Source organism: Alnus glutinosa, chromosome 2 (assembly GCF_958979055.1).
Source record: "Alnus glutinosa chromosome 2, dhAlnGlut1.1, whole genome shotgun sequence".
In the NCBI taxonomy this organism is placed as follows: domain Eukaryota; kingdom Viridiplantae; phylum Streptophyta; class Magnoliopsida; order Fagales; family Betulaceae; genus Alnus; species Alnus glutinosa.
Window position 1 is genome coordinate 13851944 of NC_084887.1, and position 72089 is coordinate 13924032.

A 72089-nucleotide genomic window follows, 5' to 3' on the forward strand; every position below is an offset into this window, starting at 1 on the left:
GCACCATGTCTTCTACCTCCACATAATGTTGCAACTCAACTACATTGGCTATGTCCCTATTCAAACCACTTAAAAATCTGGCCATTGTTGCCTCCCCATCCTCCTCTACATTAGCCCGAATAATAGCCACCTCCATCTCCTTATGGTAATCCTCTACACTCCTAGACCCTTGTGTAAGGTTTTGTAATTTTTGGTAGAGGCCTCTATAGTAGCGGCTAGGTACAAATCTTCGCTTTGTGAGGGCTTTCAACTCACCCCATGTTTCTATAGGTCTCTCATGATTCCTCCTCCTATTGGTCACTAACTGATCCCACCAAATAATTGCATAATCAGTGAACTCAATTACTACCAACTTCACCTTCTTCTCCTTTGAATAATTGTGACAATAAAAAATCAATTCTATTTTCTTCTCCCACTCTAAATAGGCTTCAGGGTCAGTCCTACCTTGGAAAGATGGTATTTTCATTTTGATGCTCCCAAGGTTCCTATCTACCCCATCTCGACCCATCATTAGATTTCTCCCATGCCACGCCTACCTCCTCTAGGTCTATCAACTCCACCCATTCCAACTTCAGATGCTATGTCTTCCTCATCATCATCATCTCCTTCGTTCGCAAACTCATTTTCAACGCTAGGCGCACATCTCCTCCTATCTCGCCCACCTTGCAGATTTCTAATCACTACCTCTTGCTGATCCATCCTATCCTTCACCTACTCCAACACCAAGTTCAACCGTTCAAACTGTTGTTGCATGGCCTACAATACAAAGAATGAATTATCCACCTCCTCCTTAGGTGTTGAGTCACTATTATGAGACATTTTCAATGCACTACAAAAAAAAAAAAAAATGTTAGTGGTAAAACCTCACACACTCCCTTACGTGTGTTTACACTCAAATATTGTCACTACACCGGTGTTTTCACTCTTTTGGTCTTTCACCTCACTTGTTTTCCCTTTCAAGTTCTTTAAGAACTAGTTGAACTAAATCAAGACACCACCTCGTATTTTTCCAATTAGCAATAGATTCTAAAAACAAGAAAGGAATAAAATGACACGGATCTAAAAGAATTTGTACGAGGAAAGAGCAATTAGGAAACAAGATACTAAAGATGATACATTCGATTCCTTTGAAGATAAAGATCAATCAACACCAAATCACTTCAATTTTCGAATTGCAAAGTATATCAAACAGCTATTTTCGAATATTTTTATTATTTTTTAAATAACTACGCAGCAACTTTTGAATATGCTAACTATACAACAAGAAACGGAAGTAGACAAAGGACAAACGCTAACAAAAATGGAATTAAAATTTGGAAAATTACAGATATGGAAGTTAAAGCAAGGATTCAAATCTGGAAAATCGAAGCAAATATTCAAATCTGGAAAATTAAAGCAAATATTCAAAATCTGGAAATTAAGGCAAAGATTCAAATCTGAAAAATTAAGGCAAGATTCAAATCAAAAAATTAAAGACAAGATTCAAATCTGGAAAATAAAGCAATGACTCAAATCTTGGAATTAAAGCAAAGAGTCAAATCTGAAAATTAAAGCAATGATTCAATTCTGAAAATTTAGGCAAAGATTTGTATACTCAATTAAAGAATTCGCAAATTTGAATTCTTGAATCAAGTACATGAATAATCAATTCTAAAAATCACAGATCTGAATTCAAACACACGAAATTAACAAGAATGAAGAAGGAATCGCAGCTGAGACTAGAGAACCTTAGAACATGCCTAAGAAAAGAAAAAGAGAAAGAAAAAAAAAAACAAAAACAAATGGAAGAATTAAAAAGGATAAATCATACTTGATTTGGAACTGAGCTCTGATACCAAATGATGTGAACCCGTGGGATCGAACTTCCTTGAACCCACAATCAAATTGAAACCTACCCAAGAAAGCCAAGAATCAAGTCAAGAAAAGGTCTAGACCTGTTGAATTCTTGTTTCAAGAACGTAGACTTGGTTAGAACGCCACAAAGGGTTTTGCCTTTCATAAGTTCTACGTTCAATCAAGCACAAGTAGGGAAAATTGAAAAGTTTTCTATGACGAAAAGACTTCATTCAAATTCAACTTCCCTAGCAAAAATGCAGCTATAAGTCTTTTTAAAACTTCTCCATGAAACCCTAAACCTACTAAGGCCTACATCAATTAAAAGACATGGGTTGGACATCTTCAAGCCCAAAACATCCTAAACTACACTTCTATAACTTATAAAATAAGTCCACTTAATGAAATAAATAGGCCCAAAAGCCTATAACCTTAGAAACATAAAAATAGGCCCACACGCCTATACTAAGTGAAATAAAGAGTTTGCACTAAAGCGCTTGGCTATGCCGCACCCATCTGTCGTTTGTATCACATGCATTAATCATTGCATTGTTTCCTTGATCTTCTTCGCTCTTGACCTTATGATTGACCCATCTGGAACTTGCAAGAGATCTTTAAGATTCGGCCTGCCATGGGACCCATCAAAACCTCCAACTGATGCAGATTTGAGGGAGATGCTACGGAAGGCTCTGCATGAGCTAGGGGAAGTGCTTCATCTAAAACCTGAGACCTTTGGAAATATCAATATATATGACCTCAACAATAGTCTATTTTCCAAAGATCTATCTATCAAACACTATACTGGGAGCCGCTGGATGACATATTCCTGAACCAATATTAAACAGAAATATCACCAAAAAATACCATTACCAAGAAAAATCAGATCCTGTTAGTTCCTAAAACAATGTGGTATTTATGACGACTGTCAAATGGATGCCAAAGAAAAAAAATATAAGCAATGCAGCAATTCATAAGGCATAAATATATCAAGATCCACCCAACACACAGACATAATAGGTTTTTCATGCACAATTTCTCAAGAAAATATCTCAATCAACAAATATTTCAATATTCTAAAAGGACACAAAAACTTAAAAGAACAAAGGAAGACACAAAGAAGATAATGGAATGAGAAGAGATGTGCAAAGAATGCCAAAATCTCAGGAGAAATCCGTGAGAAAAACACCCAACATGACATGATAAATCAACAAAAATGCAGAGATGTGTTATGGCAGAGAAAGAGACACAAGTCTTAAACCTATAGAGATCCTAAAAATTATAGGACTCCTAATTTATCATGTGTGTGCAATAGTGTGCAACAAAATATCACAATGTGGAAAATTAAGAGATAGATATTTTTTTGACGAAGTGGAAACTCAATTAAGAGAAAAACCACTCTGGGGCAGCCAAACCCAGGATATCCACTATTCAGAAGACAAAGCTAGTACCGACAGCAACACTCACATACCCGATGTAGCGATCGTATCTAGCACTCTGACGTGTAACCTGGTGTGCAAATTTATTTATTCGCAAGTGCACGAATCGTTTGCAATATAGTGTATGTGCAAGTGTGAGATCGTATCCACAGGGAATTGTGTTGCAAAAAATTAATTTCTATTTAAACGAATTCTATTTTAACCTAGTTTCGAATTTTGGGGTTTTGTGAATAAAAGAAAAATAAAATAAAATAAAATAAAACCAAAGAAAATGTACTATGATTTTAGAATCCACACCCACCAAATCAAAGCAACATATTCTCATGTTCGTCAGTACATATCCGAAGTTCTCACCGTACAAATCCTATGTATGTTTTACTATGCTTCAAAAATTAATTAAATCATTCACAGAATCCGTTCTTTGCACAAATCACAAAAGATATCCGGTTTAAATCGAATCATCAAATGTATCCGTAAAACAAAACACAATGAATATCCAATGTTTTGATAAATGAAAAATCCAAGCAATCAATTAAATGAGACTATTCTCAAATCATCACATGTATCTGAAAATCACAATAGATATCCAATAAATCATCTCAATAATTGAAAAGAAGTAAAACATTGGAAATATTGAACCCAATAAAATCGGATGGCATAAACTCTCATGAAAATACTGTTGTTCTTCAAAGGTGAGGTTTTATCCTCAACCTTAATTGAAAAATTAGCTACTCACCACTAAAAAGAAAATACTAAATTTTATTAAAAACATAAAAATAAAACCTTGCAAAGAATAGAAGACAAAGAACCAAGCTGCTGCTATGTACAATGTTGGGATGTTGGGATCTAAGTGGTGCACAACATGGGGTATTTATAGCAGAAAATTAGGTTAAACCCAATTTTTACAAAATGGCAACTCTACCCTTCAAAACCCTAATAGGAGAAAAGAACGCTAGGGTTTAGGGCCATATTTTCAAAATGGCACCTCTACCCCTCAAAAACCCTAATAAGAGAAAATAATGCTAGGGTTTGGAGTGTTTGCAGTCGTCAGGAACAAGGAAATTCGAGTTCTTATATTGAGGGGCACTTATGACATAGCAGACATTCGAATTAGGAAAATTCTATTTTACAATGGTTTGTAGCATTTTGAATTAGCTTTCTAATGCCGCTAATTTCACTTTTAATCTGATACTTGAGCTAAAAGTTATGATCCAAATACTATGACTTGTGCAGAACCTGAAATTTAATCCAATCCGATTTTGACTTCCAAACTTTGCATTTTTCACTTTAAAACTACCTTTTTCTCTCCATGATCTACAAAATTCCAAAAAATACAAAAACTAACAAAAAACATTAAAAAATAACAAAGTTAAAGGTTTAACAAATGTGAATTAAGGGGTCCAAATATACAATATTTGGCACTCATCATAACCCAACATGAATGCTTCCCAACCAAGCCACCTACTTGAAGGAGTCTTCAATGGAATCCTTTAACTTAGGGCCAACCCCTAAGATAGACTTCAGTTTAGTACAGCAACAGCACTTGACAACGGCTTCAGTACAATAACCCTTACAATAAACTCTTAAAGCTTCTACGAAATTCACAACCAAATTCTTACAATCAACATGTCTAGGGGCCTCTATTTATAGACTACAGAAGACCTAAATTGCGTATGTTTGGGTTTTCCTAGGTGGCATCCAGACTGTAGACGTATGGCATCCGAACAGACAACTGTACGATCGGCTTTCCAATTTCGTTGAAATTCTTTCCTGAATTGAGCCACGGTCGGACGATGTTTCCCTAGCGCCCGGATGGTTGTACTTTAGCTGCACGTATTTTACATATCAAGGCTTTGAGCATCCAGACCATGAAGACTGACGTCCGGACGGTTGACCTTTGTATGCACGGCTTGCCTTATCAAAGACAGTGTCCAGACGGGAACACACATCATCCAGACGTTTGCAGTTGTCTTCCCATATCTGTGTTTTGGAATGAAATATTTCAACTTGTCGAACATTGAAAGGCGTCCGGACATGTTGCTGAGAAGTCAAAATGGATGCAAGCTAGAACAATTCGAAGGTTCTGGACACAGAGGAAGGTCCGGACAAAAGTTCTCGACATCCGGACGGATGATGCTTGGACAGTTTAGCGTCCGGACAGAATATCACGTCATTCGAACAGATTCAAGGGATCCAATTTTTCTGACTTGGAATTTGAGTAGAATCTTCTAGAACCATAACTTTGAATAAGAAGACTTCTGAAAATGACTGAACCCTATATAAAAGCATCATTACATAGAAGTGATTTTGTCCTACAGAATGCAGTCAATTACAAACCAATAGATCCCGTCCTGACTTGTCACTTAACCGTCCGGACGGCAACTACTAGATCAGGATACGGCTAGATTGCTCTCGTCCGGACGTAAGAATAGGTTCGTCTGGACGCTTCACACTGAAAATCTGAAACTAGAGAAAAATTTGCAGAATAATCAACTGATAAAGCAGTCAAATAGCATTGCAAAAATATGCAAAGATATAAATGAGAGTTAAGTATTCAATAAGCATAAATCTCCTTGTAGAAAGAAATTTTAAAAAGATTACTCAACTCATGCAATGCGTGTGTGTGTGAAAGCTTTCTCAATAAGGTATGAAGTTCACTAATATGACTTAAAGCAACCGTATTTTCTAAACAAGATAGAAAATCATTGAAGACTAGTCAAAAGTCAAATCTTATTTTAGTAGGGCCTAGCCACCCTCATCTAATACACTCCCTAAGATGCATCACCTAATTGTATTACTTGTACCATGAGGGACAAGATAAAATTTTTACTTGCACCATGAAGGACAAGATATAAAGCTACTTTAGTACAGAAGCAGTGAATATATGCATATAACAAGGAATTCAGAAGAATAACTACTTGTTTCTTTTTGGTAATGTAACCTAGAGAGAATGCTAGAATTTTTAGGCTCTAGGTTCAACTAGCAAATTGGTCAATTCGACCATCTTATAAAAAAAAAAAATTCTCTCATTAGAATTTCCAGATGCAAGAAGTTAGAGAGGAAAAAAAATGTATCTTAGGGGAGCTTTGGATAGTGCACAATTTTTCATCGCATAAGAAAGGCAATTATCTAGCATTAAGATGGACATGGCAACTTAGCAGATATCAGGCATAAACTCACAATCATATATAAGCATATTCAATTAATGCACAATGAAAAAAGATATCAGGCAAAAACAAATACAATATCTGAAAAGCTATCAAAAGAAAAAATAAAAATAAAATTCTGCATCTTTTCCCTCAATTTTTATTTTTTATTTTTTATTTTTTTTAAGTTGAAAACAATAAACTAGAAAAACAACAAGGACATGCTTATGGAAAAGGAAATAACATCTAGTCTCAGCATGTAAGGTAAAATCAAACCTGTCCTCAGGGAGAGAGGTTTAGAAATCCCAAGATTGAAAAGCAGCCGCTTGATGTGCTTTTAACTGTCATCCCCAAAAAAATATTTGCAGAAGTTTCTTAAGACAACAAGAGAAAATATGGGGATAGAATAAATGGTTCCTTAAACAGAATGCAAGGCTTGAATAAGATATGACATGATAAACAATGCAATGCAAACATACCTGACATGCACTAGGATTTTGGAACCAAAATCCTAGGCATGGGAGACCTCACCTACTAGGTGAGTCCACTCCCCCTCAAGGGGTGAATGGTCTCATCCTTCGTTATCCATACCTTCTCTACCTGTGAGGTAGGGGTGTGAGCCATGTTCAAATTGCTCAGTCTAACTTGGACACTCTTCATCATGTTGACAAGCCCTTCATTGATTTGATTCTTCTTGGACTTGTCAGGCTTCATTCTGAAGCATTCGGCCTTGGTGTGGCCATACTTACCACATTGACGACATGAGGGAGAACCCCATTGAGGATAATGTCGTTGTTGCTAAAAAGTATGATGATGCTTGGAAGGTTTAAGATTAGCATTTTCACAAATAACAAAGTCCTTACCTCTTTGAGATATATGTTCCCTATGCGGCGAGACATATTTATCTGAAGAGGTTTTCTCTGTTAGGTTGTGATTGGCTACATTCTGATTGGACAAAATCACTTATATGTAAAGATGCTTTTTAACAGGGTTTCTGCTATTCAGAAGTGCTTTAGAAGATTCTGCACTGTTTGCAAGTCAGAGATTTCGGTTCCTTGCTAGCCGTCCAGACGATCTGTCATCCCGTCTAGACGTCCAGCTGTCCAAAGCTTCAACTGTCTGGACAATGTGACATACCGTCCGAACGTCCTTCAGACTAAAGCATCATCCGTCCGGACGATGTGGTTTTCCGTCCGGACATTCCTCTGTATCAAGAAGCTTCTGTTCCAGCTTGCATCCGTCCGAACAACTCAACAGCCCGTTCGGACGACCCTCAGTGTTCGAACGCGCTATTTGCTTTAGATTTTCTTTCCAAAAGCAAATATGGGAAGATTGCTACAGCCGTCCGGATGACATGGATTCTCGTCTGGACGCGCTACTCCTTAAGGCAAGTTCACAATTCAAACTCAACCGTCCGGACACCGGTCTTTCATGGTCCAGACGCACGTATGACAGATATGGAAATTACGTGCAGCAGATCACCCGTTCGGATGGCCATCCTCCTGGTCCGGACGCATGGAGCCTTTATAAGGAAATTACTTGCAGCAGACGTGCAACCGTCTGAACGCGGCTCTCAAACAGGAAAGATTCTCGGTGAAAATCTTGGAATTTTGGTCGCACAGTTGTCCGTTTAGATGGCCCATGACCATCGTCCAAAAGGCGCCCAGCTTTATCAAGCCAGACACTCATTTCAGTCCTCAGCCTAAGAATAGAGGCCACTGTGCTTGAGAACTGCAAGAATTCAGTATTGGATTCCACTAGAGCTTAGAGATTTATTTCGTGAGGTTATTGAGCTGATTTGTTCTCTCTGAAGCCGTTGCTTTGTGTGTTGTTCCTGCGCTTAAACTGAAGTCTATGTTAAGGGTTGGCCCTAAGGTAATGGATTCCATTGAAGACCCCTTCAGGTAGGAGACCTGGTTGGGAGGCGTTCGTGTTGGGTTACACGTTAGAGAGCAAGGTACGACCACTGCATCAGGGGTATGTGAGTGTTACTATCTTGTATCTAGTCTTGTCTTCTGAATAGTGGATATCCTGGGTTTGGCTGCCCCAGAGTGGTTTTTCTCATTTTGAGTTTCCACTTCGTTAACAAAAATCTTGTGTTATTTATTTTCCGCATTATTTTGTTCACACATTGTGCGCACACACTTTTTATTTATTTTAGAAGTCAATTTCATTTTTCAATTCGTATCAAAGAAGGTACACTCTGTTAAGGATTTATTTCCTAAGTGTGATCCTCATCTCCTGTGACTTCTATTTTTTTTTTATTACACCTTTTATCATGGATTTCTCTTAGTTATCTGAAGAAAATCACGATATTGAGCTCTCTAAAGTTTTTGCTAAAATAGATAACATTGATTCAGAAAAAGAGTCTTTGATTGTTCAGTTATCTGAATCACATGTTTTAGTATTTTGGCCTCATTCTGGATAAAATCACTTGTGTGTATAAAGATATTGTAAACAGGGATTCCACTATTCAGAGCACTCTCAGAAGACTTTGTACTGTGTGAAAGATCGAAGATTTCGGTTCCTTGTCAGCCATCCGGACGATCGAGCCATCCCGTCCAGACGCCCATCTGACAGTTGTTCCATCCGTCCGGACGACGTGCCATACCTTCCAGACGCCAGTCAGACCAAGCATCATCCGTCCGGACGACTTGCATTTTCTGTCCGGACCTCTACTGTATCGAGAAGCTACTGTTCCAGCTTGTATCCGTCCGGACGTCTCAGCAGCCCGTCCGGACGCCTCTCAGTGATCGATCAGCTTCAGATTCTTTCCAAGTTCAAATATGGGAAGACTGATTCAACTGTCCGGACGATGTGGTATCCTGTCCGGACGCGCGTCTCCTTAAGGCAAGAATCGTAATTCAAATATCACCGTACGGATGTCAGTCAGCCTTGGTCCAGACGCGCGTGCAACTAATATGGAAATTGCGTGTTGAAGTTCAGCCGTCCGGACGCTCATCCCCCATGGTCCGGACGCACGAAGTGTTATAAGGAAATTACTTGCAGCGAACGTGCGACCGTCCGGACGATGTGCCATCCCGTCCGGATGCGGCTTTTAAACAGGAAAGATTTCTCAGCGAAATTTTCAAAAAATCCTGTCACACAGTTGTCCGTCCAGACGGCCATGACCACCATCCGGACGGCGCCCAGCTATATTTTGCCTGACACTCTTTTGAGCCCCCAACCTATAAATAGAGGCCCCTGGGCATTGAGAACTGCAAGAATTCGGTGGTGAATTCTCTACAGCTTAGAGAGGGTGTTTAGGGAGATATTGAATATCTGCTAGCTCTCTAGCTTTGCCAGTGTGTGATTTGATCATCTGTGAAGTCTATCTTAGGAGTTGGCCCTAAGGTAAAGGATTTCATTGAAGACCCCTTCAGGTAGGAGACCTGGTTCGGAGGCATTCGTGTTGGGTTACACGTCAGAGTTCAAGGTACGACCACTGCATCAGGGGTATGTGAGTGCTACTACTTTGTAACTAGCTTTGTCTTCTGAATAGTGGATATCCTGGGTTTGGCTGCCCCGGAGTGGTTTTTCTCTTAATTGAGTTTCCAGTTCCTCAACAAAATATTTTTCTCCTTTAATTCCGCATTTAATATTTTGTTGCACACACACTGTTAAATTAGAAGTCCATTTAATTTTTTCAATTGGTATCAGAGCCGGCACACTCCGTTGAAAGGATTTATTTCCTGAGTGTCATCCTCATCTCTTTGTGACTTCTATTTTTTTTATTACACCTTTTATCATGGATTCTCTCAGTCATCTGAAGAAAATTATGATATTGAGCTCTCTAAAGTTTTTGCAAAATTCGATAAACTTATATCTCCAAAAGAGCTCAAAAAGGTGAAGCAAGAAAAAGAGGCTTTGATTGTTCGGTTGTCTGAATCACATGCTTTGATTGACTCTTTGAAATCTGAGAATACCATGCTATTTGACATTATTGATAAAATTAGAATAAATTAAAAGAATCTGAAGATTTCTTGAAAAAATTCTCTAGTGATAATTTGAAGAGCATGCTTTGTATTCATTCAGATGTTCCTAACAAGCCTAGTTTAATTGTTGATGATTTGAGTGCTTCTACTTCACATGCTTCTGATTCTGAATTAAATTCCACTATTATTAAGCCTGTAATAGTAGACACTGCTTGTTTGAATAATTCTTGCTTGAATAATTGTGTGATGCCCAAGCCCAAGGAATCAGGAACACAAGGTAAGTTTGTTCCTACTTGTCATAATTGTGGGAAAATTGGTCATATTAGGCCAAATTGTTATTTGTTGAAATCCCACAGGCCTTGGATTAAGCAGGAGGCTATGAGGAAAAGTGAAGTTGAAGATTCTTCCTTATCCAAATATGTCCTTCCGCATAGGAGACATATAAAAGGTAAGGACAATGTTATTTGTAAGAATGCTAATTCTGCAGAGAATGTCAAAAGCATTCAAGCAAAAGAAGCTTGCCCACCTGCCATCACTGCAGTATCACCGGTCACATCCGACTCAAGTGTCCACATCTCCAGCCTCAAAAGCCAAAGAAGCTGCCAACAAGAGCTACATCTGGAAGCACTCTATCTTTTACGGCTCTTCAAGCTCCACAACATTAGTAGAAGTTTGTTCCTGTCAATCAGAGTGGCAAAACAAAGAAAAACAAATCAAGGCGCTACAAGAGAAAGCTGCAGAAGCCCACTGGTAGCCATGGCTATGAAGGATTGTTGAGCCTAATGCAAGGTATGCTAAGGAGAATGGACCACATGGACAAGACCCGCAAACCATCTCCACGGGTTAAGTAGGTATGGGTCAAGAAGGATGAGACCATTCACCCCATGAGGGGGAATGAACGCATCTAGCAGGAGAAGGTGTTCGTACCTAGGATTCGGTTCTTAATCCTAAGGCATCAGGTTTGATTGCTTGCACTTTTATTTGTTATATTTGTGTGCTTACTATGCAATCTAGGAACCTGTTTGTTGTGCCCCCTATTCTCTTGAGACCACATGGACAAGACCCGCAAACCATCTCCACGGGTTAAGTAGGTATGGGTCAAGAAGGATGAGACCATTCACCCCATGAGGGGGAATGAACGCACCTAGCAGGAGAAGGTGTTCGTACCTAGGATTCGGTTCTTAATCCTAAGGCATCAGGTTTGATTGCTTGCACTTTTATTTGTTATATTTGTGTGCTTACTATGCAATCTAGGAACCTGTTTGTTGTGCCCCCTATTCTCTTGAGAGAGCATTGCAGGTACTTGTTTGGAAGACAGAAAAAGCAGGTCGAGCAACTGTTTTTCTGTATTGGCATCATCAGGTTTGATCTTGCCTTGCATATGATATCTTTTCCATATCGCATTTTTTTTAATTTAAAAAGAAATTGGGGAGAATTTGCAGGATATTTTTTCTCTTGGCATATAAGATAATTGCATGTATTTTCTCCTGATATCTCAATTCTTTGGGTATTAATTTACTTTTCTTAGATATAATTGAGAGTTTCTGACTATAATTTTCCAAATGTTTTCCTGTATATGCAAAAATTGGATAGCTTCTTTTCTCATGCGATGAAAAATGTGCACTATCCACGACTCCCCTAAAGGTACATCTTTCCTTCTCTGAATTTTTGTTTCTAGAAATTCTGGATAAGAGAAGAGGTTTTTGATAAGATGGCCAAATTGACCACATGCTAGTTGAACCTAGAACCTAAAAACTCTGGCATTCCCTTTAGATTGTAGCACCATAAGAATCAAGCTGTAAATCATATGAATTATGCACTTTAAATTGTATATTCATTGCTTATGTGCTGAATTTGCTATATGCCTTGCCCTCTACGTGCAAGTAAAAAATTTTACATTGTCCTTCAAGGTACAAGTAAAACAATTAGGTGCTGCATCTCAGGGGGAGTGTATCAGATGAGGGTGGCTAGGCCCTAGTAAGTTATAAGGTTTGACTTTTGGCTAATCTGTCACAGATTTTCTCTCTTGTCTAGAAAATCTTGTTGCTCTTTGTCATTTCTGTGATAGTCATACCTTGTGGGTTAAGTCTTCACACACACACGCATTGCATGAGTTGAGTTGTTTATTTGAATTTTCTATGTCCAGGAAAATGTTTGTGCTGATTGAACTCTTAACTCTCTTTTATATCTCTGCTTAGTTTTGAGATGCTCCCTGATTGTGTTATCAGTGGATTATACATGCGTGTTCTGAAACTGACTTGAGAAAAATTAAAATTCTGTAAATTTTTCTTCAGTCTTCTGTTTTTCAGTGTGAAGCTTCCGGATGGACCTATTCTTACGTCCGGACAAGCGCAGTCTTGCCATATACTGACCTTGCAATTGCCATCCGGATGGTTAAGTGACATCTCTGGACAAGATCTCTACAGGTTTAAGACTTACATCTCTTTCTCTGCCATACACACATCTTTGCATTTTTATTGATTTATCATGGCATCTTGTGTGTTTTTCTCGTGGATTTCTCCTGAGATTTTGGCATTTTTTTTGCACATCACTTTTCATCCCATGAAGTTCCTTTCTGTCTTCCGTTATTCTTTTAAGTCTTTGTGCTTTTAGAATATTGGAATATTTATTGGGATATTTTCTTGAGATAGTGTGCATGAAAATCCTTCTCTGTCTATGTGTTGGGCTGATCATGATACATTTATGCCTTATGAGTAGCTGCATTGCTTATATTTCTCTTTGGCATCCATTTGACAGCCGTGTTAAATACCACATTATTTTTGGAACTAACAGGATCTAATGGTATTTCTGGAGATATTTATGGTTGGTTTTGATTCAGGAATATGATATCCAGCGGCTCCCAGCACATTGTTTGACAGATGGATCCTTTGGAAAACTGATTGTTGTTGAAGTTGGATGTTCAAATTCCAAAGGTCTCAGGATTAAGATGAGCTTTTTCCTCAGCTCATGCAGAGCTTTCCGTAGCATTCCCTCAGATCTGCATCAGTCAGAGGTTCAGTGGTGAATCTCCTCAGTTATCTTGCAGACCAGTTGCTTAAAGGATGTCAATCTGCGGATAACCAGGTTCAGGCTATGCAAAATCAAGAGATTGAAGATCTTTCAGTCCGTGGTTCCCGGTTTCCTGAGCTAGAAGCCGAAGTAGTACAAATCCAGCTTTTATGGATTTCTCTCCGTTACTTGATTTCAGTGGATCAGCAAGATTTGGTAGTTGGAGGATTTATGTTCCTCTCTTTTGAGCCACTTGCGAACTTTTCTCTATTTTCCTATTGTTTTGGATTTTAGAAAGTTTTTTGCCTGTGGATATTATTACTCTGTTTACCCTTGTTCTTTTGAGACTTTGACGGGGGTGTAATTATTGTGTGGTTTTTCTCATTACTCTATTTTACCCTTTGTCCCATTGTGAAAAAAAGGGGGAGTAATTTTTGATTTTGGACCGGGAATGTATTTCCAAACCAGTGAAGTGATTTTTGTCCCAGAATGGCCAAAGGGGGAGTTTGTTAGTATTTTGGCCTCATTCTGGACAAAATTACTGGTGTGTGTAAAGATGTTGTAAACAGGGATTCCACTATTCAGAGCACTCTCAGAAGACTTTGCACTGCGTGAAAGATCAAAGATTTCGGTTCCCTGTCAGCCGTCTGGACGATCGAGCCATCCCGTCCGGACGCCCATCTGACCACTATTCCATCCGTCCGGATGCCAGTCAGACCAAGCATCATCCGTCCGGACGACGTGCATTTTCTGTCCCGACCTCTACTGTATCGAGAAGCTACTGTTCCAGCCTGTATCCGTCCGGACGTCTCAGCAGCCCGTCCAGATGCCTCTCAGTGATTGATCAGCTTCAGATTCTTTCCAAGTTCAAATATGGGAAGACTAATTCAACCGTCCGGACGATGTCGTATCCTGTCCGGACGCGCGTCTCCTTAAGGCAAGAATCACAATTTAAATATCACCATCCAGACGTCAGTCAGCCTTGGTTTGGATGCGCGTGCAACTAATATGGAAATTGCCGATTTGACTTCAACCGTCCGGATGACTGCCTCTCATGGTCCGGACGCGCGCATAGCAGATATGGAAATTACGTGTTGAAGTTCAGCCATCCGGACGCTCATCCCCCATAGTCCGGACTCGCGAAGTATTATAAGGAAATTACTTGCAGCGGACGTGCGACCGTCTGGACGATGTGCCATCTTGTCCGGACGCGGCTCTTAAATAGGAAAGATTTCTCAGTGAAATTTTAAAAAAATCCTGTCGCACAGTTGTCCATCCGGACGGCTATGACCACCTTCCGGATGGTGCCCAGCTATATTTTGCTTGACGCTCATTTGAGCCCCTAGCCTATAAATAGAGGCTCCTGGGCATTGAGAACTGCAAGAATTCGGTGGTGGCTTCTCTACATCTTAGAGAGGGTGTTTAGGGAGATATTGAAGATCTGCTAGCTCTCTAGCTTTGCCAGTGTGTGATTTGATCATCTGTGAAGTCTATTTTAGGGGTTGGCCCTAAGGTAAAGGATTCCATTGAAGACCCCTTCAGGTAAGAGACCTGGTTGTGAGGCGTTCGTGTTGGGTTTCACATTAGAGTTCAAGGTACGACCACTGCATCAGGGGTATGTAAGTGCTACTACTTTGTAACTAGCTTTGTCTTCTGAATAGTGGATATCCTGGGTTTGGCTGCCCCGGAGTGGTTTTTCTCTTAATTGAGTTTCCACTTCGTCAACAAAATATTTGTCTCCTTTAATTCCGCATTTAATATTTTGTTGCACACACACTGTTAAATTAGAAGTCAATTTAAATTTTTCGACATGCTTTGATTGACTCTTTGAGATCTGAGAATACCATGCTATTTAACATTATTGATACACTTGAGAATAAATTAAAAGAATTTGAGGATCTCTTGAAAAAATTCTCAAGTGATAATTTGAAAAGCATGCTTTGTATTCATTCAGATAATTCTAACAACCCTGCTTCAATTGTTGATGATATGAGTACTTCTACTTCATATGCTTCTGATTTTGAATTAGATTCTGTTGATATTAGATGCAGCTTGTTTAGAAAATTCTTGCTTAAATAATCATGTGATGCCAAAGTCCAAGGAATCAGGAACACGAGGTAAGTTTGTTCGTACTTGTCATAATTGTGGGTAAATTGGTCATATTAGGCCAAATTGTTATTTGTTGAAATCCCACAGGTCTTGGATTAAGCAGGATGCTCTGAGGAAAGGTAAAGTTGAAAATTCTTCCTCATCAAAATATGTCCCTCCTCATAGGAGACATATAAAAGATAAGGGCAATGTTATTTGTAAGAATGCTAATCATAATTCTGCAGAGAATGTCAAGAAGCATTCAAACAAAAGAAGCCTGCCTACCTGTCATCACTGCGGTATCACCGGTCACATCCAATCCAAATGTCCACAGCTCCAGAAGTTGAAGGTTCATAAGAAACTGCCAACAAGAGCTATATCAGGCACTATACCTCTGATGGCTCTTCAGGCTCCACGACATCAGCAAAAGTTTGTTCCTACCAATTAGAGTGGCAAACCAAAGAAGAACAAATCAAGGCGCTACAAGAGAAAGCCACAGAAGCCCAATGGCAGCCATGGCTATGAAGGATTGTTGAGCCTAATACAAGGTATGCTAAGGAGTATGGCCAACATGGACATGACCCGCAAGCCATTTCCACGGGTTAAGCAGGTATGGGTCAAGAAGGATGGGACCATTCACCCCTTGCGGGGGAGTGGACTCACCTAGTAAAGGTGAAGTCTCCCATGCTTAGGATTTTGGTTCCTAAATCCTAGTGCATGCCAGGTATTTGCATTGCATTATTTATCATGTCATATCTTATTCATGCCCTGCATTCTATTTAAGGAACCATTTATTTTATCCCCCATATTTTCTCTTATTGTCCTGAGAAACATCTGCAGATATTTTTTTTTGGGATGACAGTTAAAGCACGTCGGGCGACTGATTTTCTGTCTTGGTATTTCTAAACCTCTCTCCATGAGGACAGGTTTGGTTTTACCTTACATGTTGTGATTAGATGTCATTTCTTTTTCCATAAGCATGTCTTTGTTGTTTTTTTTTTTTTTGTCTTTTTTTTTCCAGAAAAAAAAAACAAAAAAAAAAAAAAACAAAAATTTGGGGAAAGGATGCAAATTTTTTTTTTTTTCTTTTGATAGCTTTTCAGATATTGTTGTTTTTGCCTGATATCTCAGTTCATTGTGCGTTGATTAAATATGCTTATATATGACTGAGAGTTTGTGCATGATATCTGCTAAGTTTTCCTGTTGCATCTTAATGATAGATAGTTACTTTCCTCATGCGATGAAAATGTGCACTATCCAAGACTCCCCTAAGGTACATCTTTTCCTTCTTGACTTTTTGCTTCTAGAAATTCTGGATAAGAGAAGAGGTTTTTGATAAGATGTCCAAATTGACTAAATGCTAGTTGAACCTAGAACCAAAATATTCTGGCATTCTCTATAGGTTGAAGCATCAAAAGAATCAAGCAGTTACTTTTATGAATTATGCGCGATATATGTATATTTTCTGCTTATGTGCTAAAATATGCCTTGTCCTTCATGGTGTAAGTAAAATATTTACTTTGTCCTTCATGGTACAAGTAAAACAATTGGATGCTGCATCTTAGGGTGAGTGTATCAGTTAAGGGTGGCTAGGCCCTAGTAATTAATAAGGTTTGACTTTTGACTGATCTTTCATTGATTTTCTCTCATGTCTAGAAAATCTAGTTACTTTTTGTTGTATCAGTTAAATTCATATCTTTTGGAAAAAGTCTTCACACAAGCATTACATGAGTTGAGTAATCTATTTAAAATTTCTATCTGTAGGGAAATTTGTGCTTATTGAATACTTAACTCTCATTTATATCTTTGCATATTTTTGCAATGCTATTTGACTGCTTTATCAGTTGATTATACATACGTATTTTGAAGCTAACTTTAGGAAAAATTATTATTTCTGCAAATTTTTCCTCAAGTTTCAGATTTTCTGTGTGAAGCATCTGGATGGACCTACTCTTATATCCGAACGAGCGCAATCTTGCCATATGCTGAAGTAGCAGTTGCCATCTGAATGGTTAAGTGACATGTCTGGATGGGATCTCTACAGGTTTAAGACTTGCCTCTCTTTCTCTGCCATACACACATCTTCGCATTTTTATCATGTCATTTTGTGTGTTTTTTCTCGCGGATTTCTCCCGAGACTTTGTCATTCTTTGCACATCTCTTCTCATTCCATGATCTTCATTGTGTCTTCCGTTATTCTTTTAAGTTCTTGTGCTTTTAGAATATTGGAATATTTGTTGATTAAGATTTTTTCTTGAGATATTGTGCATGAAAATCCTTTTCTGTCTGTGTGCTGGGCTAATCTTGATATATTGGCATCCATTTGACAGCTGTCTTAAATACCACATTATTTTTGGAACTAAAAGGATCTAATGGTATTTTTGGAGATATTTCTGGTTGCTTTTGGTTCAGGAATATGACATCTAGCGGCTCCCAGCACAATGTTAGACAGATGGATCCTTTGGAAAACTGACTGTTGTTGAAGTCAGATGTTCAAAATTACGAGGGTCTCAGGATTAAGATGAGCTTTTCCCCTAGCTCATGCAGAGCCTTCCGTAGCATTCCCTCAGATCTGTATTAGTTAGAGGTTTAGTGGTGAATCTCCTCATTTATCTTGCAAACCAATTGCTTAGAGGATGTCAATCTGCGGATAACTAGTTTCTGGCTTTGCAAAATCAAGAGATTAAAGGTTATTCAGTCCATGGTTCCCGGCTTCCTGAGGTAGAAGCCGAAGTAGCGAAAATCCAACTTCTGGTACGGATTTCTCTCTGTTACTTGCATTCAGTGGATCAGCAGGATTTGATACTTGGAGGATTTCGGTTCCTCTCTTTTGGGACACTTGCAGACTTTTCTCTATTCTTCTATTGTTTTGGATTTTAGAAAGTTCTTGTCTGTGGATATTATTACTCCGTTTACCCTTGTACTTCTAAGACATTGATGGGGAGTAATTGTTAAATGGTTTTTCTCATTACTCTGTCTTACCCTTTGTCCCTTTGTGACAAAAAAGGGGGAGTAATTTTTGATTTGGACCGGGAATGTATTTTCAAACCAGTCAAGTAATTTTTGTCCCAAAATGGCCAAAGGGGGAGTTTGTTAGGTTGTGATTGGCTACATTCTGATTGGACAAAATCACTTATATGTAAAGATGTTTTTTAACAGGGTTTCCGCTATTCAGAAGTGCTTCAGAAGATTATGCACTATTTGCAAGTCAGAGATTTTGGTTCATTGTCATCCTGTCCGGACGCCCAGCTGTCCAAAGCTTCAGCCGTCCGGAAGTCCTTCAGACTAAAGCATCATCCGTCCGAACGATGTGGTTTTCAGTCCGGACACTCCTTTGTATCGAGAAGCTTCTATTCCAGCTTGCATCCGTCCTGACGATTTAGAAGCCCCGAACGACCCTCAGTGTTCGATCAAGCTTCAGATTTCCTTTCCAAAAGCAAAATGGGAAGATTGCTGCAACCATCCAGACGACGTGGATTCCCGTCTGGACGCGCTACTCCTTAAGGCAAGTTTGCAATTCAAACTTAACCGTCCGGACGCCGGTCTTCCATGGTTGGGACGCGCATATGACAGATATGGAAATTCTGTGCAGCAGATTACCCGTCCGGATGGCCATCCTCCTGGTCCGGACACACGAAGCCTTTATAAGGAAATTACTTGCAGCAGACGTACGACCGTCCGGACGACAGTGCCTCACCGTTCGGACGTGGCTCTCAAACAGGAAAGATTTTCAGCAAAAATCTCAGAATTTTGGTCGTACAGTTGTCCATCCGGACGGACCATGACCACTGTCCTAAACAGGGCCCAGCTTTATCAAGCCAGACGCTCATTTGATTCCTTAGCCTATAAGTAGAGGCCCCTGTGCTTGAGAACTGCAAGAATTCGGTATTGAATTCTACCAGATCTTAGAGAGTTATTTTGTGAGGTTATTGAGTTGATTTGTTCTCTCTAAAGCCGTTGTTGTGTGTGCTATTGCAGCGCTTAAACTGAAGTTTATCTCAAGGGTTGGCTCTAAGGTAAAGTATTTTATTGAAGACCCCTTCAGGTAGGAGACCTGGTTGGGAGGCGTTCGTGTTGGTTACACGTTAGAGAGCATAGTATGACCACTACATCAGGCGTATGTGAGTTTTACTATCTTGTATTTAGTCTTGTCTTCTGAATAGTGGATATCCTGGGATTGGCTGCCCCGGAGTGGATATCTAGTCTTGTCTTCTGATGCAGTGGTCGTACCTTGCTCTCTAAAGTGTAACCCAACACGAACGCTTCCCAACCAGGTTCACCTACCTGAAGGGGTCTTCAATGGAACTCCTTACCTTAGAGCCGACCTCTAAGATAGAGTTCGGTTTACAGCACAGCACACTTGAAAAAGGGCTTCAGAGGAGATATCACGTCTCTGAGCTCTAATGGAATTCACACCGAATTCCTTGTTGAAAGCATGCCTCAAGCCTCTTATTTATAGGCTTTGGAAACCCAAAATTGAGTCAAAAACGGATTCTAGGGCACGCGCGTCCGGACGGGAGGACAGAGCCGTCCTGACTGGTCAAGTTTTTCTTGTCCGGAAATTAATTCTAGAATTTTTCGAAGGGCCGTCTGGACGGGCAAATATTTCCGTACGAAAGGATACCGTCCGGACACTTCTAGGGTCCGTCTATGTGCTCAAATTACAGTATTTTTTCTAAGCTTTCCAATGAAGCTGATTTCGTCCCAATCCGATATTTGAGTAAAAAGTTATGACCAAAATACCCGAGGGTGTCCGGACGGCTTGACCGAGTGTCCGGTCGGTCAACTGCAACCGCCTCTCCAAGATAGCGGTGAAAGCTTCCATAACAAGGTCGCGTCCGGACGGTGTTGCCCTAGCGTCCGGACGATTGCACTTTGGCTGCATGAAATTACCATAATAAGGCTTGGAGCGTCCGGACCTTGAAGGCTAACGTCCGGACGGTTGAACTGGTGCACGAAATTTCCATATATGAAGCTTGCTCGTCCGGACCATGAAGGCTGACGTCCGGACGGTTGAACTTGGTATGTACGTTCTTGCCTTATGGAGGACATCGTCCGGATGGGATCACACATCTTCCGGACGGTAGCAGCCGTCTTCCCATAATTGTGTCTTGAGGCAGAAACCCTGAATGGCGTCCGGAGGACGGTATAACCACGTCGTCCGGACGGGATGCGCTGGAACACTGGGATTTGCCATTATGTCCGAATGGATGCAATCTTGAATTGTTCGAAGCTTCTAGACACTGATGGGCGTTCGTACGGAAAGATCTCGTCGTCTGGACGGATGTTGCTGACTAATGAGCGTCCGGACGGAATACCACGTCGTCCGGACGGCTGATAGGGAACCGAAATAAATCCTTGAAAACTTCACAGAATCTTCTCGAAGAACATAGCTGAATAGTAGACTATGGATAAAGCAGCATCCCTGTGAAAGCAGCAACATTACATAGAAGTGATTTTGTCCAACAAAATGCAGCCAACACAAAAACTAACAAACTCCCCCTTTGGCCATTATGGGACAAAAATCACTTGACTAGTTAAAAATACAATGCCGGTCCAAATCAAAACTCACTCCCCCTTTTTGTCACAAAGGGACAAAGGGTAAAACAGAGTAATGAGAAAAACCACACAACAATTACTCCCCCTCAATGTCTCAGAAGTACAAGGGTAAACAGAGTAATAATAACCACAAACAAAAAACTTTCTAAAATCCAAAGCAATAGGAGAATAGAGAAAAGTCTGCAAGTGGCCCCAAAGAGCGGAACAGAAATCCTCCAAGTATCAAATCCCAAGACCTTTGGAAATTGAACATCCGACTTCAACAATAGTCAGTTTTCCAAAGGATGCATCTGTCAATCACTGTGCTGGGAGCCGCTGGATGTCTTATTCCTGAAAAACCAATTAGAAATATCTCCAAAAATACCATTAGACCCTGTTAGTTCCAAAAATAATGTGGTATTTAAGACGGCTGTCAAATGGATGCCAAAAAAAAATATAAGCAATGCAGCTATTCATAAGGCATAAAAGATCAGCCTAGCACACTGACAGAAAAGGATTTTAATGCACCCTATCTCAAGAAAATATCCCAACAAATATTCCAATATTCTAAAAGCACAAAAACTTAAAAGAATAATGGACGACACAATGAAGATCATGGGATGAGAAGAGATGTGCAAAGAATGCCAAAATCTCGGAAGAAATCCACAAGAAAAACACACAAATGATATGATAAATCAATAAAAATGCAAAGATGTGTGTATGGCAGAGAAAGAGAAGCAAGTCTTAAACCTATAGAGATCATGTCCGGATGTGCAACTGCTAGGTCAGCATATGGCAAGACTGCTCTCATCTAGACGAAGAATAGGTCCGTCCGAATGCTTCACACCTGAAAATCTGAAACTTGAGGAAAATATGCAGAAAAATATTTTTCCCTAAAGTTATCTTCAGAACACGCATGTATAATCAACTGATAAAGCAGTCAAATAGCATTGCAAAAATATGCAAAGATATAAATGAGAGTTAAGTATTCAATAAGCACAAATTTCCCTGCAGATAGAAATTTTAAATAGATTACTCAACTCATGCAATGTGTGTGTGTGTGTGAAGACTTTCTCAATAAGGTATGAAATTCACTGATATGACAAAAAGCAACCAGATTTTCCAAACAAGAGAGAAAATCAATGAAAGATCAGCCAAAAGTCAAACCTTATCTTACTAGGGCCTAGCCACCCTCATCTGATACACTCCCCCTAAGATGCAGCACCTAATTGTTTTACTTGTACCATGAAGGACAAAGTAAAATTTTTACTTGCATGTAAAGGGCAAGGCATATAGCAAATTCAACACATAAGCAGTGAATATATAATTTAACAGTGCATAATGTATATGATTTACTGCTTGATTCTTATGGTGCTGCAACCTAGAGATTATGCCAAAAATTTTAATTTCTAGGTTCAACTAGCATTTGGTCAATTTGGCCATCTTATCAAAAACCTCTTCTCTTTATCCAGAATTTCTAGAAACAAAAAGTCAGAGAAGGAAAAGATGTACCTTAGGGGAGTCTTAAATAGTGCACATTTTCATCGCATGAGGAAAGTAACTATCTATCATTAAGATGCAACATGAAAACTTAGCAGATATCATGCATAAACTCTCAATCATATATAACCATATTTAATCAATGCACAATGAATTGAGATATCAGGCAAAAACACATGCAAAATCTGAAAAGCTATCAAAAGAAAGAAATAAAGTTCCGCATCTTCTCCCCAAATTTTTTTTTGGTTGAAAAACAATAAACAGAAAAACAACAAATACATGCTTATGGAAAAGGAAATGACATCTAATCCCAGCATGTAAGGTAAACCAAACTTGTCCTCATGGAGAAAGGTTTAAGAAATACCAAGACAGAAAAGCAGCAGCCCAACGTGCTTCAACTGTCATCCCCAAAAGAAAATATCTGCAGATGTTTCTCAAGACAACAAGAGAAAATATGGGGATAAAATAAACGGTTCCTCAAACAGAAGGTATGACAAGATAAACAATGCAATGCAAACATACCTAACATGCACTAGGATTTAGGAACCAAAATCCTAGGCATGGGAGACCTCACCTACTAGGTGAGTCCACTCCCCCTTAAGGGGTGAATTGTCTCATCCTTCCTTACCCATACCTTCTTTACCTGTGAGGCAGGGGTGTGAGCCATGTCCCACTTGATCAGTCTGACTAGGACATTCTTCATCATGTTGACAAGCCCTTCATTGGTCTGATTCTTCTTGGGCTTATGAGGCTTCACTTTGAAGCATTCGGCTTTAATGTGGCCATACTTACCACAGTGATAGCAAGAGGGAGAATCCCTTTGAGGATAATGTTGTTGTTGCCGAAAAACATGATGAGGCTTAGAAGGTTTAGAGCTAGACTTACCTGTCTTTTGCTCTGTTTTCCTGATCTGAGGCTGCTGATGTCGAATCTGAGGACAGTGTGGCCTGATGTGTCCAGAGACACCACAATGATAGTAGGTAGGCTGACTTCGTTTGCTGAAATGCTTCTTGAAGGGCTCTGCAAATTTAAGATTATCATTTTCACAAACAATAAAGTCCTTACCTCTTTTAGATATATGCCTCCTATGGGGTGGGACATATTTATCTGAAGAGGTTTTCTCAATAACGCCCTGTTTGGAATCCTCCTGCTTCTTCCAAGGTCTGTGGGATTTTAACAGATAACACTTTGGTCTAATATGACCAACCTTCCCACAATGATGACACATAGGAACAAACTTATCTTGTGTTCCCAAATCCTTGGAGTTAGACTTCACACAATTATTCAAGCAAGAATTTTCTGAACAAGCTTCATCTACTATCACAGGCTTAATATCAACAGGATCTAATTCAAAGCTAGAAATATGTGAAGTAGAAGCACTTAAATCATCAACAATTAAACCAGGCTTGTTCGAAATATCTGAATGAATACACAACATGCTTTTCAAATTATCACTTGAGAATTTTTCCAAGAGATTTTCAGATTCCTTTAATTTATTCTCAAGTGTACCAATAATGTTAAATAGCATGGTATTTTCAGATCTCAAAGGGTCAATCAAAGCAAGTGATCCAGACAATTGCATAATTAATGACTCTTTTTCTTGCTTCACCTTTTTAAGCTCTTTATGTGAAATTTTAGAATGTTGAACATTCTTCAATTTATTAAAAATATTAAAGAGCTTAATATCAAAATCCTCATTAGATAACTGAGAAGAATTCATGATAAAAGGTGTAATAAAAAAATAGAAGTCACAACGAGATGAGGATCACACTCACGAAATAAATCCTAAATAGAGTGTACCCGCTTTGATACCAATTGAAAAATTGAAATGACTTCTAAAAGTAAAGTGTGTGCATAAGTGTCAACAAAAATTAAAGCACAGTGGAAATTAAATTGACACAGAGATTTTTGTTAACAAAGTGGAAACTCAGTTAAGAGAAAAACCACTCGGGGCAGCCAAACCCAGGAATTCCACTATTCAGAAGACAAAGCTACATACATGATAGTAACACTCACATGTACCGATGCAGTGGTCGTACCTTGATCTCTGACGTGTAACCCAACACGAACGCTTCCCAACCAGGTTCACCTACCTGAAGGGGTCTTCAATGGAACTCCTTACCTTAGAGCCTACCTCTAAGATAGACTTCGGTTTACAGCACAGCACACTTGAAAAAGGGCTTCAGAGGAGATATCACGTCTCTGAGCTCTAATGGAATTCACACCGAATTCTTTGTTGAAAGCATGCCTCAAGCCTCTTATTTATAGGCTTTGAAAACCCAAATTTGAGTCAAAAACGGATTCTGGGGCACGCGCGTCCGGACGAGAGCCAGAGCCGTCCGAACATTCAAGTTTTTCTTGTTTGGAAATTAATTCTGGAATTTTCTGAAGGGCTGTCCGGACGGACGGACGCTCAAATTACTGCATTTTTTCTAAGATTTCCAATGAAGCTGATTTCGTCCCAATGCGATATTTGAGTAAAAAGTTATGACCAAAATACCCGAGGGTTTCCGGACGGCTTGACTGGGCGTCCGGAAGGTCAATTGCAACCGCCTCTCCAAGATAGCACTGAAAGCTTCCATAACAAGGCCGCGTCCTGACGGTTACACTTCGGCTGCACAAAATTTCCATAATAAGGCTTGGAGCGTCCGGACAGTTGAACTGGTGCACGTAATTTCCATATATGAAGCTTGATCGTCCGGACCATGAAGGTTGACGTCCGGACGGTTGAACTTGGTATGCACGTTCTTGCCTTATAGAGGAACATCGTCCGAATGGGATCACACATCGTCCGGACGGTAGCAGCTGTCTTCCCGTAACTGTGTCTTGAGGTAGAAACCTTATTTCTTGTCAAACACTGAATGGCGTCCGGACGGTATAACCACGTCGTCCGGACGGATGCGCTGGAACACTGGGATTTTCTCGAACTCTTAAGAGCGTCCCGACAGATGCAATCTTGAGCTATTCGAAGCTTCTAGACACTGATGGGCGTCCGGACGGAAAAATCTCGTCGTCCGGACGGATGTTGCTGACTGATGAGCATCCAGACGGAATACCACGTCGTCTGGACGGCTGACAGGGAACAGAAATAAATCCTTGAAAACTTCATAGAATCTTCTCGAAGAACATAGCTAAAGAGTAGACTCTAGATAAAGCAGCATCCCTGTGAAAGCAGCAACATTACATAGAAGTGATTTTGTCCAACAGAATGTAGCCAACACAAAAACTAACAAATCTAATTCAGAATTAGAAGCATGTGAAAAAGAAGTACTTAAATCATTAATAATTCAATCAGGCTTGTTAGAAATATATGAATGAATACAAAGCATGCTTTACAAATTATCACTAGAGAATTTTTTTCAATTTATTCTCAAGTGAATCAATAATGTCAAATAGCATGGTATTCTCAAATTATAAAGAGTCACTCAAAGCATATGATTCAGATAATTTAACAATCAAAGACTCTTATTCTTGCTTGACCTTTTTAAGCTCTTTATGAGAAACTTTAGAATTTTTAGCATTCTTCAATTTATCAAAAACCTTAAAGAGGCTAATATCAGAATTCTCATTAGATAATAGAGAAGAATTCATGATAAAAGGTGTAATCGAAAAATAGAAGTCACAACGAGATGAGGATCACACTCAGGAAATAAATCCTAAATAGAGTGTACCCGCTTTGATACCAATTGAAAATCAATGACTTCTAATTTACCAAGTGTGTGCAATAGTGTGCAACAAAATATCACAATGCAAAAATTAAAGAGACATACATTTTGTTGATGAGTGGAAACTCAATTAAAAGAAAAACCACTCTGAGGCAGCCAAACCCAGGATATCCACTATTTAGAAGACAAAGCTAGTTACAAAGCAGTACCACTCACATACCCTTATGCAGTGGTCGTACCTTGAACTCTGACGTGTAACCCAACACGAACACTTCCCAACCAAGTCACCTACTTGAAGGGGTCTTCAATGGAATCCTTTACCTTAGGGCCAAAGGGCCAACCTTTAAGATAGATTTCAGTTCAGCGCAGCAACAACATTTGGCAACTGCTTGAGAGAGGACTCTTCGGCACAATAACTCTTACAATAAAACTCTCTAAGCTCTATGGAATTCAATACCGAATTCCTTACAATCAACATGCCTAGGGGCCTCTATTTATAGGCTACAAAAGACCTAAATCTCGTTTGATTAGGTTTTCCTAGGCGCCGTCTGAACTGTAGACATAAGGCGTCTAGACATACAACTGTGCAACTGGCTTTCCAAATTCGCATGATATTCTTTCCTAAATAGAGTTGCATCCAGACGGTGTTGCCCTAGCATCCGGACTGTTGCACTTTAGCTTCACGCAATTTTCATATCAAGGCTTGGAGCGTCCAAACCATGAAGGCTGACGCCGGGGCGGTTGGACTGATTCATGCAATTTCCATTTATGAAGCTTGAGCGTCCGGACCATGAAGACTGATGTTCGGACGGTTTGAACTTTGTATACATGACTTGCCTTATGAAAGAGAGTTTCCAGACAGGAAAACACATCGTCCGGATAGTTGCAGCTGTCTTCACATATCTGTGTTTTGGAAAGAAATCTTTCAACTTGTCGAACACTGAGATCGTCCGAACGTGTTGCTGAGAAGTCCAGACAGATGCAAGCTGGAACAGTTCGAAGATTCTCAACATAGAAGAAGATCCAGATCGAAAGTTCTCATCATCCGAATGGATGATGCTTTGAACAGTTGAGCGTTCGGACGAAATATCACATCGTCCAGACGGATTCAAGGGATCCAATTTTTCTAACTTGGAATTTGTGCAGAATCTTCAAGAAGTATATCTTTGAAAATGGAGACTTTGAAAATACTGAAACCCTGTATAAAAGCAACAGTACTTGAAAGTGATTTTGTCCAACAGAATATAGCCAATTACAAACCAACAGAAGTCTATCTTAGGGAGGATCCTTAAGGTAAAGGAATCCATTGAGGACCCCTTCAAGTAGTTGACTTGATTGGGAGGCATTCACGTTGGGTTATGTGTCAGAGTGCAAGATATGATCGCTGCATCGGGTATGTGAGTGCTACTGTCTTTGTACTAGCTTTGTCTTCTGAATTGTGAAATTCTTGGATTTGGCTGCCCTAGAATGGTTTTTCTCTTAATGGAGTTTCCCTTTCGTTAACAAAATATCTGTCTCATTTAAATTTTGCACTTATGATATTTTGTTACACATTGTTCACACACACACACACACACACACACACACTGTAAATTAGAAGTCTCTTTATTTTTCAATTGGTATCAGAGCAGGTACACTTGTGTTTGGATTAATTTCCTAAGTGTAACCCATATTTTTGTTGACTTCTTTTTATCTTGAATTCTGATAATGAGCTTCTTGAGGATTTTCTTAAACTGAGTAAAATTTCTAAAATTTCCAATAAAGAGTTCAAAAAGGTTAAACAAGAAAAAGAGTCTTTAATCATTAAACTATTTGAATCACATACTTTGATTGACTCTTTGAAATCTGAGAATACCATGCTAGTTAACACTATTGATACACTTGATAATAAATTAAAAAAATCTTAAGATCTCTTGGAAAAATTCTTTAGTGAAAATTTAAAAAGCATGCTTAGTATTCATACAGATATTTCTAACAAGCCTTACTCAATTGTTGATGATTTGAGTGCTTCTACTTCACATGCTTCTGATTCTGAATTAGATTCTATTGTTATTAAGCCTATGATAGTAGATATAGCTTGTTTAGATAATATTGAAAATTCTTGCTTGAATAACTGTGTGAAGCTTAAGTCCAAGGAATCAGGAACAAAAGGTAAGTTGTTCCTACTTGTCGTAGTTGTGGGAAGATTGGTTATATTAGACCAAATTGTTATTTATTGAAATCCCACAGGCCTTGGAATAAGCAGGTTGCTCCTAAAAAGGGTAATATTGCAAAACCTTCTTTTGATAAATATGTCCCGCCCCATAAGTGACATGTATCTCAACAAGGTAAGAACTTTGTTTTGTGTAAGAATGCTAACCTTAAAATTGCAGAGCCTATCAAAAAGCATTTCACCAAACAAAGTCAGCCTACCTCCCATCACTGTGGTATCACAGGACACATTAGGCCACACTATCATTAGATCCAGCATCAAAAGCCTTGGATCAAGAAGCAAGAGCCAAAGACAGGTATGTCGAGCTCTAAACCTTCCAAGTCTCATCATGCTTCTCAGCCAGCCACACACCACTGCATTTTTGTTGATTTATGATGTCATGTTGTGTACTTTTCTCACGGATTTCTCCTAAGATTTTGGCGTTCTCTATACATATCTTCTCATTCTATGATATTCTCTGTGTCTTCCTTTGTTCTTTTAAATTTTTATGCTTTTTATAATATTAGAATATTTTTTGATTGGAATATATTCTTGAGATATTATGCATGAAAATCCTATTATGTCTATGTGTTGGGTTGATATTTATATATCTGTGCCATTTGGATTGCTATACTTGCTTTTTTAATTTTTGGGGCATCCAATTGACAGCCGTCATAATACCACATTTTTTTTGGGAACTAACAGGATCTAATCTTCCTTAGTGGTGTTATTTTTGGATATATTTCCGTTTAAATCTTTTCAGGAATATGTCATCCAGCGACTCCTAGCAAAGTGTCAGATAAATGGATCCTTTGGAAAATAGACTATTGCTGAAGTCATATGCTCAAAATCCAAAGGTTTTAGGATTTAGATGAGCTTTTCCCCTTGCTCATGCAAAGCTTTCCGTAGCATCCTTCTTCAGATATGCACCAGTCTTACAAACCAGTTGACTAGAGGATTTCAATATGCGGATGGTTAGTTTCAGCCTTTGCAAACTTAAGTGACTGAAGGTTTTTAGTCTATGGATTTCCGGCTTCATGAACAAGAAGCCGAAGTGGCTCAAATTCAAATCAATGTGTGGATCACTCTCCATCACTTGATGCCAGAGGACTAGTGAGATTTGGAGCCATGATGTTACATATCTAGGGTATGTGACAAGGGCATTCTTGAAATTATATCTATGTCCCTCATTAAGTGACTAAAAGATAAATAGGGATTTATATCCCATTAGGTTAGGAAAGAAATAAGGGATTGATACTCCTAATATACTAATTTGAATTGGGTTTATTAATATGGCAAGAGTCGCATTGTCTCTTTAGGAGAATAAAAGATTAATTATTCCTATTAGGAAAATAAGGAGTCTTAATCATAAATCAATATCTCCAATAGGAAAATAAAGGATTTGTCTCCCTTTAGAATTAGTATTATTTATTTAGGTTTTGTAATATTTATTTATTTATCGTTATCGTATTTTGAGCTTTGTAACCCTATAAGTAGGGGTATTGAAGAATGAAATAATATGAAGAAAAATTATAATTCAACTCTAGTAGTTGTTTAGTAGTTTTAGGGTTACTCGAATTATCCTACCAAAATCTATCCAATTTATCATTGTTCATCCCTTGTTACGGAAGTCCGTAACATCTTGGTATCACAGCCTCGTTGTGACATAACAGAGCAACGACTAGATCGCATGTTGGGCACGTTGGGGTCAATGAAGGAACGACTAACCAAACACCTCGATGAGATGATGGCTACCCTGTCCATCCAGTTCCAAAAATTCTGTGTAGAAGACCCATCCCACACAAGCTCTTCGCAGGTAATATCACTCTCATCCTCACCCCTAGAAAATCTTCTAGAAAAACAATCCACAAGGGCAACACCCCACCATCAGCGTCACTCTTAGTAAATCTACCCTTAAAACAACCCACAAAAGAAAACCTAGCCCCACCATCTTGCAAGGACCCAAAACCCACCCCCATTCCAAAGACAACCCCACTAACTGATGTGAACCCCGTCAAGAATAACGAGACCCAACAACGAAAGGGAACCCAAGACCGTTCTAAGGACAGATTCGAATGGAAAAACCTCGACCCGTTGTTTATGATAAACAAGAACCTCGGTATAAGGAAGACGCCACAAACGGTGGTGGAAATTTCGTTTGATAAGTCGAGATGAACGCCACGGAAAATCCCGATAAGTTCAAGTAGTTCTTCAAAGAACCAAAGAGAATAAAACCTCACAAGTTTTATGAATCATCAATGTCTCCTCGATTACATGGTAGGTACACCTATTTATACAAGAAAATTACTTGCGGAGAAAGTAGTTCTAATCCTAATAAGTAAGCAAATCAATTCCTAGCAAGGAAAGAAAATAAATAAAGATCTTAGGTAGGTAAAGAAAATAAGTCTTGCAATCCGATCCTTCTAAATTAACGAACAATCTCAGGGGAGCAATTTGGAACGTCTTTTCACCGGGAATCTTTCTTTTCTCATATGCAGCCAAACCCAATCTCCGGGTTCAAAAACCAAGTTGCGACGTCCCTTGTTGGCTTGTGTGGCATATTGTTCCGTTCTTCGCTCAATGTTGAGGCTTGCTTTCTCTTGTTCTTCTCCCCACCAAAATCCAACGTTCTTCTTGATCACTTCGGTAAGCGGTGCGGCTAAGCTACTGAAGTCCTTCACAAATCGCCAGTAGAAACTAGTAAGTCCATGAAAACTACGAACATTACCAACACTTGTGGGGCTCGGCCAATCTTGGATTGCACGTACCTTCTCTTCATCAACCTGTATACCTTGTGCACTAACAACAAATCCCAAAATACAAGCTTATCGGTGTAAAAAGTGCACTTCTTTAAATTAGCAATCAACTTTTCTTTCCTTAGCACATCTAAAACGGATTTCAAATGTACTACATGATCGTCTATGTTCTTGCTATAAATGAGTATATCATCAAAATAGACAACAACAAATCTGCCTATAAATGCACGCAAAACATGGTTCATAAGTCTCATAAAGGTGCTCGGAGCATTAGTCAAACCAAAAGGCATAACTAACCATTCATACAAACCATATTTTGTTTTAAAGGCAGTTTTCCATTCATCTCCTTCTTTTATCCTAATTTGATGATAACCACTTTTTAAATCAATCTTAGAAAATATGCAAGAACCATGCAGCTCATCTAACATATCATTTAAGCATGGGATAGGATGAAGATACTTTACCGTTATGTTGTTGATGGCTCGGCAATCAACGCACATTCTCCACGTCCCATCCTTCTTAGGTACAAGTAAGACCGGAACCGCACATGGGCTCATGCTCTCCCTCACGTGCCCTTTCTCCAACAATTCACTTACCTACCGTTGAAGCTCCTTTGTCTCCTCGGGATTGCTCCTATAAGCTGGTCGGTTTGGGATGGTTGCACCGGGAACTAAATCAATTTGATGTTCAATCCCTCGGATTGGAGGTAACCCATGTGGTGTTTCCTTGGGGAAGACATCCTCGTACTCCTGCAAAAGAGAAACAATAGAACTAGGCAAAGCAAGGTCAAGTTCGTTATTGTTTAAAAGTGCCTCTTTGTACAAAAGTACAATCATTAGCTGTTTTGAAAACATTGCCCGCTTGATCTCACTCACTTTTGCATAAAAATTCTTTTGTTTTCTCTCTGATTTTCTCTCAAGGGCCGAACTTTGATTTTCTTTCTCTCTCTCATTTTTCTCGGCCTCTCTCTGTTTTTCACTCTTTTTCTTTTGCTCACTCTCTTTCTTTTGATCACTCTCCTTTTGTAATCTCACTTGATCCTCGTATACTTGCTGCGGTGTCAATGGTACAAGAGTGATTGATCATTGATTAAGTACAAAAGAGTACTTGTTCGTAAAGCCATCATGCTTCACTTGCCTATCGAATTGCCATGGACGCCCTAGCAATAAGTGTCCAGCCTGCATCGGTACTACATCACACAACACTTCATCTTCATATTTACAGATTCGAAATGCAACTAACACTTGCTTGTTCACCCTTATCTCACCATTATCATTTAGCCATTGCAACTTGTATGGTCTAGGGTGCTTTATCATGGGCAATCCCAATTTCTCCACCATAATTGTGCTTGCAACATTAGTACAACTACCACCATCAATAATCACACTACATACCTTGTCTTTAACGTAGCACCTTGTGTGAAAGATGTTCTCCCGCTGTACTTCATCAACTCCTTTTGCTTGCAAGCTCAATGCTCTTCTCGCCACCAATGTCAATGCGTCAGGGGCTAAATACTCCTCATCGGAAACATCCTCCAATGGCGGCATGTTGTCGGTGTCGGAATCTTCATTATCGGTCACAATTTCTCCATTGGCTTGCAACACCATGTCTTGCTTGTTTGGACATTGACTTGCTACGTGGCCCCTGCCTTGACATCTAAAACACTTAATATCACGATTCCTAGAGGTTGAGGCTTCGGTTTTACCTTGAGGAACATGGCTGGTGGTCACGGACTTGGGCTCGGGTTTGGGCGTTTGTGACTTGTCCAGCGGCTTGGCTTGACTCAATTTCCAAGAGGTAGAACTAGAGTTATGGCCTGCACGTGTCCCACTCCCTCTCTTGAGTTGTTGTTCCACTTTGATAGCCATATGCACCATATCTTCCAATTCCACATAATGCTGCATCTCTACCTTATCATGGATCTCCCGGTTTAAGCCAAGTAAAAATCTAGCCATTGTAGCCTCCCGATCTTCCTCTACATTAGCGCGGATCATAGCAATCTCCATCTCCTTGTAGTAATCCTCTACGCTTCGACTCCCTTGTCTAAGACCTTGTAGCCTTTTGTACAACTCTCGGTAGTAGTAACTTGGAACGAACCGTTTTCTCATCACTACTTTCATCTCCTCCCATGTGTCTATTGGGCGTTCTCTATTCCGCCTCCTGTTTATCACAAGTTGATCCCACCAAGTAATAGCATATTCAGAAAATTCAATCACGGCTAATTTTACCTTCTTTGTCTCGGAGTAGTTGTGACAATCAAACACGAACTCCATCTTCTTCTCCCATTCACAAGATATGCCTCAGGATCAGATCTACCTTGAAAGGACGGAATCTTCATCTTAATACCACCCAAGTTGTTATCTTCACGATTCCTAGCTTCTCTAAATCTTCCTCCAGGTCTCCTATTGTTAACAATGGAACCCCGATCTTCTTCTTCATCAAAACCAGACCCATAACGCTCTTCATCCTCCTCCCTCGGTGGAACTCTTTCCCTTCTACGAAAATTACGACCGTTTTGTGGTTGCTCCTCACGTCTATTCTCCATCTGATCTATCCGTTAGTGAACCTGCTCCATCTCCATCTTCATCACTCACCTCATCTCACTCATCATGGCCTCCATAAACATTTTCGGATCGGCCAATTTTGTATCACCTTCGACAATGCTCTTACCACTATCGTGAGACATGATTGCTGCAAAACAAAGGTTAGAAAGAAAAAAAGATCCTCACGAATCACTCCCTTACGTGTTTACACTCAAGAAGGTGGATCACTCTCCACTCGTGTTTCACTCAAAATAATATGGCTTTTACCCTCTGATGTTCTCACCACTCTTGCCTTTTTCCACTCAATAATTCTCTCTTAGTTCTTTTGAAACTAAACAAACAACTCAAAATTTCCAGCAACAATTCACCCAGAACTACTCAAGGAATTTCAGATTTGAACACAAGGAATATGGAAATTTTCAGATTAGAAATAGAAGGAATATGACAGTTTGGAATTTTGGAAGCACAAAATAATGAATTTTTTTTTTTCTAGTCACAAGCAGCAATAATAATTGTAATTGCCAAAAACGATTGATCAGATTTCAACAAGCACATGAAACTATACCAAGGACAATTGAAAGCGACGTGTAAATCAAATTTGGAAATTGTAGATATGGAAAGAAAAATCCAAATCTTGAAATTATTGATTAGATTTCAACAAGGACATGGAAATAGACAAAAGGACAATTGATAACGACATGTAAGTTGCAGATATGGAAAGAAAATCCAAATCTTGAAATTATTGATCTGAAAATTAAAGCAAAGATTCGCGTAATCAATTAAGAATGGAATTCAAATCTGAAAATTTCAAATCTGAAAAATTAAAGCAAAGATTTGCGAAAATCACAAATCTGAATTTTGACACGATTTTTTTTTTTTTTGATGATTAGCAACTGGCTTTTAAGAATAATGAAATAAAATTTCAAAATAGTGATGTGAAGGGATATGCAAACCTGAACTAGAAACTGAGCTCTGATACCAAATGATATGAACCCCGTCAAGAATAACGAGACCCAACAACGAAAGGGAACCCAAGACCGTTCTAAGGACAGATTCGAATGGAAAAACCTCGACCCGTTGTTTATGACAAACAAGAACCTCGGTATAAGGAAGACGCCACAAACGGTGGTGGAAATTCCGTTTGATAAGTCGAGATGAACGCCACGGAAAATCCCGATAAGTTCGAGTAGTTCTTCAAAGAACCAAAGAGAATAAAACCTCACAAGTTTTATGAATCATCAATGTCTCCTCGATTACATGGTAGGTACACCTATTTATACAAGAAAATTACTTGCGGAGAAAGTAGTTCTAATCCTAATAAGTAAACAAATCAATTCCTAGCAAGGAAAGAAAATAAAGTCCAAATCAATTCCTAGCATGGAAAGAAAATAAATAAAGATCTTAGGTAGGTAAAGAAAATAAGTCTTGCAATCCGATCCTTCTAAATTAACGAACAATCTCAGCAATTCTTAGCCTTGACCGGATCCTTCTAGAACTTGAATCAAGATGACAATTCTTTGTTGCCCACGTGGATCATGCTCAATGGACCTCCCTGAATTTGCTTGAGCCCATAACTCTTGGATGAGTCCGTTGAGCACATCCTTGAACTTCTTTGCTCGTGCTCTCGTAACCGGCCTAATTGGTACTTGAACGAGATCCTTCAAAGCGGTGCCTTGATCTCCATCACTAACCATATCCACCATCACAGATTCTCAAAATAGCCCCCAACCACGTCTGTTAGCCGCACCATCGCCCAATACCCACAACGCCATCAACCCACATAAAACCTCACCACCATGTATTATAGCCCATCGGCACAAACACCACCCTTACCCAAAATCCCAGCCAAAACCTAGAAAAAAGACACCTCTTGGCCAAAACCGAAAGCCCAACCCCAACCATCATCACAAACATAGATGGTCCCACACAATTCCCATCCAACAATCCCACCAAGTTTACCCATCAACAAGCCAATCCACCACCCACTGTACCAACCACATAAACCTCTAAATGGAAGATTGCGGATGAGAGAAATAAGGAAGCCACGATTTGGGGAAAAAATAAAAACGCGTGCAGCACTGGCTGAATATGGAAGATATTATGCAAAAAAAAATTTCCAGTGCTACCATCCAAGTTAGCAGGTATTGGAGCAATAATTCTAGGACCTTGAGGACAAGGTCCAATTGAAGAGGGTAGGAGTGTTATGTATCTAGGGTATGTGACAAGGACATTCTTGAAATTATATCTATGTCCCTCATTAAGTGAATAAAAGATAAATATGGATTTATATCCCATTAGGTTAGGAAAGAAATAAGGGTTTGATATTCCCATTTGACTAATTAGAATTGGGTTTATTAATAAGGTAAGAGTCGTATTGTCTCTTTAGGAGAACAATAGATTAATTATTCCTATTAGGAAGATATGGAGTCTTGATCATAAAGCAATATCTCAAATAGGAAAATAAGGGATTTGTCTCCCTTTAGAATTAGTAATATTTATTTATTTATTGTTTCCGTATTTTCAGCTTTGTAACCCTATAAATAGGGGTATTGAAGAATGAAATAATATGAAGAAAAATTATAATTCAACTCTAGTAGTTGTTTAGGAGTTTTAGGGTTCCTCGAATTACCCTGACATTAGGAGGCCCAGGACTCCTCGAATTATCCTACCCAAATCTATCCAAATTATCATTGTTTATCCCATGTTACGGAGGTCCGTAATACTTGAGGTTTTGGCTTTCCTCCTATGGTTTTTGAGCTTCTGTTAAGACACTTTACTATTATCTTTGTTGTTTTGGATTTTAGTACTTTTTGTCGGTGGTTTTGAATACTCTGTTTACCCTTTGTCATTTTGAGACAAAAAATGGGGAATATTGTTTTTGGACTAGATTTTTATTTTTAACTGGTCAAGTGATTTTTGTCCCATAATGGCCAAATGGGGAGGTTGTTAGGTTGCTGCTTTATACAGGGTTGCTGTATTCTTTAGACTCTTCAGAATATTCAGATATTATTTCTTTAATATGGAAAGGGCCTTTATATGACAAGTATCAGTGTCACAAACATCAAGAAGGCAATTTCTGGTTTCCAGGAAGATTCTACACATGTCTCAGTATTTTTATCATAACTTTCTGCTCAAGTATCGGATTGAAAGGAAATTGGTGTTGTTAGAAAGCTAATAAAAAATACTACAACAAGATTGTCTAGATGGCCAAGAGAAATGTCTGGACGGCAAAGCGTTCGGATGGAAGATGAGTGGGTCCAAACGCTATCCAAAGTTTGAGAAATTTCTAAATTCCCTTTCAGACACGAAAATAGCTAGCACCTATTTGGTCGCAAGAACAACTCTGTCCTGAAACTGAGATTGAAATTTACGCGTAAAATGCGGACGTACTCAGCTTTGGTCCGGATGCAGCCTAGAGAAGTCCGATTCAAACTTGACTTAGGTTTTCTTAAGCCTATAAATAGAGGCCTTTAGGCATGTAAAAATCATGAACTCAATATTGAATTCTTCTGTACTTAGAAAGGGTGTTTAGGTAGAAATTGTGAAGATTTGCTTGCTCTCTAAGGGTTGTCCAGTGTGTGACTTGCTCGTGTTGAAGTTTATCTTAGGGAGGAGCCCTAAGGTAAAGAAATCCATTGAAGACCCCTTCAAGTAGGTGACTTGGTTGAGAGGCGTTCACGTCGGGTTACGTGTCAAAGTGCAAGATACGATCACTGCATTAGGTATGTGAGTGTTTCTGTCTTTGTACTAGCTTTGTATTTTGAATAGTAAAATTCTTGGGTTTGGCTACTCCGAAGTAGTTTTTCTCTTAATTGAGTTTCCACTTCGCTAACAAAATATCTATCTCATTTAAATTCCACACTTATGATATTTTGTTACATGTTGTTCACACACACACACACACCGTAAATTAGAAGTCTCTTTATTTTTCAAAACTGTAACCCGGAGTTAGAAGATCATTCACAATGCTCCAAGATGTGTAAAACCTAAATGAAAATGGAAGATCAATCTTAATCTCCCAAAAATCCAAAACTGGAAAGATTAGAGATTTCCTATTTACCTCAAATCAATTGGTGAAAATGTACATCTCTTTGCATTGATCACGTTTTCGGAGTCAGGTTTGAGTTTGGAGGCTTAGATCTTCAAGAATCTATAGTTTTTGGTGAAAAACCCAAGAGAAAATGAGAGAGAGAGGCATGTGAAGGGAGGAAGATTCAAAGAAAATGAGCTAAAATGCGTTTTAATCAGAGGCCTGTCCGGACACGAAAAAGGCATGTCCGTACACGCGTCGAATGAGTCGCAAATCCGAGCTCTCTGTAGCTTGTGTCTGGACATAGTATTGTCCTGTTTAGACACAACCCACAGGGAACTAATTTTGACTTCCTGATTTACCCGTCCGGACACAGGTTTTGGCCCATCCAGACTTGATTCCAAGAAATTCATTTCTGAGTGTTTTCTAGGTGTTTTCTTTCCCATTAACTAAACTAATAATTGACTTAGTCTAAATTATGTTTTAAACTCTTAATTAGTGTCTCGGACATTATAGAAACACTCAAACCTGAGCTTTAGGATAATCAACCTCATTAAATCTACATCGAGGGGAATATTCCTTATCGCTTTGTTCCATGGCAAAGGATTTGGATTCTTTCTTGAAGAAGGTGTTGGAACAAGTGGCTCATATTCACATGTGACCGTTCAGATGGCTCAAAGGAGCATTTGGACGTTCTCCAATGTTTGGTGAAGTGTCCAAACAGGTCAGCAGACAACAACCACATGGAGTTCATGTTCACTAAGGTGTCCGAACAATTTAGCGGACACCTAGACCCAAGAGCACCTATTCGATGTGGTGTTCGAACAACAATGCGAGGGGTTGCGAATGGGGAAGACCAAATGTAGCCGTTTGGAGGCTAGGTTGTTGTCATCCGGATGCGTGTCTGGAGAAACATGAATTAGTGCATGGGGAACTAGGGTTTTTTTGAGGGCTGTAGGGATTACTATACATATGTTGTATTGTGAAAATTAAAGATGACTTCTAATTTACCTAGTGTGAGCAATAGTGTGCAACAAAATATTAATATGCGGAAATTAAAAAGACAGATATTTTGTTGACGAAGTGGAAACTCAATTAAGAGAAAAACCACTCTAGGGCAGCCAAACCCAGGATATCCACTATTCAGAAGTCAAAGCTAGTTAGAAAGCAGTAGCACTCACATATCCTTATGCAGTGGTCGTACCTTGAACTCTGATGTGAACCCAACACGAACGTCTCCCAAACAAGTCACCTACTTGAAGGGGTCTTCAATGGTGTCCTTTACCTTAGGGCCAACCCCTAAGATAGACTTCAGTTCAGCATAGCAACATTACTTGGCAACGGCTTGAGAGTGATCGGATCAGCACTATAACTCCTAAAATAAACTCTCTAAGCACTACTGAATTCAATACCGAATTCTTACAAATTACATGTGCCTAGGGGCCTTTATTTATAAGCTACAGAAACCTAAATCATGTTTGATACGATTTTCCTAGGCGACGTTTGGATGGTAGTTGAGGACGTCTGGACAAACAACTGTGTGATCTACTTTTCGAATTCGCTTGAAATTCTTTCTGAATAGAGCTGTGTCCGGACGGTGTTGCCCTAACATTAGGACGGTTGCACTACAGCTGCACATAATTTCCCTATTAAGGCTTGAGCATCTGGACCGTGGAGACTGACGTCTGAGTGGTTGAACTTCTACGGCAGACTATTTCCATATAGCTTAGAGAGGGTGTTTTAGGGAGATATTGAAGATCTGCTAGCTCTCTAGCTTTTGCCAGTGTGTGATTTGATCAGCTGTGAAGTCTATCTTAGGGGTTGGCCTTAAGGTAAAAGATTCCATTGAAGACCCCTTCAGGTAGGAGACCTGGTTGGGAGGCGTTCGTGTTGGGTTGTACGTTAGAGTTCAAGGTACGATCACTGCATCAGGGGTATGTGAGTGCTACTACTCTGTAACTAGCTTTGTCTTTTGAATAGTAGATATCTTGGGTTTGGTTGCCCCGGAGTAGTTTTTCTCTTAATTGAGTTTTCACTTGGTCAACAAAATATTTGTCTCCTTTAATTTCCGCATTTAATATTTTGTTGCACACTGTTCACACACATTTGTTAAAATTAGAAGTCCATTTAATCTTTCAATTGGTATCAAAGCAAGTACACTCTGTTAAGGATTTATTTCCTGAGTGTGATCCTTGTCTCTTGTAACTTCTATTTTTTGATTACACCTTTTATCATGGATTTCTCTCAGTTATCTGAAGAAAATCATTTTATTGAGCTCTCTAAAGTGTTTGCTAAATTGGATAAAATTATTTCTCCAAAAGAGCTCAAAAAGGTGAAGCAAGAAAAAGAGTCTTTGATTGTTCAGTTATCTGAATCACATGCTTTAATTGACTCTTTGAAATCTGAGAATACCATGCTATTTGATATTATTGATACACTTGAGAATAAATTAAAATAATTTGAAGATCTCTTGAAAAAATTCTCAAGTGATAATTTGAAAAGCATGCTTTGTATTCGTTTAGATATTTCTTGCTTAAATAATCATGTGATGCCAAAATCCAAGGAATTAGGAACAAAAGGTAAGTTTGTTCCTACTTGTCATAATTGTGGGAAAATTGGTCATATTAGGCCAAATTGTTATTTGTTGAAATCCCATAGGCCTTGGATTAAGCAGGATGCTTTGAGGAAAGGTAAAGTTGAAGATTCTTCCTCATCCAAATATGTCCCTCCTCATAGGAGACATATAAAAGGTAAGGGAAATATTGGGTGTAAGAATGCTAACATATTTCTGCAGAAAAAAGTCAAGCAGCATTCTAACAAAAGAAGCCTGCCCACCTGTCATCACTACGGCATCATCGGTCACATCTAATCCATATGTCCACATCTCCAGGCTCAGAAGTCGAAGGTTCAATGGGAGCTTCCAGCAAGAGCTACATCAGGCATTCTACCTCCGACAGCACATCAAGCTCCACGACATCAGCAGCAACTTGTTCCTGCCAATCAAAGTGGCAAACCAAAAAAGAATAAATCAAGGAGCTACAAGAGAAAGCCGCAGAAGCCCATTAGCTACCATGACTATGAAGGGTTTCTCAGTCTGATACAAGGTATGCTAAGGAGAATGGACAACATTGGCAAGACCTGCAAGCCACCGCCATGGGTCAAGCAAGTATGGGTCAAGAATGATGAGACCATTCACCCCTTGAAAGGGAATGGACTCACCTAGTAAAGGTGAAGTCTTACCATGCATAGGATTTTGGTTCCTAAATCTTAGTGCATGTCAGGTATGTTTGCATTGCATTGTTTATCATGTCATATCTTATTCATGCCTTGCATTCTGTTTGAGGAACCATTTATTTTATCCCCATATTTTCTTTTGTTATCTTGAGAAACTTCTGCAGATATTCTTTTTGGGGATGACAGTTAAAAGTACGTCTGGCGGCTGCTTTTCTATCTTGGTATTTCTAAACCTCTCTCCATGAGGACAGGTTTGGTTTTACCTTACATGCTGGGATTAGATGTCTTTTCCTTTTCTATAAGCATGTCTTTGTTGTTTTTCTGTTTTATTGGTTTTCAACAAAAATAAAAAAATAAAAAAATTTGGGGAGAAGATGCGGAATTTTTTTTTTTTTTTTTTCTTTTGATAGCTTTTCAGATATTGCATGTGTTTTTGCCTGATATCTCAGTTCATTGTGCATTGATTAAATATGCTTATATATGATTGAGAGTTTATGCATGATATCTGCTATGTTTTCCTGTTGCATCTTAATGATAGATAGTTACTTTCCTCATGCGATGAAAATGTGCACTATCCAAGGCTCTCCTAAGGTACATCTTTTCCTATCTGACTTCTTGCTTCTAGAAATTCTAATGAGAGAGATGCTTTTGATTAAGATGGTCAAATTGACCACATGCTAGTTGAACCTAGAGCATAAAAATTCTAGCATTCTCTCTAGGTTGCAACACCAACTAGAATCAAGTAGTAACTCTTCAGTTTTCTGTGCTATATGATTATATTCACTGCTTCTGTGCTGAAATAAGCCTTGTCCTTCATGGTGCAAGTAAAATTTTACCTTGTCCTTCATGGTACAAGTAAAACAATTAAGTACTGCATCTTAGGGGGAGTGTATCAGATAAGGGTGGCTAGGCCTTAATAAGATAAGGTTTGACTTTTGACTAATCTTTCATTGATTTTCTCTCGTCTAGAAAATCTAGTTGCTTTTTGTCATATCAGTTAAATTCATACCTTTTGGAAAAGTCTTCACACACACGCATTGCATGAGTTGTGTCATCTATTTAAAATTTCTATGTGCAGGGAAATTTGTGCTTATTGAATACTTAACTCTCATTTATATCTTTGCATATTTTTCCATATTTTTGCAATGCTATTTGACTGTTTTATCAGTTGGTTATACATGTGTGTTCTGAAGCCAACTTTAGGGAAAAATATTTTTCTGCAAATTTTTCTCCAGTTTCAGATTTTCTGTGTGAAGTGTCCGGACAGACCTATTCTTATGTCCAGACGAAAGCAGTCTTTCCATATGCTGACCAAGCAGTTACCATCCGAACGGTTAAGTGACACGTCCGGATGGGATCTCTACAGGTTTAAGAGATTTTGGCATTTTTTGCACATCTCTTCTCATCCCATGATCTTCATTGTGTCTTCCGTTATTCTTTTAAGATTTTGTGCTTTTAGAATATTGGAATATTTGTTGGGATATTTTCTTGAGATAGTGTGCATGAAAATCCTATTTTGTCTATGTGTTGGGTTGATAGTAATATATCTGGGTCATTTGGATTGCGATCTTTGCTTTTGTAATACTTGGGTATCCAATTGACAGCAGCTCCCAGCACAATATCTGACAGATGGATCCTTTGGAAAACTGACCGTTGTTGAAGACGGTTGTTCAAATTCCAAAGGTCTCAGGATTAAGATGAGTTTTTTCCCCTTGCTCACGCAGAGCCTTCTATAGCATTCCCTCAGATTTGCATCAGTTAAAGGCTCAGTGGTGAATCTCCTCATTTATCTTGCAGACCAGTTTCTTAGAGGAAGTCAATCTATGGATAACCAGGTTCAGGCCTTGCAAAATCAAGCGATTGAAAGTTTTTCAATCCATGGTTCCCAGCTTCCTGACCTAGAAGCCGGAGTAGTACAAATCCAGCTTTTTATACGGATTTCTCTTCGTTACTTGATTTCAGTGGATCAGCAGGATTTGGTACTTGGAGGATTTTTTTTGTTCCTCTCTTTCGGGCCACTTGCATACTCTTCTCTATTTTCCTATTCTTTTGGATTTTAGAACGTTTTTGTCTGTGGATATTATTACTCTATTTACCCTTGTTCTTCTGAGACACTTAGGGGGAATAATTTTTGGTTTTTCTTCTTACCTTGTTTTACTTTTTGTCCTTCTGTGACAAAAAAAGGGGGAGTAATTTTTGATTTGGACTAGGATTATATTTTTAACCTGTCAAGTGATTTTTGTCCCAGAATGGCCAAAGGGGGAGTTTGTTAGATTTTGTGTTGGCTGCATGCTGTTGGACAAAATCACTTTTATGTAATGTTGCTGCTTTCACAGGGATGCTATTTTATTCAGAGTCTACACTTCAGATATGAGCTTCAAGAAGACTCTGTGCATAATTCAAATAAGTCAGTTCAGTTCCCTTGCATTCGTCCGGACGACATGGTATTCCGTCCGGACACTCATCAGTTAGAAACATCCGTCTGAACGATGAGAACTTTCCATCCGGACGCCCATCAGTGTCTAGAAGCTTCAAACAGTTCAATGTTGCATCCGTCTGGACGTAATGGCAAATCATCCGGACGTTCTTCAAAGTTTGAGAAGATCCTAGTGTTCCAGTGAATCCATCCGGACAACGTGTCATAATTTTCGGACGCCCAGCTGTCCAAAGCACCAGCCGTCCAGACGACGTGTCATACCGTCTGGACGCACATCAAACTAAAGCATCATCCGTCAGGACGACGTGGATTCCCGTTCTGACCTTCCTCTGTGTCGAGAAGCTTCGAACTGCACTAGCTTGCATCCGTCTGGACAATTCAGCAGCCCGTCCGGACGACCCTTAGTGTTCGATCAAGCTTCAGGATTTCTTTCCAAAACACAGATATGGGAAGATTGCTGCAACCGTCCGGACGACGTGGATTTTTGTCCGGACAACTCATCCATAAGGCAAGTATCGCAATTCAAATCCAGACGTCTGGACGCTAGTCATCATGGTCTGGACGCATGTGTATCAAATATGGAAATTGCGTGCATCAGATTAACCGTCCGGACGACCATCCTCCGGGTTTAGACGCTCAAAGCCTCTATATGGAAATTACTTGCAGCGAACATGCGGCCATTTGGACGACAGGGCAACATCGTCCAGACGCGGCTCTCAAAAAGGAAAGATTTTCAACGAAATTTTCATAATTTCGGTCGCACAGTTGTCCGTCCGGATGACCTATGACCACCTTCCAGACGGTGCCCAGTTTTATCAAGCCAGATGCTCATTTGAACTGTAGCCTAGAAATAGAGGCCCCTTGTAACGCCCCACCTTTTACAAAAAGCGTAAGTGAAAATTTTTCAATTTCCACGTGACATTACTAGAATATCATCAGGTTTAAGATTTGGCAGCGGAATATAATATATCCAACAAACTTGGAATTAAATAACACAACAGAGCTTCTCACAAAAATACTTCAATATATATAGAAAGAGTGTAATTGAATAATTACACATTAAAAAATATTATTTGTGCCATGGATGGCACAAATAATTTACAATCCAATCACTCAGAGTATCATTATTACAAATCAATAAATATGTAAATATCGTTTTTCAAATATGATAATAATAATGGACTAGACATAGTAGTCCACAAAAAGTGGGAGGCATCCTAGCCTCAGACACTGCTATCAAGATCACCTAAAGATCTGGACAATCCTGATACTCCTCTTCCTCATACCCTGTAATAATATGTAATATAAAGAGGAAAACAGCAATACAAAATACCTAAGTGAGTCCACTGTTTCCAATAATATAATGAATGCTGATTTATTTAATAAATGCAACAAAATGCAGATATGGCTTTATAATCACGTGTATATGCAATATGTGATCCATGGTAGCTAATCACAGTCATATATTGAATATATACATAACCATAAAACAGTAATATGACAGTTTTATATGCAAGGTTTAATTATCATCTTTAGCACTCCTCTCGTGATGGAACCTACGGTCCGTATTAGTGTGTTGTGGGAACCTACGGTCCTGAGAACCTACGGTCTTTTCACTTAAAGCTTAATTAATTGGGCTAGGAACCTAAGGTCCCAGTTGGCCTGTAAACCTACGGTTACAACATTCAATTATTAACTTTAAGGGACCTTATAGTCCCATTGGCAATACCTTCAACCCCACCGCTATATTCACCAGCTTTGTTATTAATCAGCTTAATTAAAATATAAAACATGTAAATTCACATGCACAAACAAATTAAATAATGCAGTAAACACAATATTATGGAAAAATCCACCAGCTTCGTCCTCAGTAAGTATAAAGATACTTACTCTCCTTAGTGTAGTTCCTTAGCCTTCTTTTCTGCATATAAATCCATCCATATATATATATCAATTATCTAACAAACAAATCATTGTTTATAGACCCTCATCTCTTTATATTTATTATTATCAATCACTTCATTATGTTTGAGACGATCACTTATAAGAATTTTAAAACCTTAGTTCATAATTTGATGACGAGGCTATATGACCAATACCACCAAATATGAACTTGAAGGATTAAAATATATCATAAAGACAATAAGAGTAAATACGATCAACTCATGAAGTCGTGAGGACATAAAATGTAAAAGCTGTTTATATTACCTTTTATTTTAATTCTTTTTATCTCTTAAGCTTATTGGGTCTTTACGCAACTCATAAGACAAGTAACATAGAAATTATATATAAAATAAATTAAAGTCTTATTTAACAACTTACCAAAAAATCCTATCTATTTGAATTCAGGATTTCCGTCCAAATGGAGGGCAGCTTACTCTGACCTGCTTTTCGATGGTCAAACCTACTTCGATTGACATGAAATTTTGAGGGTAGATATAAGACTTCAAGACAAACACTTTCTCTTTTTGGTTTGACTCAATCTGAGTTCGTTATGGTTCAGTTCTAGTCAGTCAAAGTTTCCGGTTTTCTTTCTATCTTCTGGGTATTGGCCAAGTAAGAAGAGTAGAGAGGGGATGCTTTTCCTCCTCTGTTTTCTTGTAGAAAAATACAGTAAAAGGTGTTGGACAGCTGCTGTTTGGCCAAGTGAAAGTCATAAGGAGAGAGTGACTTGCAAAGAAGAAGAGAGGAAGAAGAAGAGAGGGGATGAGTGCAGGAACTAGAAGTGAGCTTCTCCTTTTATGCACAATTGGATGGCTGGGGTGCCTTGGATCAAAACTGATCCAAGGGCTGCTAATCCAGGTGTGGGCAGCAAGAAGCACTAAGTGCAAAGAACGTGGATGAGGGGCTCTACAAGGCACACAAGACTCATCATGAGGGAATAAGCATCTATCCTATAAACTAATGAATAAACCTTTAACTAAATTCTTTTGGATTACTAATTCTTGGGTATCAACGTGAAAGCTGGGCATTCTGGATGTGGGACAAGGGCATCACTTGTAGTGATGAGTGCACAAATCAGAGGAAGTGGGTGATGAGTTGTCCAACCAAAGGAAAGTATTAAATGATGCTATATATGGATTTTCGTCCAAAACAGAGGTAGTATTTTTCACAGGTGTTTCATGCCCTTAATGAAGTCTAAAAATTATGAAATTTGGAAGATTGCTAGAGGACTTCGAGACGAGCGTTGTCGCTTTTGAATCGACTAAAATGGAGTTTGTTTGACCCTGTTTCCGTTGTTCCAAAGTTTAAGGTCCGTTTATTGAATTGAAACTATAAATGTTTTTTTTAATCAATGAATATTTATGAAAATAAATATTCATATTTATTCTTTTGCCTTATTAATAGGTCTTAATTCTAATTTAAGACATTAAATCTTATGTCTTAAAATCTGGGGCACTACACCCCTAGGCTTGAAAACTGCAAGAATTCAGTGGTGAATTCATTATAGCTTAGAGAGGGTGTTTTAGGGAGATATTGAAGGTCTGCTAGCTCTCTAGCTTTTGCCAATGTGTGATTTGATCAGCTGTAAAGTCTATCTTAGGGGTTGGCCCTAACGTAAAGGATTCCATTGAAGTCTCCTTCAGGTAGGAGACCTGGTTGGGAGGCGTTCGTGTTGGGTTACACGTTAGAGTTCAAGGTACGACCACTGCATCAGGGGTATGTGAGTGCTACTACTTTGTAACTAGTTTTGTCTTCTGAATAGTGGATATCTTGGGTTTGGCTGCCCAGAGTGGTTTTTCTCTTAATTGAGTTTCCACTTCATCAACAAAATATTTGTCTCCTTTAATTTCCGCATTTAATATTTTTTTGCACACTGTTCACACACACTTGTTAAAATTAGAAGTCCATTTAATTTTTCAATATTAAGGCCATTTCCATATTCGAGAAATAAACTCTGAATATTTGAAGACTCTGAAATAATATGGCATACCTGTTAAAGTAGCAACCTACAATATAATGTTTTTGTCAACAAAATGTAGCCAATAAACTAAGAAACTCCCCTTTTCGCCATTTTGGGACAAAAAAAACACTTGACCGGTTTAAAAGTACTATCCTGATCCAAAAATAAAAATACTCTCATTTTTTTCTCGAAAAGGACAAAGGGTAAACAGTGTATTGAAAAACCACAGGCAAAAAGTTCTAAAATAAAAAATAATACGGATGATAGAGAAGTGTTTGCAAGTAGCCTGAATAATTAAAAGTTTGTAAAACAACTGATAGAGGAAGGAACAAAAATCCTCCATGTACCAAATCCTGCTGACCCACTAAAAAGCAAGTGACGAAGAGAGATCGGTACAATAAGCTAGATTTGTGCTACTTCGGCTTCTAGCTCTTGAAGCCGGGTACCATAGACTGAAAACCTTTAGTTGCTTGAGTTTGCAAAGCCTGAAACTAATTATCCGTAGATTGAAATCCTCTAGTCAACTGGTCTGCAAGATAAATGAGAAGATTCACCACTGAACCTCTAACTGATGCAAATCTGAAGACAGATGTTACGGAAGGCTCTACATGAGCTGGGGGAAAAAGCTCATCTAAATCCTGAGACCTTCGGAATTTGAGCATATGACTTCAACAACAGTCTGTTTTCCAAAGGATCCATCTGTCGAACGTTGTGCTGAGAGCCGCGGGCTGTCATATTCTTGAAAATATTTCCAAAAATACTTCCACCAAGAAAGATTAGATCTTGTTAGGTCCAAAAACAATGTGATATTGTGACGGTTGTCAATTTGATGCCAAAACAATTTACACAAGCAAAGCAGCAATCTGTAAGGCATAGATATATCAAGACCAACCCAGCACACACACACACAGAATAGGATGCACGATATCTCAAACATATTCCAGTCAATAAATATTCCATTATTCTTAAAAGGATAACAACTTAAAAGAAAAAAGGAAATCAAAGAAAATATAATGGAATGATAACAGATGTGCAGGAAATGCCAAAATCTTGGGAGAAATCCGCGAGAGAAACACACAAATGAGAAAAATAAGAAAAAAAAATGCAGTGTCGTGCAAATGGCACAGAAAGCAAAGGGCTCGCGTCTGGACGTGGTACATACTCGTTTGGATGGCATATTGCCAAATCATAGATTGACAAAGCCGCAAGTGTTTGGACTCAAGAACAGGTCCGTCCGGACGTTTCAAACTAAAAGCTGAAACAAAGGAAAATTTGCAGAAAAAGAGTTTTCCCTAAAGTTAGCTTCAGAATATGCATGTATAGACAACTGATAAGATAGTCAAGTAGCAATTCAAAAATATGCAAAGATATAATTGAAAGTTAAGTATTGAATTAGCACAAATTTCCCTCCAGATAGAAATTTTAAATAGACGACTTAACTCATGTTATGCGTGTGTGTGTGAAAGCCTTCTCAATAAGGTATGATATTCGCTGATATGATTTACAACAACTAAATTTTCTAAACAAGAGAGAATTTCAATGTTAGATCAATCAAAAGTCAAACCTTATCTTACTAGGGCCTACTGACCCTCATCTGATACACTCCACCTAAGATGCAACACTTTTCTTTTACTTAGTCCATTAGTGACCATTTGTTTTCGCAATGAATCGATCACTGACTGTTTCTATAAGTACAAGTTCAAGAACATTTTTAAGCACATTTAGCAGTGGATCTTTTGAATCCAGATTTTCTGATTTTTTTTTAATGCTTTATTTATTGCTTGTGCCGCAACCTAGAGAGAGTGCCAAAATTTATAGGTTTTAGGTTCAACTAGCGAGTTGGTCAATTTAGCCATCTTAGTAAAAAAAAAATTCTCTCATCAGAATTTTCAGAAGCTAAAAATCAGAGAGTTAAAAAAAAAAAAAAAAAAAAAAAATATTTACCATAGGGGAGCTTTAGATAGTGCAAATTTTTTTTATAAAATTAGAAAGGCAACTATCTAGCATTAAGATGCAACAGGAAAACTTTGCAGATATTAGGCATAAACTCTCAGTTATATATAAGCATATTCAATCAATGCACAGTGAACTTTGATATCATGAAAAAATACATGCAATATCTGAAAAAGCTATCAAAAGAAAATGAAAAAAAAAATCTGCATCTTTTCCCCCAATTTTTTTATTTTTTATTTTTTATTTTTATGTTGAAAGAAATAAGACAGAAAAACAACAAAGACATGCTATGAGGAAAAGAAAAAATATCTAGTCCTGGCATGTGAGGTAAAATCAAACATTTTCTCAGGAAGAGAGGTTTAGAAATACCAAGACTAAAAAGCAGCTACCCGACTTGCTTTTTTTGTTACCCCCATTAAATACCTGCAAAAATTTTTCTCAAGGCAAACAAGAGAAAATATAGGGATAGACAACATACGGTTCCTCAAACAAAATGCAAGGCATGAAGAAGATATGTTAGTTTGTGTTAGCTGCATTCTATTTGACAAAATCATTATCTTGTAAAGTTGCTGCTTTAATTAGAGATGCCATATATTTCAGAGTCTTCATTTCAAAAAAATGTTTCAAGATGGGTCAAAGAAGATTTTGTACAGATTCCAACTCAAAGAAGTCGGATTCCAAGTTTCTGTTCGGACAGCCCAGTCATGCATTCAGACTCCCATTAGTGTCGAGAAGCTTCGAATAGTTCAAGGTTGCATCTGTCTGGACGTCATGGAAACATGTCTGGATGCTCTTCAGAGTTCGAGAAGAATTAGGTTTTCCTTCACAGACATGTATATGGGAAGATAGCTGTATCCGACCGGACGACAATGCAACACTGTTCGGACGAGGTCCATAATAAGGCAAGACGTGGAGCAGAATTGCAACTGTTTGAACGTAAGGGAAACACCGTTTGGATGTGGCCTTAATATAGAAACGCGTGGAGCGTGTTGTCGAAAGCCGATTGCACAGAAGACAATCTAAATGCTCAATGCTTCTGTCCAGACGCTACCTAGAGAATTCAGAGGCAGACTCGATTTAGGTCTTTTTAACTAATAAATATAGGCCTCTAGGCATGTATTATTTACAGAATTTGGTTTTGAATTCTTTATAGCTTAGAGATGGTGTTTAGGGAAAAATTGTGAAGATCCGCTAGCTCTCAAGCTGTTGCCGTTGTGCTATTGTTGTGCTCGTGTTTGAAGTCTATCTTAGGGAGGAGTCCTAAGCTAAAAGAATCCATAGAAGACCCCTACTGAAAAATTGAAATTGACTTCTAAAAATAAAGTGTGAGCAACAAGTGTCAACAAAAATTAAGCACAGCAGAAAATAAAAGACACACAGTTTTTGTTGACGAAGTGGAAACTCAATTAAGAGAAAAACCACTCCAAGGCAGCCAAACCCAGGAATTCCACTATTCAGAAGATGAAGCTAGATAAAAGATAGTAACACTCACATTAACCCAATGCAGTGGTCGTACCTTGCTCTTTGACGTGTAACCCAACACGAACGCTTCACAACCAGGTCTCCTACCTGAAGGGGTCTTCAATGGAATTCCTTACCTTAGAGCCGACCTCTAAGATAGACTTCAGTTGTAGCGCAGGACACTTGAAACGGCTTCAGAAGGATCTTGAACTTCTCTGAGCTCTTGTGGAATTCAATACCGAATTATTGCAGTTCTCAATGCCCAGGGGCCTCTATTTATAGGCTGAGGTGCAGAACGGGCGACTACTGTAATATGTACGGACGCCGTCCGGACGGTGAACTTGGGCCGTCCGGACAGACAACTGTGCGATAGGATTTTCCAAAAATTTCACTGAAAATCTTTCCTGTTTAAGACCTGCGTCCGGACGGTTAGACACTGACGTTCGGACGGTCGCACGTCCGCTGCAAGTAATTTCCATATAAGGCTTAGCGCGTCCGGACCAAGGGGGATGAACGTCTGGACGGCAATTCTTCAACACACAATTTCCATATCTGCTATGCATGCGTTCGGACCATGAGAGGTAGACGTCCGGACGAAGGCTGACTGACGTCTGGACGGTGATATTTGAATTGCAATTCTTCCTTATTTATGATCGCGTCCGGACGGGAAACCACATCATCCGGACGGTGTGTCATTCTTCCCATAAATTGAACTTGGAAAGAATCTAAGACTGTTCGAGTATTGAAAGGCGTCCAAACGGGCTGCTGAGATGTCCGGACGGATGCAAGCTGGAACAGAAGCTTCTCGACATAGTGTAGGGTCCGAACGGAAACGATACGTCGTCCGGATGGATGATGCTGGTCTGTCTGTCGTCTGGACGTATGGAACAATGGACAGATGGCGTCCGGACGGGATGACACGTCGTCCGGACGGCTGATAGGGAATCTGAAATCTTCTATCTTTTTCGCAGTGCATAGTCTTCTGAAAATGCTCTGACAAGTGAAATCCCTGTTTACAGCATCTTTACTCATAAGTGATTTTGTTCAAACACAGAATGAGGCCAAAAAACTAAGAAACTCCCCCTTTGGCCATTCTGGGACAAAAAGCACTTGACCGGTTTGGAAATACATTCCCGGTCTGAAAATAAAAATTACTCCCCCTTTTTATCACAAAGGGACAAAGGGTAAAACAGAGTAATAAAAACCAACTGTCATAAAATTACTCCCCCTAACGGTCTCAAAAGGACCCGGGTAAACAGAGTAATATTAGTTTAAGTTTTTAACAAAATAACAGAAAATAACAAAATGTCTGAAAATAACAAAAAACAATAAAACAGAGGGAGATTAAACATCCTCTGGCATGTGTACAGTCTGAGCTGCAGCATCCTCATCATCACTGCTGTCCGGATGATGGACTCGAAGGCACTCTTGGACCAAATGGGTCTGCTCCACACGCTTGTTGATAGACCGTACTTCGAGCTGCAAGGAGGAGATGGACTGCTGCATGGTGGACATTCCTCCCTGAATGGCAGCTAAGGCCTCCATGATCTGAGAATAATTAGCCTCTGGCTCAGATGGCGGGACGGTATGAGAGGATGAAGCCATGTCTGGAAAAGCAACATGCATAGCAGCAGGCATGTCATCATCAGAATCCTCTCGTCGCAGCTGCGCATTCGACTTCATCTGTGTCTGTTTGCTGAGGGGCTGCTGGATCTTCATCCTCGGCTCTCCATTAACATTGATACCCGACTGAAGGATGATCTGAGTGATTAGGCAACCAAAGGGGAGACCGGTATTGCTCTCATCTCGAGCCTCGAGCATGCCTCCCAGAATATGCTTGCAAAGACAGAAAGGAAAGCGGAGATGAACAGCATAAATAAACTGTGCCCTCTTCAGTATCAGATCAATGCGCCTGGAAACTGGCCAGAGATTATGCTGAACAATTTTGGCCAACATGCGGTGAGCCGGAGCTAGTGCACCAATCCTGATGTTAGTCGGACGCCCCTCACCCTGTGGAACTGCATGGAAGAACTCTCAAAGATCGTCCAAAGATGGAGGAAGCACCACCACATTGTAAGGACTAGCAAGCAGATCAAGGACTGGTACTCCGAGGAGCCGACTGATGGTCTGAGGATCTACAGTGATGATGTGTCCGTCAACAGTGGACTGCAGTACCACCCCATGCTCATCATCCTGAGTCACCTCAAGGTTGGCATAGAAGAGCCTGACTAGCCTGGTGAGGACGATGCAGGCACAAGTGTAGAGGTAGCCCCAGTGACAGGTCTGGATAGTCTCATAAATGCTATCCAATGGAGGCACCATGATGTCAGCACAGACAACATTCCGCTCAGCGAGGACATTGCGGTCTATGATCTTGGCTTGGAAGTCACTCTGCTCTTCCTCTGTCTTCTGGCGGACTCGGCGCTGGGAGCTGATGGCAGACATGATTCTGCAAAAGAACCAACAAGAATTTTTTTTGCCAAAAATTATCCACAAAAAAAATATTATTGTTAGTGTAACAAAAATTTGGCAGAATAACAGCTGTAAAAAGGACTTTTGTAAAAATAAAAACAGAATATATCACAATTTTAGTCCTAAAAATATCATCACAAATAATCCCAATGTGCATCACATAAATTCAATCTCAGTCCAAAATTAACTCTTTAACAGTTTGAAATAAATGAACTGAAAAAGAGACTAAGAAAAAAAAAATACCTGGAATGAGAATGCACAAGAAGACACGTGGAGAAAACTCCAAAGACTCAAGAAATTACTCACAAAGTGTCAAAAGAAAGGGATTTTGTGGGGTATGGAGGAGTGAGATCGGAGATCTGGGCTATTTATAGCCTCTGTGGGGTGCCCGTCCGGACGGTGTTTTGGTGGCGTCCGAACGCGCGCTGCCTCGGAAAGGAGCAAAATGGTTACGCACGTCCGGACGAATTAAATTATCCGTCTGCCCGAGGATGACAGCTCACGTCCGGACGTGGAACATATCCCGTCCAGACAACAAAATGCCGTCCGTTCGGACATCAAAAAAGGAACCGTCCGAACTGCTGAACTCCACCCATCCGGACGCCAAGAGGGACCGTCCGGACGCTCCACACTGAAACACCAAAAAAACTGAGGAAAATTTTACAAAGATAAAGTTTTCTCAAGTCAGTGTCAGAACATGCATGTATAATCAACTGATAACACAATCAGAGAGCATCTCAAAATTAAACAGAGATATAAAAGATAGTTGAGATTTTAATTAGCACAAATATTTTTCCTGGTCATAGAAAATTCAAATAGACAACTAAACTCACTCAATGCACGTGTGTGTGTGAATACTCTTTTCCCACAAGGTATGACTTTCAATATTTTGACCAATAAAAACCAGATTTTCTTAGACAGGAGAGAAAATAAATGGAAGATAAGCCAAAAGTTAAACCTTACTAGGGCCTAGCCACCCTCATCTGATACACTCCCCCTGCGATGCACCACCTAAGTGATTTACTTGTACCATGAAGGACAACGTAAATGTTTTACTTGCAAGTAGAGGGCAAGGCATAAAGCAAATGTAGCACATAAGCAGAGAATATATATTGTAAAGCATAGATTTCATACGATTAACTGCTTGTTTCTTATGGTGCTGCAAACTATAGGGAGTGCCAGAGTTAATAGGCTTTAGGTTCAACTAGCATGAGGTCAATTTGGTCATCTTATCAAAAACTTCTTCTCTTATCCAGAATTTCTAGAAACAAAGAGGTCAAAGAAGGAAATATATACCTTTAGGGGAGCCCGGGATAGTGCACTTTTTCATCGCGTGAGGAAAAGAAGCTATCCTACTTTTTGCATAAACAAGAAAAAAACTTGGCCAATATAGTTATAAACTCTCAATTATATCTAAGTAGAGTAGATTAATGCTTACAAAATTGAGATATCAGGCAAAAAGACATGCAATATCTAAAACAACAAGCAATATGGAAATGACATCATTGCAACCTAATGATGCCAATACAGAAAATCAGTCGCTCGACCTGCTTTTTCTGTCTTCCCCAACAAGTACCTGCAATGCTCTCTCAAGAGAATAGGGGGCACAACAAATTGGTTCCTAGATTGCATAGTAAAAACACAAATATAAAAAGTACAAGCAATCAAACCTGAGGCCTTAGGATTAGGAACCAAATCCTAGGCATGAACACATTCTCCTGCTAGGCGTTCATTCCCCCTCATGGGATGAATGGTCTCATCACTCTTGACCCATACCTGCTTAACTCGTGGGGATGGTTTGCCGGTCATGTCCATGTTGGCCATACTCCTGAGCATACCTTGTATTAGGCTCAGCAATCCTTCATAGCCATGGCTGCCATTGGGCTTCTGTGGCTTTCTCTTGTAGCGCCTTGGTTTGTTCTTCTTTGATTTGGCACTCTAATAAGCAGGAACAAACTGCTGCTGATGCTGTGAAGCCTGAAATGCCAGAGGAGGTAGAGTGCCTGATGTAGCTCTTGTTGGTAGCTTCCTCTGAACCTTCAACTTCTTGAGCTGTGGACATTTGGATCGGATGTGACCGGTGATGCTGCAGTGATGACAGGTGGGCAAGCTTCTTTGGTTTGAATGCTTCTTGACATTCTCTGCAAAATTATGGTTAGCATTCTTACAAATAACATTGCCCTTACCTTTTATATGTCTCCTATGCGGAGGGACATATTTTGATGAGGAAGAATCATCAACTTCACTTTTCCTCATAGCATCCTGCTTAATCCAAGGCCTGTGGGATTTCAATAAATAACAATTTGGCCTAATATGACTAATCTTCCCACAATTATGACAAGTAGGGACAAACTTACCATGAGCTTGTGAACCTGTATCTTTGGATTTGGGCATCACAAAATTATTCAAGCAAGAATTATCCAAACAAGCAGTGTTTACTATCACAGGCTTAATAATACTGGAATTTAATTTAGAATCAGAAGCATGTGAAGTAGAAGCACTCAAATCATCAATAATTAAACCAGGCTTGTTCGAAATATCTGAATGAATACACAACATGCTTTTTCAAATTATTACTAGAGAATTTTGCCAATTTATTCTCAAGTTCATCAATAATATTAAGCAACATGGTATTCTCAGATCTCAAAGAGTCAATCAAAACATGTGATTCAGATAACTGAACAATCAAACACTCTTTTTCTTGCTTCAACTTTTTGAGTTCTTTTGGAGAAACAATTTTATCTATTTTAGCAAAAACATTAGAGAGCTCAATATCATGATTTTCTTCAGATAACTGAGAGAAATCCATGATAAAAGGTGTATTCAAAAAATAGAAGTCACAAGAGATGAGGATCACACTCAGAAAATAAATCCTAAACAGAGTGTACCCACTCTGATACCAATTGAAAATTGAAATTGACTTCTAAAAATAAAGTGTGTGCAACAAGTGTCAACAAAAATTAAGCACAATGGAAAATAAAAGACACACAGTTTTTGTTGACGAAGTGGAAACTCAATTAAGAGAAAAACCATTCCGGGGCAGCCAAACCCAGGAATTGCACTATTCAGAAGATGGAGCTAGATACAAGATAGTAACACTCACATTAACCCGATGCAGTGGTCGTACCTTGCTCTCTAACGTGTAACCCAACACGAACGCTTCCCAACCAGGTCTCCTACCTGAAGGGGTCTTCAATGGAATTCCTTACCTTAGAGCCGACTTCTAAGATAGACTTCAGTTGTAGCGCAGCACACTTGAAACTGCTTCAGAGGGATCTTGAACTTCTCAGAGCTCCTATGGAATTCAATACCGAATTCTTGCAATTCTCAATGCCCGGGGGCCTCTATTTATAGGCTTAGGTGCAGAATGGGCGATTGCTGTAATATGTACGGACGTCGTCCAGACGGTGAACTTGGACCGTCCGAACGGACAACTGTGCGATAGAATTTTTTGAAAATTTTGCTGAAAATCTTTCCTGTTTAAGACCTGCGCCCGGACGGTTAGACACTGACCAAGGGGGATGAACGTCTGGACGACAATTCTTCAACACGCAATTTCCATATCTGCTATGCGTGCATCTGGACCATGAGAGGCAGACGTCTAGACGGTTGAAGTCGAATCGGCAATTTCCTTAACTGATGTGCGCGCTTCCAGACAAAGGCTGACTGACATCCCAACGGTGATATTTGAATTGCGATTCTTGCCTTATTTATAATCGCGTCCGGACGGTGTGTCAATCTTCCCATAAATTGAACTTGGAAAGAATCTGAGACTATTCGAGTATTGAAAGGCGTCCAGACGGGCTGCTGAGAGGTCCAGACGGATGAAAGCTGGAACAGAAGCTTCTCGACACAGTGTAGTGTCCGGATGGAAACGATACGTCGTCCGGACGGATGATGCTGGTCTGTCTGTCCTCTGGTCAGGATGAACATGTCGTCTGGACGTATGGAACAGTGGACAGATGGGCGTCCGGAAGGGATGAAACGTCGTCTGGACGGCTGACAGGGAATCTGAAATCTTCTATCTTTTTCGCAGTGCAGATTCTTCTAAAAATGCTCTGACAAGTGAAATCTCTGTTTACAACATCTTTACACATAAGTGATTTTGTCCAAACACAGAATGAGGCAAAAAAACTAACACCTACAAATAGGTGACTTGGTTGGGAGGCATTTACATTGGGTTATGTGTCAGAGTGCAAGATACGATCGCTGCATCAGGTATGTAATTGTTACTGTCTTTGTACTAGCTTAGTATTCTGATAGTGGATTTCCTGGGTGAAAAAATTGGAAATTGACTTCTAAACCACCAGTGTGTGCACAAAGTGTCAACAAAAATAATAATGCGGAAATTAAATGACATAGATAGTAGCACTTACATATACCCGATACAGTGGTCGTACCTTGCTCTCTAACATGTAACCCAACACCGCTTCCCAACCAAGTGTCCTACCCGAAGGGGTCTTCAATGGAATCTTTTATCTTAGGGCCGACCCCTAAGATAGACTTCAGATGTAGCGCAGCAACAACACACTTGCAATGGCTTCAGAGGAAAAAATAACGTCTCTGATCACTTGTGGAATTCAATACTGAATTCTTGCAGTTCTCAATGCCCAGGGGCCTCTATTTATAGGCTAAGGTGCAGAATGGGCGACTGCTGTAATATGTACGGACGCCGTTCGGACGGTGAACCTGGGCCGTCCGGACGGACAACAATGCTACAGGATTTTCTGAGAATTTTACTGAAAATCTTTCCTGTTTAAGAGCCGCGTCTGGACGGTGAGACACTGTCGTCCGGAAGGTTGCATGTCCGCTGCAAGTAATTTCCTTATAAGGTTTCGTGCATCCGGACCATAGGGGATGAGCATCCGGACAGCTGAACTTCAACACGCAATTTCCATATCTGCTATGCGCGCGTCCGGACCATGATAGGCATTCGTCTGGATGGTTGAAGTCAAATCGGAAATTTCCATATTAGTTGCACGCGCGTCCGGACCAAGGCTGACTGACATCCGAACGGTGATATTTGAATTGCGATTCTTGCCTTATATATGAGCGCGCCCGGACGGGAAACCACATCGTCTGGACGAGTATATCAATCTTCCCTTATTCTGAACTTGGAAAGAATCGGAAGCTAATCGATCACTTCGAGGAGTCCGGACGGGCTGCTGAGACATATGGACTGATACAGGCTGGAACAATAGCTTCTCGATACAGTGGAGGTCCGGACGGAAAATACACGTCGTCCGAACGGATGATGCTTGGTCTGACCGGCGTCCGAACGGTATGGCACGTCGTTCGAACGGATGGAACAGTGGTCAGATGGACGTCCGGACGGGATGGCACGATCGTCCGGACGGCTGGCAGGGAACCAAAAACTTCTATCTTGAAAGCAGTGCAGAATCTTCTGACATCAGTCTGAATAGTGGAATCCCTGATAAAATAGCATCTATACACACAAGTGATTTTGTCCAAACAGAATGAGGCCAATAATACTAACACTGGGTTTGGCTGCCCCGGAGTGGTTTTTCTCTTAATTGAGGTTCCACTTCGTTAACAAAATATTTGTCTCTTTTAATTCCGTACTTTTGAAATTTTGTTACACGTTGCACACACACAGCTAAATTAGAAGTCAATTTAATCTTCAATTGGTATCAGAGCTTGGTACACTCAGTTTAGATTTATTTCTTGAGTGTAATCCTTTTGACTTCTATTTTATTGTTGTTATGTCTCAAAAGCTTAATTATGTTCCTGCCTTTGATGGCGTGAACTATGGGTATTGGAAAGTTTGTATGCGTTTCTTACTAAAATCCATTGATTGTTGCTAGATTATTGAATCTGGTTGGACTATGCCAGAGGATACAACTCTCTAACTAATTCCTGAAAAAAAAAAAAAAAAAAATGCACGACTTGCTAACGATAAAGCCCTCTATGCATGTCAAGCTCATTCACCGTCTGAATTCGCAAGAATTTCAAACTGTGAAACCTCTCTAGAAGCATAGCGAATCTTAGAAACAACATATGAGGGCACAAAACTTGTTAAATCTGCCAAACTCCAAATGTTGATTTCTATATTTGAAGAAATTAAGATGCTAGAAGAAAAGACATTCGGGGAGTTTTACACTAAGATCAGCGACCTAAGAAACTCGATGATAAGTCTCGGGAAGTTAGTCTCGGATGTAAAACTCATTTCAAAAATTATAAGATCTTTGCCTAAGCGTTTCAAAATAAAGGTGACTACCATTGAAGAAAGTAAGGATCAAGAAGAGATGAAGATTGAGGAGTAGGTGGGATCTCTTCAAACCTATGAGTATTCCCTGCCTCATCAAGAAGGCAAAGACTATTGCCCTTAATGCATCTAAGAAAAAGGCTAGGGTCTCATTTGAAGAAGACTCTAACAATGAAGAAGATGCAGTGGCAATGCTGGACAAGAACTTCAGGAGACTAATGAAGAATGACAAATTCAAGAAGAAGTTCACCGAAAGACTGAAGAAGTCCCCTAGAGAATCTGATCCTCAAGAAGCTGAGAAGAAGGACCCAAGATGTCCCAAATGTTTTGAATGCTCTTGCTTCGGGCATATTCTGGTTGACTGCGGGAATCTCAAGTAGGGTAAAGGGAAGGCCTACAATTCGACTCTCATTGATGAATCAGAAGAAAAAGAAACTCCTACTCAAGATCAGAAATTTCTAGCCTTTGTGGCCCCACATGAAGACTTGGAGGATTCTCAATCCTATTACTCTGAGCACAGTGATGAAGACGAGGAATAAATCAAAGAGGCCTATAAAGTTCTCTATGTAGAGTTCTTGAAGTTGAGGGAGACTCGCAAGTAGCATATCTATGAGCTGAACAGTTTGGAGATTGAGAAGAGTTCCTTGTTCCTCAAAATTCAAGACCTAGAGGAGAAGCTATTGTAGACACAGCTTCAGTTGGAGAGGGTCACTGATGAGAAGCTTAACCACATGCTATCTATCTAGAAGAGGCCAACTAATAAAACTGGACTTGGGTATGTAGCTTCTTCCTCTGATATCCCCTTCACTTCTATATTTGTCAAGCCCACAGTCCTCGAGCCTCCAACCACCTGTATGGATAAAGGGAATGAAGTAATTGGTGGAGATGTTCCAGCTATTGCAACTGCCACTCAGAAGCTTCCTACCATTAGAAGGCCTCCTATATGCCACCACTGTGGCTTAAGTGCTCACTTCTTAAAGCTCAGAGATCGAAGGTCAAGAAGGAGTTGCCAAGACAAGCTACATTCAGCACTAGACTTTTGGCTTGGCATCAGGCTCCTCAACATCAGCAGCAATAGCAGCGATTTGTTCCTGCCAATCAGAATGGCAAACCCAAGATAAACCAATCGTGGCACTACATGAAGAAGCCGCAGAAGCCTGAAAGTGACCAATTCTATAAGGAGCTGCCTATGCTGATGCAGAGCATGATAAAATGGATGGACCACCAGATGAAGGCCTGTCAACAAGCACTACCGGGAAGACAGGTATGGATCAGAAAGGGTGAAGCCATTCACCCCTTGAGGGGGAGTAGACTCACCTAGATGGTGAGGGTACACATGCCTGGGGTTTGGTTCCAAATCCTAGAGCATCAGGTTTGATTCCATTGCTTTGTTTTCTCCATGATATATTTTGTTTGCCTTGCAATCTAAGAACCATTATTATTTTATCCCCCATTGTTTTCACGTGTTGTCTTGAGAAACTTATGCAGGTACTATTTGGGGATGATAGAAAAAGCACGCCGTGCGACTGCTTTTATGTTTTTGTAATTCTGAACCTTTCTCCTCGAGGGCAAGTTTGATCTTGCCACAGATGCTAGGTTTAGTTTTGTTTTGTTTCTTTACCATTGAAGCATGTTTTTATTGTTTTTCATAATATATATATATTTTGGGGAGAAGATGCAGAATTATTTATTTTTTTTTTTTCTTTTGATAGCTTTTCAAATATTTCATGTGTTTTTGCTTGATATCTCAATTCATTGTGCATTACTTGAATATGATTATATATGATTGAGAGTTTATGCCTGATATCTTCTAAGTTTGCCTATGCATCTGAATGATAGATAGTTACTTTTCTCATGCGATGAAAACTTGTGCACTATCCAAAGCTCCCCTAAGGTACATTTTTTTCTTTCTGATTTTTAGCTTCTGAAAATTCTTATGAGAGATTTTTTTTTTTTTTTTTTTTTTTTTGCTAAGATGGTCAAATTGACCAACTCGCTAGTTGAACCTAGAATCTATAAATTCAGGCATTCTTTCTAGGTTGCAACACCAAGTGATAAAAAAACATCTAAATTTCAGTATATATGGATAAATAAAAACATCCACTGCTCATTGCAGAAATAGATGGTCACTAAAGGACTAAGTAAAAGAAAAGGGGAGAGTGTATTAGATGAGGGTGGCTAGGCCCTAGTATAATAAGATTTGACTTTTGACTGATCTAACATTGATGAAAAAAAAATGACTTATAATTTACTATGTGTGTGTGCACAATGTGTAACAAGATATTGTAAATGCGGAATTTAAAGAATACAAAGATTTTCTTAACGAAGTGAAAACTCAATTAAGAGAAAAACTACTCCGAGGCAGCCAAACCCAAGAAATCCACTATCAGAAGACAAAGCTAGTACAAAGATAATAACACTTACATACCCGATACAGCGATCGTATCTTGCACTCTGACACGTAACCCAATGTGAATGCTTCCCAAGTAAGTCTCCTACTTGAAGGAGTCTTCTATGGATTCCTCTACCTTAGGGCTCTTCCCTTAGATAAACTTCAATTATGAGCACAGGAACAGCACAACGGCAATGGCTTGAGAGCTAGCGAATCTTCACAATTTCTCCCAAAAATATACTCTCTAAGCCATTAAGAATTCAATACCGAATTATGTATAGAATACATGCCTAGAGGCGTCTATATATAGGCTTAGCAGACCTAAAACAAGTCTGAAATGGATTTCTCTAGGCAGCAACCGGACGGTAGCTAAGAGCATCCGAACAGTGAACTGTGCAATCGACTTTCCATAATGTGCTCCATGTGTTTCCATATTAGGGTTGCATCCGGACGGTGTTACCCTATCGTCCGGATGGTTGCAACTCTGCTGCATGTAATTATCATAATAAGGACCGCATCTGAACAGCATTGCCCTGACGTTTGCACAGTTGCCATTCTTCTTCACGTCTTGCCTTATTATGGATCCCGTCCGGACGATGTAGCCTTGTCGTCCGGATGGATGTAGCTGTCTTTCCATATACGTGTCTATGAAGGAAATCCAATTACTTGTCGAACTCTGATGTGCGTTCGAACGTGTTGCCATGACGTCCAGATGGATTCAACCTGATATGAACTCCACCAACAAATGTGATGAAACCCGATAGCAATGATGGTTTGAAACCCCAAGATCGTGTAGAGAAGAATTGTTGCGGCTTGACCCGTCACCTAACTAGATGAGAAACCAAGACTACGAAGGATTGAAACGCCACACCAAGAATCTGAATCTCTTCAAGAATCAAGGTGATAAGTTTGGTTGTTTGAACGCCACAAGATTAACTTGATAAGCTCAAAAAAGTTCTTTCAAGAACAAAGAGGAACACAAGACCTCACAATAATAATTTTCTGAAAACAAAATTCTATATCCCTTACAAAATTCGTTATGCCCATATATATACTTGGAACAACCCTCCAAGAATAGGAAAAGTCTTAATTATAGCTTTAAAAGCAACACAAGTGCCAACATAAACAAGTCCCAATATTTTTAGGTCTCTTTGGACTTCTAGAGGCAACCAAAATAACTAAATGACTAAATTCATAACCAGCCAAGACCAAGTTCATTCCCCTATTTAATATCCTTGAAACTCAACGAGTTCACACCCTTTAATGGTCAAACCAAGCTGGTCACGTTTTTGCATGCTAATTATCCTCTTCAACTGTTTTGATGACATGGACTAAGCCTTGATTATTATTTGAGCCCATCTTGGTCTTTTTAGAATCAGCCCAATTCTCTTGGATTAGCCCATTTAGTGCTTCCTTGAAACGTTTGGCTCTAAGTCTTGTAATTGGGCCACTAGGAAGTGACAAAGAGTCTTGCACAACTTCAGCCCCATTCCCATGTGTATGATCAGCATGTCCAGCTCCTTGGTTTCCATCACAACCTTGAACTGTTCAAAGCTTCTTGATACTAATGGGTGTCCGAATGCATGACCAGGCGGTCCGAACAGAAACTTGGGATCTGACTTCTTTGTGTTGGAATCTACACAGAATCTTCTTTGAACATTTTGAAACACTTTCTGAAATGAAGACCCTGGAAAATACGGCATCCCTGATTATGTAGCAACATTATATAAAATTGACTTTGTCAAACAGAATGCAACCAACACAAACTAACAAACTCCCCCTTTGGCCATTCAAGGACAAAAATTACTTGACCAGTTTAAAAATACATTCCCAGTCCAAAACACAAAATACTCCCCATTTTTGTCTTAAAAGGCCAAAGGGTAAACAAAGGAGAAAAATTGTAGCTATAAAATACTCCCCCTTAATGTCTCAAGAGGACAAGGGTAAACAGAGTATATAAAATCCCATAGTAGCAAGATTACCAATATTCAACATAACAAGAATAAAAGTAAAATTGTCTCAAAATAAGGACCAACACAACAACAACAAAAAATAATCAAATCACTCAGTCATCCTCATGATCATCCTCAGGATCCAGTTTCTTCAGGCAGCGTCTGGTGTTGATATGATTCTGCTTAACATGAATACCCATAGTAGTGACCTCCTTCTGAGTGGAAACCATAGTATCAAGAGTGCATGGGAGCGTAGCATCAGTGGCTAGAGGTGGTGGACCAGTCTAGGAAGATGAATCTACAGCAGGATCATCCTAAGCTGGAGGAGAAGCTACTTCCTATTGATCCTCAAGACGCAGTTGAGCATTGGATTTCATCACAATATGCTTTTCAAGGGTATCCTTGGTCTTCTCCTTTGGCTCCATAGCAGAAATGTTTTGAACAACTTGTATGCAAATCCTTGTGACAAGGCATGCAAAGGGGAGACTTGTCTAATGCTCATCACGCATCTCAAGTATAGTAAGCACAATGTCCTTGCAGAGACAGAAGGAAATTCGTTGAATCAAAGCAAATAGAAATCTTGCCCTTTTGTAGACTAGCTCACTCCTTGACCTGTGGGCCATAAATTGTGCTGCACAATTTTCGCAAGAAGACGATGTGGTGAGGAAAAGATGCAAATCTTGATAGAGTGGGAGACTGTCCTGTGCTCAATGCTGAGAATCAAAAAACATGAGCAACTCCTCTATGGAAGGGGAAACCACAGAATCTGGGAAAGGACCGCCCTAAAAAGGAACTGGATCAGTCCTGATAATAGTCCCAATAAGTGCAACATCAACTCTAAAAGTGTGCTGGGACCTGCTAGCAGACATAGTTCTGCAAAAAATGTACCCAAATTGTTGCCAAAAAATAACACCAATAAAATTAGATTTTATTAGTTCGAAAAAAATTCAGCACTATAAAAGCAGTAAACTAGATGCCAAAAATATTACACATGTAAAAATAGCAATCCTACAACATAAATAAAGTTAAACCAACCCCAGCAATATAAAATACAAGCAAATCCATGCATTATTTATCTCAACAAAATATTCCAAACGAATCCTAAAATTCTAACAGTTAAAGAAAACCGAAAAGAATATAAAAGAAAAGATAGAGCATAATACCTGGAATGGAGAGAAAAATGCACAAAAGGACAAAAGAAGATGAGAACTCATGAGAAAGCAAGAGAAAATGCACCAAAATCGTAAGAAAAGAGAGAACCAAAGTGAAATACAGCATAGTGGAGAAAAAAACACAGGTCTTAACCTGTAGGGTATCCATCCGGACGCATAACTTACACGTCTGAACGGCCATTGCCATATCAGCATTTGGCAAGACCGCCACGTTCGAACATGTCACTTAACCATTTGGACGTATGAGCCACATGCGTCCAGACCCAATACTAGGTCCGTCCGGACGCTTTACAATGAAAATCTGAAACTGGAAGAGGATTTGCAAACAAATATTTTTCCCTAAAGTTAGCTTCGGAACACGCATGTGTAGTCAATTGATAAAGCAGTCAAATAGTATTTCAAAAATATGCAAAGATATAATTGTGAGTTACGTATTCAATAAGCACAAATTTCCCTGCAGATTGAAAATTTAAATAGATTACTCAACTCATGTAATGCGTGTATGTGTGAAGGCTTTCTCAATAAGGTATGAAATTCACTAATATGACTTAAGGCAACTGAATTTTCTTAAACAAGAGAGAAAATCAATGAAAGATCAATCAAAACTCAATCCTTATTTTTCTAGGGCCTAGCTACACTTTTCTTTTACTTAGTCCATTAGTGATCGTCTATTTCCGCAATGATTTGGTCACTGACTATTTCTTTAGAGACAAGTTTAAGAACATATTTACAGCACAATAAACAGTGAATCTTTTTATCATCTAGATAACTAAAATTAACATGCTTTTTATCACTTGGTGCTGCAACCTAGAAAGAATGCTAAAATTCATGGGTTCTAGGTTCGGCTAACAAGTTAATCAATTTGATCATCTTAGTAAACAAAAAAAAAAAAGAAAAAAAAAGAAAAAAAAAAAGAAAAGAAAATCTCTCATTAGAATTTCAAGAAGCTAAAAATCAGAGAGGAAAAAAAATGTACCTTAAGGGAGCTTTGGATAGTGTACAATTTTTCATCGCTTGAGAAAAGTAACTATCAAGCATTAAGATGCACAAGAAAACTTAGCAGATATCAAGCATAAACTCTCAATCATATAAAGCATATTCAAGCAAAGCACAATGAACTGAGATATCAGGCAAAAACACATGCAATATCTGAAAAGCTATCAAAAGAAAAAAGAAAGAAAGAAAAAATTCTGCATCTTTTACCCCAATTTTTTTTATTGTAAAAATGATAAAAACATGCTTTAACAATAAAAAAAAAATAGAAAATAAACCTAGCATGTGTGGTAAGATCAAACCTGTCACCAAGGAGAGAGGTTCAAAATTACCAAGACAAAAAAATAGCCGCCCAATGTGCTTTTTCTGTCATCCCCAAATAGTACCTGCAAAAGTTTCTCAAGACAACACGAGTAAACAATGGGAACGATAAGACGTTAATGCTTCCTAGATTGCATGGCAAATAGAAATATGTCATGGAGAAAACAAACCAATGCAATCAAACCTGATGCTCTAGGATTAGGAAACAAATCCTAGGCATGTGTACCCTCACCATGTAGGTGAGTCCACTCCCCCTCAAGGGGTGAATGGCTTCATCCTTTCTGACCCATACCTGCCTTCCTGGTAGTAGTTGTGGACAGTGAAAATTATAGGACTTCTAATTTTAACAAGTGTGTGCAATAGTGAAAAATAGAAATTGACTTCTAAAATCAATACAAGTGTGTGCGCACAATGTGTTAACAAAATATTGCGGAAAAAAAATAACACAAAATTTTTGTTAACGAAGTGGAAACTTAAGATGAGAAAAACCACTCCGGGGCAGCCAAACCCTGGATATCCACTATTCGAAAGACAAGACTAGATACAAGATCGTAACACTCACATACCCCTGATGCAGTGGTCGTACCTTGCTCTCTAACGTGTAACCCAACACGAACGCCTCCCAACCAGGTCTCCTACCTGAACGGGTCTTCAATGTAATCCGTTACCTTAGGGCCAACCCCTAAGATAGACTTCAAGTTAAGCGCAGCAACAACACACACAATAATGGCTCTAATGAGAACAAATCAGCTCAATAACCTCACAAAATAACTCTCTAGGCTCTAGTGGAATTCAGTATCGAATTCTTGCAGTTCTCAATGCCCAGAGGCCTCTATTTATAGGCTGATGGTTCAAATGGGCGATTGCTTTGATAAATACAGGTGCCGTCCGGATAGTGGACGAGGGCCGTCCAGATGGACAACTGTGCGACTAGAATTTCGAGATTTTCGCTGAAAATCTTTCCTGTATGAGAGCCACGTCCAGACGGTGAGGCACTATCGTCCGGACGGTCGCACGTCCGCTGCAAGTAATTTCCATATAAGGCTTCGCGCGTCCGGACCATGGTGGATGGCCGTCCAGACGGTTGATCTTCTACACGCAATTTCCATATCTGTTAAGCGCGTGTCCAGACCGTGCCAGATTTACGTCCGAATGGTTGAGTTTGAATTGCGATTCTTGCCTTATGTGTGAGCGCGTCAGGACGGGAATCCACGTCGTCCGGACGGTTGTAACAATCTTCCCATATTTGATTTTGGAAAGAAAACCTGAAGCTCGATCCCTGAGAGTCGTCCGGACTGGCTGTTGAGACGTATAAACGGATGAAAGTTGGAACAAAAGCTTCACAATGCAGAGGAAGGTACGGACGGTAATCCACGTTGTCCAGATGGATGATACTTTGGTCTGTCAGGCATCAGGACAGTATGGCATGTCGCCCGGACGGCTGGAACTATGGACAAATAAGCGTCTGGATGTGATGACACGTCGTCCGGACGGCTGGCAAGGAACCGAAATCTCTGACTTGTAAACAGTGCAGAATCTATGGAACACTTCTGAATAGTGGAATCCCTGTGAAAAGCATCTTTACATACAAGTGATTTTGTCCAATCAGAATGAGGGCAATTACAAACTAACAAACTCCCCTTTTGGCCATTCTGGGACAAAAATCACTTTACCGGTTTGGAAATACATTCCCGGTCCAATATAAAAATCACTTCCCCTTTTTGTCACAAAGGGACAAAGGGTAAAATAGAGTAATGAAAAACAACCATAGCAAAAATTACTCCCCCTAACGGTCTCAGAAGGACCAGGGTAAACAGAGTAATATTAACCCAAGAGTTTAATAAACATGGCAGAAAATAAACCAATTGTCTCAAACACAACAAAAAATACAACTAAACAAAAAAAAAGGAACTCAAGCATCCTCTGCCATAGGCGCAGTCCTAGGCGCATCATCCTCATCGTCACTGCTGGCAGGATGATGGAACTTGAGACACTCCCGGAGGTCCAGCTGGTTCTGCTCTACACGCAGGTTGATGGAGTGCACCTCCTGCTACATGGTGGAGATGGACTGCTGCATGGATGTCATGGAGAGCTGCATGGTACTCATACCTCCTTGAATAGCAGCTAGGACCTCCATTATCTGAGAATAATTGACGTCCGGCTCATAAGGTGGGACGGTCTGAGAGGAGGAGGCCATGTCCGGAAAGCCAACAAGCATGGCAGCAGATGCATCATCATCAGAATCATCACTCCACAGCTGGGCATTAGACTTAATCAAAGTCTGCTTGCCAGTAGGATTCTGAATCTTCATCTTCGGCTCCCCAGCAATACTGATGCCTGACCGTAGGATGATTTGGGTGAGTACGCAGCCGAAAGGAAGATCGGTATTGCTCTCATCATGGGCCTCCAAAATAACGCCCAAAATATGCTTGCACAGGCAGAAGGGCAAGCGGAGATGAATAGCATAGACGAACTGGGCCCTCTTCAAAATCAGGTCACTACGCCTGACGGTCGGCCAGAGATTGTGCTGAACAATCTTCGCCAATGTGCGATGAGAAGCAGATAGGGAGCCAATCCTGATGGTGGTGGCGCGCTCCTCTCCCTAGGGAACAGCATGGAAGAACTCTTTGAGATTGTCCATAGAGGGAGGAATGACTATCATTATAAGGATTGCCAGGCAGCTCGAGAACAGGCACTCTAATGAAGTGACTGATGATCTGGGGATCAACAGTGATGATATGGCTACCAACGGTGGACTAAAGTACCAACCCGTGGTCATCGTCCTACACCACCTCTAGGTTGGCATAGAAAAGTCTGACAAGCCTTGTGTAGACAACACAGGCACACGAGTGAAGATACCCCCAATGATAAGTCTGGATAGTGTTACCATCCAGAGGTGCCACCATAATGTCAAAGCAGACCACATTCCGCTCGGCAATGACTAGGCGATCCATGATCTTGACTCTAATGGCTGCCCTGTCTCCCTCAGTCCTTTGGCAAACTCTACGCTGTGGACTGCCTGCGGACATGATTCTGTAAAAAGAGACCAACAAGATAGCCAAAGATAATCCAAAAATATTCTTGTTAGGTGACACCGAAAATTGGGCATTAAAACGGCAGTAAAAAGAACTTTTTCCAAAAATGTAGACAGAAAAATGTCACATTGTAGTCCCTAAAAATATCACCACAGCAGATATATGCATCTCACAATCTCAACAACATTCCAAATAAAAAAATTAATGTTCTAACAGTTAAAAAATAAACTGAAGGGAAAAAGACAAGAAAAATACTTGGAATGTGAGAATAATGCGCAAAAGACAAAAGGGAGCAAGATGAATCCAAAAGCTCACAAGTAATAACTCACAAGATGCCAAAAAGGGAGATTTTGGTGGGGTAGTGTAGAAAAGCGGCGACTAGGGGCTTTTATAGATTATGTGGGGTCCCAGTCCAGACGGTGTATTAATGCCGTCCGGACGCACTCTGCATTGGAAACAAGCGGACAGGTCGCACGCGTCCGGACGAGTATCCTTACCATAGGGCCGTTTGGTGCCGCGCGCATCCAGACGAAATCTGAACCGTCCGGACGACTAATCTCCACCCGTCTGGACACCAAGAGCAACCGCCCGGACGCTTCACACTGAAAAATAGAAAACTAAAGAAATATTTGTAGAATTTAATTTTTCTCAAGTCAGTTTCAGAACACGCATGTATAATCCACTGATAACACAATCAGAGAGTATCTCAAAACTAAGCAGAGATATAAAAGAGAGTTGAAAATTCACTCAGTCCAAATATTTTCCTAGACACAGAAAATTTAAATAGACGACTCAACTCATGCAATGCGTGTGTGTGTGAAGACTTAACCCACAAGGTATGACTTTCAATGACATGACAGATAGCAACTAGATTTTCTAGACAAAAGAGAAAATTAGTGACAGATTAGTCAAAAGTCAAACCTTATAACTTACTAGGGCCTAGCCACTCTCATCTGATACACTCCCCCTGAGATGCAGCACCTAATTGTTTTACTTGTACCATGAAGGACAAAGTAAATGCTTTACTTGCACGTAGAGGGCAAGACATATAGCAAATTCACAAATAAGCAGTGAATATACAATTTAAGCGCATAATTCATATGATTTACTGCTTAATTCTTATGATGCTGCAATCTAGAGGGAATGCTAGAGATTTTAGGTTCTAGGTTCAACAAGCATGTGGTCAGTTTGGCCATCTTATCAAAGACTTCTTCTCTTATCCAAAAATTCTAGAAACAAAAAGTCAGAGAAGGAAAGATGTACCTTTAGGGGAGTTGTGGATAATGCACATTTTTCATTGCATGAGAAAAGAAGCTTTCCTACTTTTGCATATATAGGAAAACACTTGACAAATTATAGTCAGAAACTCTCAATTATATCTAAGCAAAGTAAATTAATACCCAAAGAATTGAGATATCAGGAGAAAATACATGCAATTATCTGATATGCCAAGAGAAAAAAAAATATCCTGCAAATTCTCCCCAATTTTTTTTTTTTTTTTATTCAAACATGCAATATGGAAATGACATCATATGCAATGCAAGATCAAACCTGATGATGCCAATACAGAAAAACAGTTGCTCGACCTGCTTTTTCTGTCTTCCCCAACAAATACCTACAAAGTTCTCTCAAGAGAAATAGAGGGTAAAAACACAACTGTTTCCTAGATTACATATAAAATATAGCAAGAAGATAAGCAATCAAACCTGATGCCGTAGGATTAGGAACCAAATCCTGCACCCGAACCTGCTAGGTGCATCTGTTCCCCTTCATGGGCTGACTGTCCTTCTTAACCCAAGCTTGCCTTCCTAAGGGTGGTTGCTGGCAGGACATCATCCATTCCATCATGCTCTGCATCCAGATACGTGGCTCACTGTGATATTGTTCTTTTTTCACCTTCTAAGGCCTTCTAAACTGCCTGGATTTGTTCTTGGAGTTGCCACTGTGATTGACTGGTACAAATCGCTACTGAGGCAGTTGATGCTGAGATGCCTGGTATCGTGGTGCTTGAGACCAAGGAGCTTGATATCTTGGTGCTTGATGATAAGGAGCCTGATACCATGGAGTTTGAAACTGGGCCATATGTTTGGTGCCACAATTATCCTGTCTGGGCACTTCTTTCTTGGCCTTGGCTTTCTGTACTTTCAGGAGGGAGCACTGAGGGCGAACATGCCCACTTAGACCTCAGTGATGGCATATGGGAGATCTTCTGATGGAATGAGGCTTCTGAGTGCCTGGAACATCATCATTGATCTTGTCCTTCCCTTTATCTTCAGTAGTGGGAGGAGGCTTTGGGACTGCAGGTTTCACAAATACAGTCTTTGAAGTAGAGGGAGCATCAGAAGAGGGAGCTACATACCTGAGACCAGTCTTGTCAGTAGGGCTTTTCTGGATCGACAGCATACGAGTCAACTTCTTATCAATGACTCTTTCTAACTGAAGCTGTGTCTCTAGTGTCTTTTCCTAGAGCTCTTGTATTTTGAGCAGCAATGAACTCTTCTCAATCTGCAAACTGTTCAGATCATAAACATGCTGCTTACGACCTTCCCTCAGCTTCTCATACTCTATTTAGAGTGTCTTGTAAGCCTCCTTGAGCTCTTCCCCATTATCACTATGCTCCGAATAATAAGAGACTTATTCCTCAGCGTGTGAGGCTACAAAGGCCAGAAATTTCTCAGACTCTGGAGCTTCTTCTTCAGACTCATCACTGAGAGTCACATTGTATGCCTTCCCCTTGCCCTTCTTAAGATTCCCGCAATTTGCTCGGAAATGCCCAAAACCTGAGCATTCAAAACATCTGGGCCCTTTGGGATCCTTCTTTTCTTCTTCCTCAAGTTCAGCTTCTCTGGGACCTTTCTTCACCTTTT